The sequence below is a fragment of the Arachis hypogaea genome, chromosome 2 (genome assembly GCF_003086295.3).
Source record: "Arachis hypogaea cultivar Tifrunner chromosome 2, arahy.Tifrunner.gnm2.J5K5, whole genome shotgun sequence".
NCBI lineage: Eukaryota > Viridiplantae > Streptophyta > Magnoliopsida > Fabales > Fabaceae > Arachis > Arachis hypogaea.
In genome coordinates this window covers 101,151,143-101,217,752 of record NC_092037.1, presented here as the reverse complement: position 1 = coordinate 101,217,752, position 66,610 = coordinate 101,151,143, and the positions used below count along the sequence as shown (strand labels likewise).

General features: G+C 32.4%; 1 protein-coding gene and 3 long non-coding RNA genes across 9 annotated transcripts; 1 reads left to right on the top strand and 3 right to left on the bottom strand.

The window, feature by feature from the left end:
* Positions 1 to 15,520: 15,520 nt before the first annotated feature.
* LOC112729915 (copper-transporting ATPase PAA1, chloroplastic-like) lies at positions 15,521 to 19,877 on the top strand. Of its 4 annotated transcripts, none has more exons than XR_011874845.1 (6): positions 15,521 to 15,861; positions 16,338 to 16,501; positions 17,335 to 17,395; positions 17,529 to 17,791; positions 18,608 to 19,169; positions 19,454 to 19,790. XR_011874845.1 is itself a non-coding variant. In XM_072222189.1 (6 exons), exons 2-6 carry the CDS (start codon positions 16,400 to 16,402, stop codon positions 19,469 to 19,471), a joined length of 714 nt encoding a protein of 237 aa, XP_072078290.1. In that variant the 5' UTR covers positions 15,521 to 15,861; positions 16,338 to 16,399; the 3' UTR covers positions 19,472 to 19,877. The 4 variants fall into 4 exon arrangements, 3 of the variants coding, with proteins under 3 accessions (XP_072078290.1, XP_029146295.2, XP_072078293.1); XM_072222189.1 differs by having other exon boundaries at positions 18,608 to 18,877; positions 19,454 to 19,877; XM_029290462.2 differs by having other exon boundaries at positions 15,723 to 15,861; positions 16,415 to 16,501; positions 18,608 to 18,877; positions 19,454 to 19,877.
* Positions 19,878 to 24,829: 4,952 nt separating this feature from the next.
* Positions 24,830 to 35,817, bottom strand: LOC112757909 (uncharacterized). Of its 2 annotated transcripts, XR_011867334.1 has the most exons (6): positions 35,624 to 35,817; positions 35,479 to 35,533; positions 35,233 to 35,391; positions 25,962 to 28,370; positions 25,654 to 25,871; positions 24,830 to 25,560 (listed from the first exon to the last, which is right to left on the bottom strand). It is a non-coding gene; the product is annotated as an uncharacterized lncRNA (long non-coding RNA). The 2 variants fall into 2 exon arrangements; XR_011867333.1 differs by having other exon boundaries at positions 25,654 to 28,370.
* Positions 35,818 to 40,179: 4,362 nt separating this feature from the next.
* Positions 40,180 to 43,074, bottom strand: LOC112757894 (uncharacterized). Of its 2 annotated transcripts, none has more exons than XR_011874842.1 (3): positions 41,312 to 43,074; positions 41,004 to 41,221; positions 40,180 to 40,910 (listed from the first exon to the last, which is right to left on the bottom strand). It is a non-coding gene; the product is annotated as an uncharacterized lncRNA (long non-coding RNA). The 2 variants fall into 2 exon arrangements; XR_011874843.1 differs by having other exon boundaries at positions 40,195 to 40,287; positions 40,362 to 40,910; positions 41,004 to 43,074.
* A 308-nt stretch (positions 43,075 to 43,382) lies between these two features.
* LOC140180843 (uncharacterized) lies at positions 43,383 to 51,166 on the bottom strand. Its single transcript, XR_011874844.1, has 4 exons — positions 50,973 to 51,166; positions 50,828 to 50,882; positions 50,582 to 50,740; positions 43,383 to 43,720 (listed from the first exon to the last, which is right to left on the bottom strand). It is a non-coding gene; the product is annotated as an uncharacterized lncRNA (long non-coding RNA).
* Between the last annotated feature and the right edge of the window lie 15,444 nt (positions 51,167 to 66,610).

Genomic DNA, 66,610 nt, shown 5'->3' with positions numbered 1-66,610 from the left:
AACGGCAGCATAGAGTTCAGTGGTGGCCACGGCGGTGTCCGACGGCGGCGCACCACAAAAAAACTCGCGGTGACAAGCAAACCTAGGCTTCAGTAGCAGTTTTTGGGCGGTAGCGGCGTAAACATCTTCCCCTTCCTCGCGTTGGACTCCTCCTCCGTTAGTCTCCTCTCTTCGCGCACTCTATCTCCTCGACTCCACCATGGATGGCGGTGACTCTGCTTGCGGTGAGGACAACTATGGTGACCTCAGCAGTGGCAGCGGCGGCAAGATGCGATGGCAGCGGTGGCTTCTCCCCTTCGCGTGCTCTGCTCCTCCCTTCCATGGCTCTGGTTCGCGCTCCTCTTCCTCTAACGGCGACACACGACGGCACAGACGCATCTGCGACGGCGACGGCCTCAGCCGCGATGAAGAGCGGCGGAACATTCCACCAGCTCTGGCGCGTCTTCCCCTTTCCACCGGCGCTCTTCCCTCTCTTTCTCTCTATTTTCTCAGATTTCACTCTCTCTTCCCTGCTTCCCCTGTTTTCATTTCCCTTCTCCTTTTCTCTCTTTTAGTTTATTCTGAAGCTATGTTTTTTTTTGGAGAAAGGGGGGTACGGCGGTGATGGTTAGGGGTTAGTATAGAATTAGGGTTTAATTTGGGGCTAATATAAAATTATAGATTTTTGGACAAATTGGAGTTTTGTTAAATTTTAATAAAATTAAGAGATATTATATTAAATTAAATTCTAAATTAATCTTTTAAAATTATTTTTAAGATATTATTTAATTATCAATTTGTTGATTAGCTTTTAATTAAATATTATAATTTAAAATATAAAATAATATAATTAATTTTCTTTGTTTATGAAAATTAAAGTATTAAATTCTAAAATCTTAATTATTTAAACCAAATCATATAAAATTCTTATTATTTTATATTTACTAAACTTTATAATTTAAATATAGAAAATAATTCGATAAGTATAAAATCAGATAAAACCTTAAATTACTTTAAACTCAATTAATAAAAATTTGCTTTAATTATCTTTAATAAAATAATTTCTGAGATTAAAGTACTTAATGAATAAATAAATCAAAATTAGCTCTTAATAAGATTTTTTGAAATTTCTGGGTCTTACATCCTACCCACCTTATAAAATTTTTCGTTCTCGAAAATTGATACAAAATAAAAGAGATTTCATATTACTTCGCTCTTGAACTCATTTAAAGAAAAGGCAAAAGGTCCTCAATATATACATATAGTTTCAAATATTAGGATTTTCATATGGCATAAAGGTATTAAAAGGTGTAAGTGTGATGCAAACAGAAGTTACAAGATAGGCTTGATGTATAAGATGATATGTTTTCAAATATGTGATGGTAAGGCAAGGCGTCAAAAGGTTATGAAACCGGCCAGGGTTAAAACGATGTACTTAATGTCCACATTCTGATCTCATACCAACTTCAAAGATTCAACTATTCAAATTTCAACATAACTTATCTCCACCATTTTCAGCTGTATCTCATTGGACAACTCATCTGACGGTTCTTAACTTTGTTAAATACTTTACAAACTTTATTACTGGTTATAAGTCCTACATCAACAGAACTATGTCACGTAAAACAAGGTTCCACAATTACCTATGATATCGTACTTTTACAAGTTTCACCTTTTATGTCCACCAAACGTACCCTAAAGAATTAATGTGTCGTTTACTAAGTCCAATAGGCACACAAGATACTAAAACTAATCTCGAGTATACTCAGAAGGATAATAGACCTGAGAAAAGAAAGAAAAGCGGGAAGGACCATATTCGCGAGAATTTGAAAGATTTGTTGAAATCACAAGTAGACAAGGATAAACAAGTAATGAAGAATGTTGGAAAGAGGATCAACTGATAACTTTAAGGGTAACTCTTGAGTCGAAGGGATTCGATAGGACCAATAAGATGAAAAATAACACAGTATTTTGAAATGAATTCAAGCTGAATCAAGAAATATGAGGTTTACAGAAGAAGAATATCCAAACCAAAGACAAAGTTTATAGAACTCAAGAGTATAGTTTAAAAATATTTTCGAATGTATTGTTTGTAAAGAATGGAAAACTTAAGGAGAAATCATTTCATGTTCTAAAAGAGAAAATGGGTAACAAATATCCTTCAAAAGATTAATAAAAGCATAAATGTGGCATTATTTCAATATAAATTCAAGTGAAAATAGATTACACAAGCTTTGTAAATGGAAAGATTAATTTGGCTAAAAGATAAATTGTATTTTCTCTTCTTTTTCAAGCATGTATGAAAACTACAATCTTGTTGGAAGAAAACCTGACATAAAGTTTTACTCATAAAAGAAAAGATGATGCATTATAATCGAACAGGTTTAAATCACATACAGAAATTTTCAGAGTATAAGGTAAAGGAGTGTAGGCTGAATTGAAAGCGATTTTATTAAAACTTTAATAGACGGTTATATCGCCCCGAAACAAGTTCAAATCACATCAAAGAGAGGCACTGCTCAAGTAAAGCAATTCAAAGTCAAGGACAACTTTGCATAAGAATAAATCAAAACTTGTTTAAAAAGGTTTAAAACAAAACTCTAATAATATACTTGAAGTCACAACTTTATAAGGATGTTCAATAATATTAAGATGCGCTAAAAAGGAAACTAATTCATTTTAAAAAAGGAACCTAAATCAAAGGATTTCGATTAAGATTCATAAAGCAGGTCACTCATAGAAATGAAAAGCTTAAAAAGGAACTCAGCAACTTAAAAAAAATTGATTCAAAACTTAAATTTCTTCAAAAAAAACTCAAAACTTCATCAAAATGGTTTTTTTTTTTAAATTTTGAAAGTATACCTGGAATAACTACTTCGCAAAAATCATTTAAGAAAGTCGCGATGCGCACAAAAGGAAATCAACTCATGGAAGAAAGAATCTTTAAATCAAAGGAATTCGAACAAGAACTCACTAGGCATGGATTATCAAATGAGTTTCCAATTGGTCCAAAGAAATACAAAACGCATCAGGAAAGACAATTTAATCAATAGAAAATTCTCAAAAAAGAATCTTTGACTAAAGAAAGACAAATAAAAGGACAAATGGTGCATTAGATGGAAGCGAATTCAAGTTGACTCGGATGAGAATGAGATTCATAAGAAATGGAAAACTAAGACTAATGGTGACGTTCAAAAAAAGTAAGAGAGTAATTAAAAACAAAATCAAATATGACATTCTCAGAAATGAAAAGCTTAAGAAAGAAATTGGTCTATTCACAAGAAAAAAAAAAGACATGAATCCAACATTTTTTCTAAAAGAACAACAATTGCATAAACAATGTAGTATGCTAAACCAAATTCAAATTAAAAATAAAATAGGTAAAGTTTACCAAGCAAAAACCAACTGGGAAGAGATAAAAACCTTTATTTGAAAAATATCTAAGTATATAATCAAATAAGGATATTCGTAAAAACTGTAATAAAATTGTTAGAAAATCAAATTATATTTAAAATATATATACATTTCCATAAATCAGTGAAGAAACATGCGAGGTATTGGAAATAATTAGTTTTAAGCTGTATAAAAATATTTCAACATTTATATAAAGAAGTATATATCAAATTAAAAGCGGTTGTATATTTCAAATCAAAAGCGGTTTTGTTAAGATTTAAAGAATGGCTGTAATTATCATCAAATAAAAGAAAAACTAAATTACAATTTGTTTACAAAGGACTCAAAATATGAACTTAAATTGTGTATTGTATCAAAATAGATTCAAATATATATATAAAAAAATACATGATTCAAGAGAAAGTGGCTAAATAAAGAAGGTAAATACACCAAGGGTTTTAAACAGGCATATGCAGTCAGGATCAAATAAGAGCGTACGTGAACAAGAGAGTAGGATTGAAAGATAATCTGATCACATCCAAGAAAAGTATCGCAGACAAGAACCTTAGAGCACACAAAGCAGGAATAAGATACGTGATATTCGCAGAGTTCAAGACACCTAACCAAGTAACCTCAAGAATTAACTCCTAATGTTCGACACCTAACCAAGTAACCTCAAGAATTAACTCCTAATGTTCCCAAAACCAGCGATTCGCATTACTTATGACTCGCATATTATCTATGATAACCCATTGATGCTTCCATATACATAATTCACTAGTGCTAAGCCGGCCAAATTTAATACCAGGAATTGTGCAATACAAGACTAATGGCGTTAATCAATAGACCGTCATGTGCATAAAGCTCTAATTCTTGTTATTCAAACAAGACCTACTACATGACAAACTCTCAGAGTATGCAATTAAAGCATAATCGGTCCATTCCTCAGGCTCTACAAGAGAGCCGCTCTGATACCACAATGTAACACCCTCACTATCAGAAGTCACGCTTTCGGCTGCGCTACTCTGATAGCAAGAAGTATTACGACTACTTTACATACTAAATATTAAAATAGGAGCCTGTGAATTGATATTGTATCGCTGACTTCTCGTAAACCAGAAATAAATACTTCATCTTAAGAAAAATACAAGCAGGCATAGATTCATATACAAGACTCCTTACATAATATTTCACAATATAATATACATATAAAACATACAACTCTTATCCCTCTTACAAACTTGTAATAAAAAAGACGAAGGAAGAAAATAATCTAATTAATACAATAACATATAAACCAAACGCAGTATAACTCTTCATAATGCTTCATCCTGTTCCTGAAAAGGTAAAGCTGTAGGGGGTGAGAACCTAACCACATGGTCTCACCACGGAGTTTCAAAGTTGTCATAAGAAGATATTTAATAAGAAAACTGTTTTCAAGCTCAGTGATTATCATTGCCTTATGAATCTTTTAAAAACCAATAGGTAATTGTTCAAAACTTTTTCAAAAAAACAATGTTTAATCTTTCAGAAATCCGAAACATTTCCTTTCTTATAGGAAAATCTCAATTAGAAACCAATCACGCAATCAAACAACACAATCATTAATCCAGCACCAAAGTTCATTCTCAAATGTAGCACGCCAGGACAAACACAAGCAAGTCAAACAAGGAAAGCACAGGTTTAGGTAGCAGTTATAGCAAATAGTTCAAGTAACTGTTAAGAACAGTTTAGCAATTAGTCAAACCAAAACAAGTTCAAACCCAAGCTAAGCATACAAATGCATATGATGCATGCTTGTTCTATGGCTGATGAGGCTCATCTGTTGGTTATTCAGCCAACCCGACAAGTCTGAATTGTCCTTAGACTGCCCCCCGACGTGCATCCCCAAGAGTCTATGCATAGTTTTTTCTAAAATAATCAATATTTCTCAATGGGAGTAACATTCCCGGGAATTTATATAGTGCCCGGTCACACTTACGTCGTAGGGTCAACAGAGTATCGAGTTTTCAACCTGGTACACGTGGTGGCAAGCCATGGCACTTAATCCAGGGAACCTCGTATCTCAAATATTTCAAATTCATAAGCCATGTGAATAATTCAAAGTTCACATCTCAACATTCTCAACATCATAATCATTCATCAATCCAAATCTCATTTCCAAGTTCATTTCAAAGCCATATTTCAAAGAAAATCCTCATCATCCTCCTTTTCATTCTGTTCATTAACAATCTCAATTCCAAAACATAATTCTTTCTCTGATAGACAAATCAATCATAAACATATAATGCTTAAAAACAAATCTTTTTAATTAATTACTTTAAATAGAACTTCCAATTTTATAAAATTTCGGCAGCATCTCCTCTAAAACTCAGACACTGCCACCCTTTTTGAGTCCTATCCAAACATTTCTCAAACCTTTTTTCAACCATTTCCAAATCTCAAACATTTTCTAGAGTTGAACCAGTTCCAATATCAAATTATTTTCAAATCAAACCAATTCTACAATAAAACTCTTTTTAAAATCAAATCAGCTCAAATATTAAATCATTCATAAAATCAAACTAACTCACAATCAAACCACTCCCAGAACCAATTTATTTTCATATCTCAAATTATTTTCAAAATCGATTCATTTATGTTACCAAGTAAACTCTAAAACCAAGAAAATCCACCTTTATTAATAATCAAGTAAATGACATTTCAAACCGGTTTTTATCCACAACCATTCACCACTTACGCAATCAAGCACCTCATAATTCAGTCCAACAAACCATCACATCCATAAGACAAATATAGTCACAGAAATAAATCTTTTGCATCAATATCTATTTATCACAACTCTGTAATGTAAAATAGATTTTAAGAAAAACCCTACCTCAATTAACCGAGTTCGCACAAATTTATCGTGATAATTCCCTCTCCTTCTAATTCATGGCAGCAGATGCGACTCTCACGCAATTAGAACAGTAATGGCAGCAACCGAAACAGCGGTAGCAGTAATGTTAACCTTCACCGCAGTGGCCATGGTTGCAGCAAAATAAAAGATTCAGATTGGATAGGAATTAATAGCAATTACAACCCTGGGGATTCAAGACAAAGTAAGGACTAGAATTAAAATCAGAACATGAAAGCCATAGCAGTGGTAAAACAGAACATACAGATGGACCAAACCTAAGGGAAAGATCAAACCAGCACCAGGATAACAAAATCAGAACTAGTAACAACTTCAACAGTCCCGCGACAATACTAGCATCAATATTCAACCTAATTGTAGCGAAAAATAAAGTAAAAGTAGAGAAGTAGAACGAGTTTAAGGGAGCAAAGGATCTAAAGTAAAATATAGGCAGCAAAGATACCTCTATCAGTGACTAACGGCAGCATAGAGTTCAGTGGTGGTCACGGCGGTGTCCGACGGCGCGCACCACAAAGAAACTCGCGGTGACAAGCAGACCTAGGCTTCAGTAGCGGTTTCTGGGTGGCAGTGACGTAAACATCATCCTCTTCCTCGCGTTGCACTCCTCCTCCGTTAGTCTCCTCTCTTCACGCACTCTCTCTCCTCGACTTCACCATGGATGGCGGTGACTCTGCTTGCGGTGAGGACAACTATGGTGACCTCAGCAGTGGCTGCGGCGGCAAGATGCGACGGCAGCAGTGGCTTCTCCCCTTCACGTGCTCTGCTCCTCCTTTCCATGGCTCTGGTTCGTGCTCCTCTTCCTCTAACGGCGACACACGACGGCACAGACGCATCTGCGACGGCGACGGCCTCAGCCGCGATGAAGAGTGGCGGAACAGCCCACCAGCTCTGGCGCGTCTTCCCCTTTCCACCGGTGCTCTTCCCTCTCTTTTTCTCTGTTTTCTCAAATTTCACTATCTCTTCCCTGCTTCCCCTGTTTTCATTTCCCTTCTCCTTTTCTTTCTTTTAGTTTATTCTGAAGCTATGTTTCTTCTGGAGAAGGGGGGTATGGCGGTGATGGTTAGGGTTTAGGGTAGAATTAGGGTTTGATTTGGTGCTAATATAAAATTAGAGATTTTTGGGCAAATTGGAATTTTGTTAAATTTTAATAAAATTAAGAGATATTATATTAAATTAAATTTTAAATTAATCTTTTAAAATTATTTTAAAGATATTATTTAATTATCAATTTGTTGATTAGCTTTTAATTAAATATTCTAATTTAAAATACAAAATAATATAATTAATTTTTTTGTTTATGAGAATTAAAGTATTAAATTCCGAAATCTTAATTATTTAAACCAAATCATATAAAATTCTTATTAATTTTCTTTGTTTTGATTGTGCTAATAGATTAAGAGTTTAATTTTAATATATTAATAATATAAAATATTTATTATATATATTATATCTGTTATTTTAAATAATTATTTACGTAATTAATAAAATAATAATTATTTTTTATTAATATAATGTTATATAATTAGATAGTTGTTTGATATTACAATGCATCAAATTTTATAGATTAATAGTTAAAATAGTCTAAAATTACACTTGTTTAATATTTTTCTTTATTTTATTTTGGGTACTTTGGTGTCTAATTTTTAATTAATTATAGTATTTAATTAGCAACATGAACCTGAGTCCAAGAATCATTACACCTATCTAACTTTTAGCAACACACACATATATATATTGTGACGTTTATTGCAACGGTGGATAACTAAAATATTTTTATTTTTTTTCGCTGACCTTTACACTAATACGTGATTAGATAATCAACTCATATATTTGTTTAAATAAATATAAAAAATTTGAATATATAATAATATATTAACTTTTTATTATTACATTAAAATAAAAAATATCATAAAAAAAACGTATAATTCTGTATTAAATATACACTTAAAATAATTATTAAATTAGTTATTAATATAAATTATATATTAAAATATAAAATATATATTAAAAATAAATTAAGTAATACATATATTTATATGGAAATATATAATAATTAATTTAATAATTTATATTTTTTTAATAAAGATTCCCACAACATGTCAAACGATCCTTCTATCCATCTCACAGCTTTATCTCTATTCCCATCAGAGGATTCCATGCACCGTTTTATAATATGGTTTGCCGCTTTGCACAACATTCTGCAACTTTTCCATCTAGTTTTTGATATTAGTGACGCCGATTTGTCATAGCTTTGGTTGCATTTGTTATAACATGTTTTTGAGAAAGTATAGGGAGTCAATGACCTAAGTGTACAATGTGTACAATAAAGGTTTAGAAAGTATGAGAAATATGATTATTAGTGTTACATTGTCCTATCAGGTTACGTTTTTAGGATGAGTGGTTTTAAGACATGGTATTAAAGTTCTAGATCCGAAAAGTCAAGAGTTCGAACCTTGGTAAACCTAAAATTAGCTTTTTATATTCAGCGATAACAGAACAAATAATTGTTCCAATTATCATTATTATTATTATTATTACATAAAACATATTGTGTTTAGTCATTTCTCTTTCTCTCTTACAATTACAAATTCATGATAATAAATAAAACTAGCTAGGCTTTTTATAAGCCTAAAATCATTGTTAATATTATTAATAGTATTATATAGAGTATGATTCTCTAATTAATTAGAATATTCCTTACTCAGTTTGTGCCCCTTCCCTATTCTAAGAGTAGTAGTGAATTCATTAAAATAATAAAGGGTTATCAAATTACTTGACTCGAAATATATTCGAAAAGATTGCAAAAACTTTAAAAAGTTAAAAATTATTATCAATGTTAAGTATTATATGTATGACAATGAGGATAAAAGGAAAAAAACCTTTTTTTTACTTATTTTTGAAAAAATTAAATATATCTTTTATCCTTAATAAGTAATATTTTAGGGTATTTACAAATTCTCATACTACATCTCTGTTTATTCAATTTATTACATATCAAATCTTTTTAAATTTTAATATATAATGTCTTTTCAAGTTCCACAATTTAATATTTCTCCACCAATATTTTTTTATATAGTTAAATTTTTTGTTGCTTAATTATTTTAATTTCACTATAACTCCAACGCGGTTGCTACGACCCCTCATCGTTCTATTAACCAACTAATTATGTCTATATATAAATTAACATATTACTGGCAACAACAAATTGTAATGTTTTATAATCATTGTTATTGTGTGTTTTTGTGCGATCTAACTATTTGGAGCATTTCTGAAAATTTTCCGACATTATAATGAGAACTAGGACTCGTTGGTTCATTCAACCATGAACCATGGTAGAAAATGTATTTACAAAGTATTTCGATGTTTAAGTTAATATTTATGTTAGTAATTTATATCTAGACATAATTAGTTGGTTAATAGTCTTTAAATTATAATTAATAGTCAAATTCGCCTTTAAAATATCGCTTATTTTTTAAATTGGTTTTTAAATAATTTTTTTAATTACATTAATCATAGAAAGATAAATCATAAGTCAAATTAGTCCTTCCGTAAATTAGATAATAACATGTTATGTTAAGTGCGACGTAACATAATAACATAGTAGGTTAATGTCAATATTTAAGTTCTCAAATCTGTATTTTTATGTCGGAATGTATATATTATTTGGATGTCAAAATGGATGAGTTTGGAATAAATATTTTTTGAATTATTATATTTTATAATATTTTATACTATTAGGACCAAAATTAAAAGTTGTATTTATCATATCACCTCAAGTACTAAGTGCATTAATTTTTCAAAAAACAAAACTCACAAAAATTCAAAAAAATAAAAATAAAACATATTAAATACTTACTATTAATAAAGTACTAGGTGGCGCTCATCAATATCTATTGTAAAATGTATAATATTACACATTTAAGTCTTTTTATTAATCAAGTCTAACTACTAATAAAGTTGGTCTAACATAATAAAAATCAATTATAAATAACGTAAATTATTCTAAGTATTTTTATTTATTAATTTATAAAAAGACTTCAACGTGTAATATTTTTCCCATATCCTCTTTGTATCTCGCTTATCCATGCTTCTATGCATTTCTTATATGCATCTTCCTCTCCATGACATTGCTCCCTGCACCATTTTATACACCAATTTAGCCTTTTACAAGACTCTCTACATTTTCGTCGTCTATTTCTTGATCTTCTCGATAATCTACTGTTATAGACTTCGTTGCATTTTCTGTGACACGAGTCAAGATCGTAAGCATCATCAACATTTGGAATCCACATTTTTTCATCATCACGAACAAAGCCATCGAATTCAACATTAACATAACAAATAATTGTTCCAATTATCAATATTATTAGTGCATAAAGTACACGATGTTTAGTCATCTCTCTCTTTATAATTACAAGTTTATGATAAATGAAACTAGGCTTTATATAATCTAAAATCATTGTTAATATTATTATATGCAATATGATTCTCGAATTAATTATTAAAATATTTCTTCCCTAGTTTGTATCCCTTTCCTATCTTAAGAGTAGTAAATCGCCAATGTAAATGAAATAATATAAAAAGTCTATACTTTACTGGAATATTATCTTAGAATTCTTTATTATTATTTCAATTTTGTTTAACTCCTTCTTGAATTCAATAAAGTAATTATAAAACATCATCAAATCACTTGACCCAAAATATAGTCGAAAAGATTGCAAATACTTTTAAAAAATTAAAAATATATTATCAATGTTGAGTATTATATATATATAACGGTGAGGATAAATTATTTAGATATATTTTGTTTTTAACAATTTTTAATTATGTCAAAATATTTATATTATTTAAATGTCAAATCTGATGAGTTTGAAATAAACATTTCTTGAATTATTATATATTATTCTATACTATTGAGGACCAAAATTAAAAAATAGTATTCATCACATCAAGTACTAGGTGCATTTATTTAAAAAAAAAACAAAACTCACAAAAATTTAAAAAAATAAAATAAAACATCTTAAATAATAAATACTTACCATTAATAAAGTACTAGCTAGGTGCACTCATCAATATATATTCTAAAATTTTCTATCTCTCTCTGAGTCGGATTTCCCTTTAAAAATCGAGTCCATTGTTCTATGCATTTCTCATATGCAAATTCATTCCTACGACAGCGCGTCCTGCACCATTTTATAGCATCATTTAGCCTTTTGCACTTCTTTCTGCATCTATTCAATCTATTTCTTGATTTTTTCGATAATTCTTTATTATTATTTCAATTTTATTTAACTCCTTGAATTCAATAAAGTAATAAAGGGTCATCAAATTATTTGACCCAAAATATAGTCGAGAAAATTGCAAAAGTTTAAAAAAGGTTAAAAATATAATATCAATGTTGAATATCGTATATGATAGTGAGGATAAAAAAAATATTTTTAATTATTTCGATATATTTTGTCTTTAACAATATTTTAGAGCATTTTTAAGATTGCAAATTACATGTTTATTCATTTTATTTATATCTCTAATATTTTAAAATTTTTAATATAATTAGTGTCCTTTTAATAGTATAAAAATAGATAGCAGAAGTGAGAGCAAAAAGGAAAAATGCAAAAGAAAGAAAGAGACTAATAGAATTTCCTCTCAGTTCTCCTAAGTATTTTCACAAATATATAGAATTTAATATTTCTCTTTCTTTTACTCTAAGACACTGAGACACAAATTATAAGACACAATCTTTTTCAATATTATCCCTTCTTGTTTCCTTTAATTCCAATTTTATTCTTTATCCTTTTCCCTTTCATCTTCTCCTTTTTCTTTTTCTGATTCACCTCCTTTCATTATACACTTTCATCTTCTTCTCCTACTCTTCTTTCATTATACCACCGTTTCTCTCCTTTGCACTTCTTCGCCGCCGTCGCCACTACTGTCATCTCCTCCTTCACACGTCGCAACCACTGTTGCGTTCTTTTGTCACGCCGTCTCTGCCATTATTGTCTCCTCCTTCATGTGTTGTTGCAGTCACTGTCGCTCTCTTTCTTTCTCGTTGTCGTTGCCACTATCGTACTTCTCTTTTCAGATTTGCCTCCGTCTCTCTTCCATGCCTCTGCCTCTTCTACCATGTCATCATCTATTTTACTCTGGTTCTATTTCTGCTACTTTTTCTTTTCCAGTTCTTTGAGTTTTTTTTGTGATGAAAATAATTTTCTGTTTTTAATTTCAATTTCAACTTTTTTGTTTGTGACTGTAACTAGATTGTGCTTTTTACATGCAATATGAGAAAAAGAAAATCGAAAGAGAGCTTTCTGTTTTTTTATTTATTTTTTATTTGAATTCTGATTAATCTTGTTGTTAGAGTGATTTTGTGTTAATTTGTTAATTTGTTGAATTAAATTTGTAATTGCATTAAAAATATTAATAGTGATAATCTGAGTTAACATAATAATAGTGATGGTAATAGAGATAAAAAGGTGATAATGGTGATAGGGTTAATAGTGTTATTTTATTAGAATTACAATTTGAATGCAGCGTCATGTACTTGAATACCAAACAAAATTAAAAATTTATATTCCATTGTGTCTGTGTTATTTTATGTCTTTATGTCTATGTCTTATGTATAGTCATCCACTAACCAAACAGAGCCTAACAGAACAATTCCAAAACATATCTCTAAATATTTTTGTATAAATAGAAGATAATTATTGAGATTCATTATTTTACCAATTTTTTTTATTTTATCGTGCAAGATAGCTTTTTGTTCATGTTCTAAATTCTAGGATCAAAACAAAAATTTCTCTTGGGAGTTCCAAACATGAAAGAATTGAAGTGCATATAAAATAAAGAGCGAAAACTGGGATATAAAAGAAGCAAGAAAATTTGATAATATAAAATACAAGATGAAATTTAACTTTGTATATATAATAATATTTTACAGAATTTCAAAGGTTTAATTATGTTCTTAGTCTTTAAAGATTTTCAAAGACTTCATTAACAAAGTGCAGAAAAAAAATACAAGTTAAAAAATATAAAAATACAAAAATAAAAGAACGTAAAATAAAATAAACGGTGGAAGAAATTTTAGACAGAAAACTACTTGGAATAATGCATAGGAATTTGTAGGGATGAGTGAGTGTTCAAGTGTGTTTCTTAAGATTATGAGTTTTTGTCAGTTTTGTATCCTCCAATTTACTCAATTTCATTTGTTAACATCATAGTTTTATTATAAAATAAAAAAATATGTTAATATTTCTCTAATCATTTTGTATGATGACTACAATAATTTAAAAAATATTTATAATTTTTATTATATTAAGTTAAAATAAAAAATTCTAAAACTAAACATAAAATCTAATCTACTAATTAAATCAACAAAATTAAAATATATAAAATTAAATTAAATATTTTAATATTTAAAAATATAAACTAATAATTATTAAATAATACTTAAATTTTTATATCATGAATATTTAAAGCATGTCTCATGAGTTTAAAATTTTAATATAAGGAAAAAAAATTTCATTCCCTTCTTTTAATCCATCGTCATATCTTTATTTTTAGCAATATTTTAATGAAAAAAATATAATATTAAAATGTATAAATTATATGTGAACGTACACCTTTTTTTTTATTTAAGCTAAGACTGATTGTGCATAATATAGTATTATGCATAAACAATTAGCACATTATACAAAACGCTTCCAATATTAAGATCTTTTTTCGCTAATTTAGATTAGTTGGATAGTTAATTTACTCCGTCTATTTGAATAAGTATTGAAAATTTGAATTCTGTTTTATACATGCAAGAATCTATTAATTAATGGTAGACTCTTAAATAAACTTCAAATCTACGATAAATTATCTTAATAAATTAGTTTTTGACTTATTCAGTTACCTTTGGACAATAAAAAAAAATATATTACATTCTTAACTCTTCATTCTTACGTCAGAATATATTATTTGGATGTCAAATCCGATAAACTTGGAATATATATTTTCTAAATTATTATATTTTATAATGTTTTATACTACTAAGACCAAAATTTAAAATAGTATCATTACATTAAGTACTAGGTGCATTTATTTTTTAAAAAACAAAACCCACAAAAATTAAAATAAAAACATATTAAATACTTACCATTAATAAAGTACTAAGTGCACTCATCTTTTTTTTAAACTTTCTATCCATCTCTTGATGAATTGGATCTTCATGTATAACTTTAGTCAAAAACTAAAAAAAATATTTATATCTTTAGTTCTTTGTTTTTTTGCATTTTTTATATATATCTTCATTTCCATGAAATCGCTTCCTCCACCATTTTATACACTGATTTAGACTTTTGCACAACTTTTTGCATTCATATAATCTATTTCTTGATTTTTTTGATGATGTGTCGTAGGCTTCATTGCATTTTCTATGACATGTTTTAAGATTATAGGCATCATCAACACTTGGAACCACACGAATAAAACTGTCGAATTTACCATTAACATAAACAATTGTTCCAATTATCAATATTATTAGTACATAAAGCACATCATATTTAGTCATATCTCTTTTTTTTATGTAATTACAAGAGTTCATGATAAATAAAATTAGGCTTTATATAAACCTAGAATCATTGTTAATATAAAACGTAAGTTAAATTGATGGTCATTTCGATCCGTTAATTAGATAATAACATATTATATTAAATACCACGTAGTATGATGATGTAGTAAATTAATGCCAATATTTAAGTTCTCAAATCTTTATTCTTATGTCGAAATATTTATATTATTTGAATATCAAAATCGATGAATTTGCAATAAATATTTTCAGAATTAATATATTTTATAATGTTTTATACTATTAAAACCAAAATTAAAAGTAGTATATATCATATCACATCAAGTACTAGGTGCATTTATTTTCCAAAAAACAAAACTCACAAAAAAAACATATTAAATACTTACCATTAATAAAGTACTAAGTGCACTCATCAATATCTATTATAAAATATATAATATTACACATTTAAATTTTTTTATTAATCAAGTCTAATTAATAATAAAATTAGTCTAAAATAACAAAAATCAGTTATAAATAACATACATTATTCTGAGTATTCTTATATTTAACTTAGTTAGACTTAGTTTATGAAAATACTTAAATGTATAATATCTTTTCCATATCCTCTTTGTATCTGGCTTATCCATGCTTATATGCATCTTCCCTGCACCATTTTATACATCGATTTAGGCTTTTGCAAGACTCTCTACATCTTCGTCCCCAGACCACCCGCTAGTAAGGTATCTACACCCTTATAAGGCATGGTGCCACATCGATTCGTCCCCAGACCACCCGCTAGTAAGGTATCTACACCCTTATAAGGCATGGTGCCACATCGATTCGGGTTCTGCCTCTGATACTATCATATAACAGTCCAGACCACTCGCTAGCATGATATTGTCAGCTTTGGTACATAAGGCCTCACGGTTTTGCTTTTGACGATAGGGATGCTAGCCGAAACTTCTCACACTCATTCATCAAAACGCGTCATGTTAGAGAAAGATATCCACACCCTTATAAGGTATGCTTCGTTCCTCTTTTCAACCGATGTGACCTTACAGCTTTCGATAAATAAACCGTAGATCTAACAGAAACTGTGGTTCCAAAGTTTCTACAAATTCAAGAAATTTTTATCAGTTTTATCGTTTATTAATTTATTTTTGGCGTCAAAGCTCACTCCCACTTCTTTTAAGTTGTTGCATTGTGGAAATTCAGATGTCAGTTTTGAGTTTGGGTTTCTATCCGTGAAAGTTTTTTGGGGTTAAAGTGATTGACAATGTTTAATATCAATTTGTATTGGATTTACCTTATGTTTAATAGTTCAAGGATTAATTAATAAATATCCGTATTTACCTTATGTTTAATAAGTAAACAGATGATTGTTTCTGAGAAATTATTTATTTATTTGATTACTGAGTTTGTGCTAAATAGGGTTTATTGAAACTTCAACAACCTGGATAAGATTTCTTTTTTTTTTTTTGAAATCAATGATTTTAGGAGTTCGATTGAAGATGGTTTGAAAGGGTAAAGTAGTAAGAGGTGAGCATTTACAAACTTTGATGTTTGGTGAACAGGACCTACAGTTCAAGAACCTTCACTTCTCTCATCATGGTCCTGCACGACCATTAATTGAAGCTCAAACACAACTGAAGCACAAGAAGGTAAACTGAAACTAGACTCCCATTATGACTCATCAATATTATTAGATCAAAGCTTATAGTAGCAATTGCAACTATGCATCTTGTGTTTATTTTGATTGCATAAGAATTAGAAACCAAGTGTGAAGAATTTATTGTCCATTTGTCAAAGAAATTAGAATGTATGTAGTTTAGGAACAATAAGATCATAGCTTTAGGTTTTATACTATAAATACAGTTTTTAAATTGGCTATTAAAAGATTGGAGGCATTGGAGGATGCCATTAAAAGCATCAAAATTGTCTTGACAACTTATTTAGGAGATTGGTAAAAAGTAAAAACCAAAGTGTCTCTTTTAAACATTATGACTCAATAAAGCCTACTTACTCATTCTTATCTCGCTAAATCCTACAAAAACTTTCAAAATTTAAGAGATCTCTTGAGGGTTAAAAGAACTGATCTCTTTGATATGTGCATTTTTAATCAAGTTGGGTATTGTTTGAAACAATGGCTTTGACATGTGTCATTCAATTATAAGCATTAAAAATATATTCCTTCCAATTCTAAGTAGAGTAGCTTAAAGTGATAGAAAGGAATGAACAAAGATTCCTGCTACCCCGCTTTTATCTTATTTCTATATTAGATTAGAATATGGAATGATCAACTTTTTTTAATCATGTGAAAAATATGCAAACTAATTTAGCAAATAACTGGGAAGAATGACTGTATTGTGCTACCCCTCTAAATTGCTGCTACAAGTTACTCTTTTGAGTGATAATTTCTTTTGCTAAATTAAAATCATATCAGCTTTCTCCATTGGTATGGTTGCTTGACTATCCTGCTCTTTCTTAAGTGCAGACTCTCATCCAAATTGTTGAAAGAAAGATGGAGGAAAAGCGCAAACAATTAAGAGAAAGTGGTAAGAATCTCATTGAGTCTTTTCTATAAACCAAGTGTAGCGATAACAGCCTACTTCTGATATATCTGACTGGTTCTCCGAGGATTTATCTGCTTTCTAATCTTAATACTAATCATCATTGTGCTGTTCTAAGGTCGCGAGCTAGCTGTTTCTTGGGCTCTTTGTGCTGTTTGTCTTGTTGGCCATCTCTCTCATTTCTTTGCAGCCAGGGCACCGTGGATTCATGCATTTGATTCTGTTGGATTTCATGTGTCACTGTCTTTGTTTACATTGCTTGGTCCTGGTCTCCAGCTTATCTTAGATGGACTAAAAAGCCTTCTTAAATGGGCACCAAACATGAACACCTTAGTTGGTCTTGGGGCCTTGTCATCATTTGCTACGCTGCTACCAAAATTGGTAAAATGTTCATTTGAACTTTAGCACCAACTCTAGCTATGCTTTGTTGCTCAGTTACACTTGTAAAAGTTAAAGAAAATGGAAAACTAAAATCCCATATTTTGTCATTTACTTATGACTTCTAAAGTTATGGCTAATTGATGCTTGATAAGACGAGTTTTCAACTAAAAATTGCACTATAGTCATCTTCATTTATTTATCATTTTATATATAAAGAAGACTATAAGATAGCAGCATTCGTTATCCAGATTCTAAAAATAGAAACTAGGTAAAGTAATTAATATGCTATATCAATTAGGGTGGTTTGGTTTAGTGTGATATTTTCCTATTGAATTTTGGCCAGCATGTAATCAACAGAGGAAGGTGAGCCATTGGATGAAATCTCACACCAATCTCACACCATCAAATCATCATTGATGGCTAGTTGATGGCTAACAATCACAAAAATTGCTGGCCCCCTAGCATTGCTCTTTTCTATAAATCAAACCCGCCAATGTAGGATCCGATTTATGTACACCCTGTTTACCTTTACCTATAACAATGCATGTTTAATCTGTATTCTTTATCTCATTTACTTTATGGTGCTGGTTATAATTTTATTTTTCTTTTTGGTTTTGGATAAAGACTAAGAATGGGGGGTGTCTCTTAAGCAACATGCTCACTGTTGGTGTGATGCTTCTTGTCTGTTTTCATTTGGCATATTAGTCCAAAGCCAAAAAGTATATTTGTTTCCTCAAATTATACATATATACATGTGATGGCAATCGATTTGAGTTTATATATCTTTGGTCTTAATTATAATATTTTCTAATGCAGGGTTGGAAAGCTTTCTTTGAGGAACCAATTATGCTGATTGCATTTGTCTTGTTAGGAAGGAATCTTGAGCAGAGAGCAAAAATTAAAGCAACAAGTGATATGACAGGACTTCTTAGTTTACTACCATCAAAAGCCCGCCTTCTTGTTAATAATGGAAAAACAGAAGTTGACGAATTGAATTGTAGGTCATTGAGCAATATGATTGTTAGGGACCTCAAAAACCTGGAGAGTAAATTAGAGAAAGGAATTAGCAAGATTTGTTCCATAAAGGTATTTGAATTCTAGTTAGGATACATGACTTTTGATAAGATCTCTGAGGTATGAAGTGGCATATGAAATGAAATGACACATTATAGCTTTATGGATGCATGCTTATTTTTTCTTCAATTTTTACATGCCATTTTGTGTTGAATTGTTCATCGTTCTTCTGTGTTTTGATTCTTTATAATAGTGTAATTCTTCGTGATAACTTACTACCCTCCAAAATTTTCCTGGAACCTGTGAAGACAAAGCATCCATAGATTCATTATGAATCAAATATATATGCTTCTTCAAGAAGGGAGTAAGTATATATATGTCTATTTCTTTCATCATTGTCTGTGCTAAAAGTCTTAGGTACTACCTAATAAAAAATTTTCTCTTGAAAAATGGTTTCTGCTTTCTCAAGTTTGAAAATTTTAAATGATTGTTGTCCAGAATCTTCTAGTCTTAAAGCAATCAAAACTATGAATTTTGAAATCATGCATTTATAGTAAAATCAAATAATTAAGACTCCAAATTTCTCATAAAACAATCATGATGTTTTCTTTTGATTGAGTAATAATCCAATTTGGTTCCTTATTGAAGCTGGGATTCTCCACCTAAAGTGGTTTGGAGTTGAAGGAGACTACAACAGTATGGCTATTGACCTTCTTGGACCAAGCTTGGAAGATTTATTCGATTATTGCAACAGGAAGTTTACATTGAAGACAGTGTTAATGCTTGCTAATCAATTAGTAAGTCTACATGTTAACTATTATAATTAAACAAGAATCACATGATATTGTGTAGTGTAGTGTAGTGCCTTTGATTTTGACTGTTGGATTCCTTATGGTTATGAATTTCTTTTCTTTTTATTTTTTGAATTTTTTACTACTTCTTTGGTGATCATCTTCTATGAATTCATTTGTAGAGTTCTGTATCATGGGTTAGTTTAGCTTATAGTTCTATAACCTCATGTATGGACAAAAGATTTCCCATTCTTTTATTGATCTTTGTTGCTTTTTTGTAATTTGCAAAACTGATGAGGTAATCAACACTCAATTGATGATTTCTTGGTAAATTTACCAAAAATGGGTCAAAAATTTTTCTCCATATTTTAGCTTGAAACAGAGGTTGTTATTGGCTTATTTGCATTACATTTGCAGCGTGTAAATTAAATTATTAGTTTTGTTATAGAATTGTAATTTTTTTTAATTATAATTATAGCATGTAAATAATTCATGTAAATCAATAAAAAATTAATTCTTTATAAACTTTCTTATTTTCTCCTTTTTTTTTTTAATTTGACAAAGAAATAGGCCACGCTTTGAATGCGTGAAAAAAGGTTCTAGCTGGTAAGCCACGCTTCAAAAGCGTGATTGTATGTCTCCTATTGGCACGCTTTCGAAGCGTAGCCAAAACCAACTCATTCGGCATGTTTCTAAAAGCGTGGCTATATGTCCACTTTTCGGCATGCTTTAAAAGTGTGCGAAAAGATATTGCTACACTTTTTTGCACGCTTTAAAAGTGTGGCAAAAGCCTATTTTTGTAGTGCGATATACCTATAGATTTGTTACCAGTTAAAAATGAATTTGTAATGACATTTTGCAATAATATTGCAACTAATTGACTACATATTATTTAATTTCCTCGCAAATTAGTGACTATTTCATAACTTTACTTTCTCATTTCGAATAACTTTGGTTTAGCGACAACATTCCTATAAATTTGATTAAGGATTTTCAAAGATTAGCTATAAATTTGCTACAAAATGTGACAGATTTGCGATCATATTAGCGGACAACTTGCGATGAGTTAGGTTCGAAAAAATTCCTCGCTAATTAGCGTCAACTAAGCATTCTATTTCGTCTACGAAGTTAGCTTGCATTTAGTAATGACATTGCTGCAGTAGAGTTTGTCGCTAATTAGCGACTACTGTTTAGTGTATTTCTTCTATGGAATTAGCGTTAACTTTGGTGATGGATTTGCGACTATCTATTCGGTAGCTAAAAATTTTTCTGATGAATTAGCGACTATCGTGTTTGCCTCACTGATCTGTGACTTGTAATTAGCAAGGAAAGCATTAGTTGCTAGGCGGTAGCTGATCCGTCACAAATTATATTTTGCGTCAAATTAGCAACGATTTTTACGACTCTTATTGTGGTAACTAATCGGCCATATTCTTGTAGTGAAACTATTAGTACGCTTTTAAAAAGGTCACATTCGTAAGTGTACTGATTACTTTATCACCACATTTTTGTTGATCTATTGACACGCTTTATTTTTTATTACATTTTTATTTATTGACATGCTTAAAAATAGAACCATATATATAATCTTATAGCCACGTCTCTAGCTCTGTTCTTGCTTTCCTGTCGGCACGTGCCTCTGCTAATGCTTCAACCTCCATAGCAGCATAAGGAAAAATATTTAATTTATGTCTTTAATATTTTTTAAATTGTCTATTACATGCATGATTGTTCATTCTATTTACATGTCTAATACTTTAAACATTTTGATTGTGCTAATAGATTAAGATTTTAATTTTAATATATTGACAATATAGAACATTTATTATATATATTATATCTGTTATTTTAAATAATTATTTACATAATTAATAAAATAATAATTATTTTTATTAATGTGACGTTATATAATTAATAATTATTTGATAAAACAGTGCATCAAAATTTATAAATTAATAGTTAAAGTAGTCCAAAATTACACTTGTTTAATTTTTCTCTTTATTTTGTTTTGGATACCTTGGTGTCTAATTTTTAATTAATTATAGTATTTAATTAGCAAGCCTCCACTCAACCACCCGGGGGCGGGTGCATGAACTTGAGTACAAGAATCATTAGTCATTACACCTATTTAACATAAACATTTAGCAACACACACATATATATGCTTTAATTTGGTTGTTGCGACATTTATTTGCATCGGTGGGTAGCTAAAATATTTTTATTTTTTTTTGCTGACCTTTATACTAATACGTGATTAGATAATCAACTCATATATTTATTGAAATAAGTATTAAAGATTTGAGTATATAATAATATATTAATCAATAATAAATTTTTAAATAAAATTTGAATTAAAGGTAGATTAACTTTTTATTATTACATTAAAATAAAAAATGTATGATTCTGTATTGAATATACACTTAAAATAATTATTAAATTAGTTATTAATATAAATTATATATTGAAACATAAAATATATATTAAAAATAAATTAAGTAATACATATATTTATATGGAAATATATAATAATTAATTTAATAGTTTAAATTTTTTTAATAAAGAATTCAACATTTCAACCCATTCTTCTATGCATCTCTCAAATGTATCTTTATTTCCACCAGAATATTCTTTGCACCGTTTTATAACAAGGTTTGTCGTTTTGCACAATGATCTGCAATTTTTCCATCTATTTTTTGATATTGGTGACGCCAATTTGTCATAGTTTTGGTTGCATTTGTTGTAACATGCTTCTAGATCTAAGCCATCACCCACAGTTTTTGGAAACGATGGTTTTTCATGATCACGAATAAAGTTATCAAATTCAGCGATAACAGGACAAATAATTGTTCCAATTATCATTATTATTATTATTACATAAAACATATTGTGTTTAGTCATTTCTCTCTCTCTCTCTTACAATTACAAATTCATGATGATAAATGAAACTAGCTAGGCTTTTTATAAGCCAAAAATCATTGTTAATATTATTAATATTATTATATACAGTATGATTCTCTAATTAATTAGAATATTCCTTGCTTAGTTTGTGCTCCTTCCCTATTCTAAGAGTAGTAGTGAATTCATTAAAAATGAATTTGTTAAAATAATAAAGGGTTATCAAATTACTTGACTCAAAATATAGTCGAAAAGATTGCAAAAACTTTAAAAAGTTAAAAATGTATTATAAATGTTAAGTATTATATGTATAACAATAAGGATAAAAGAAAAAACAACTTTTTTTTACTTATTTTTAAAAAGGTTAAATTTGGTTAATAGTGAAATTTGTCTTTAAAAAGATTATTTATTTTTTAAATGGATTTTTAAATTATTTTTTAGTCATATTAATTATTGAAAGATAATATATAAGTCAAATTGATTCTTCCGTCAATTAGATGATAACATGTTACATTAAATGCCACGTGATATAATGTCATGGTAGGTTAACCTATTTAACTATTTAAAATTAGTTTTCTATTTTTTTTTAAATAAAGATAATGCACGCATGCTCATCCTATTTTATTTGTGTCAGTTTAGTTTACTTAGAAAAATAATTAAGAATAAAAAATAATTAAATTTTAAATTTTAATATAATGTGGAAATATTAGACTTTCAAAAATTTAGGCTAAAAATTAATTAAAGGCAAAAGCATAATTTTATAATATATTCTTGGACATCTACTGCATACATTTTACCTTTTTTTATATTGTTCTGTACTTACTTTGAATCGTATGCCTTAACATGCAAACGAGCACTACAACAAAACAGTATTTTGATGACGGTTTTTTTTAATGCTTGGTGACGGTTTTAACTGTTGCTAAATGATTTTGCGACGGCTAAAAAAAGCGTCAGATTTGAGCGTCGCCAGCTGGCATAGTGACGGTTTTGGACCACCGTTGGTAAGGAGTATCGCTAAATTGTTTGTGACGGTTTTTAAAGTATAAAACCGTCATTAATTTGTAACACTTGTAAAGATGTTTTTTATACTGTATTTCGCGACGTTTTGAAATTGTCGTTAAATTACTAAATTCTGTCAGTTTTTAGGAATATTTAGTGACTATTTAAACCATTACTAAGTTATTAGTTCTTATGACAATTTTTAGGCATATTTAGTGACTTGTTAAACCGTCACAATATTTTTAGTGACATTTTTTTATTTAAAACCGTTACTAAGTTATTTATTCCTGTGACACTTTTTTCCTGTATTTAGTGACTGTTTTAAACTGTCATAATCTCTCCAACATCAAAATTTCTATTATCAAAAATTGAATTCTCCATAAATGACATTATTTTTCAACAAATTCAAATTCAATCCCCCAAGTTTTACAGAAATAGCAACAATGTATTTCAAAAGTTGAATTCTACAAGTTTTAATTACATAGTAATAATCCATATGTAAATTCAAAAAATTCCAACTTAATTCAAACTTGTAAACCTAACAATTCAATCATAAAACTCCTTTAAACGTTGGATGGCCTGTGTTGTTGAGGTTCATGATTGGCAGAAGAATATGGTCTTGTATGTGTAGGTGATTCAAAATCTGCAACCTACAATTGAAAATAAAAAATATATATATTTTAGGAAATATTTTAGAAAGATACTTAACAAAACAAAAGTGTTATACAAGAGGCTATGATTACAAACTACAATCATTTTAGAAGTTGTTGATGACGAAAATTAAGTACGCAAGTCTATAAAATTAAGTATAACATATATCCTTATCTTACCTCAGTAGGAAAACCAGGTGGCAATTGACCCTTTTGATGATTCACAAGAAAATTTACTTGTTCCTGTAGCAATTGTACTTGTAACTTCAAGTTTTGATATTCAGTTCTTGATGGTCCACTAGTTGTAGTAGATTGCATAGACTCTCTTGAGCAGGATAAGGATCTAATCATTTGAGATGGACGAACACCAACTCCCATACCTCTAACATAGCTTGAATTCTCTTTGCCAAATACTTTAACATATGCTTCATTTTCAGAAGCACCCTCACCAATTTCCTTTTGTAAGTTTTTCTGAAGTGATTCATAGACAAATAATAATGTTACATATGTAATATTAGTCCAATAGAATTTATCAATCATTTTGCAAAGAAGTACTACGATTTTATTAAGTAACAAGAGTACTACTATTTTAAAGAACAAAATCAAGCATTCAAGCCTGAAGATAGATCGCTTTACTTTAATTTAATTACTGTTGTTGCTATATATATATATATATATATATATATATATATATATATGTTGTTAAGTTCATGGCGTTTCCTAGTAAGTGTTTTTGAGCCAATAGTGTGAGGAATTTTTAATTGTTGCCGATTTATAGCATTCTTTTCACACAATTCCTGCACATTAACAAGCATAAAAGTTAATGGATCTTAAACACAAATAAAAACTAACAAATAACAAATGTGTTTACCTGAGTTTTTGGACTCAATCTATATTCCAAAAATGCAGCCCAATGGTCTTTGGGAATTCCAATTGGATTCAAATTAACATTTGCATCCCAACTAAGTTCCGATTTATAATGCTCATTGAATAGCTTAAATCTATTATTCTTCCACTTATTTCCAAGATTTGACAAGATATACCTTTTGTGTTCATCATCATTAACAACAAATATTTTCTTCAAAAAAACATAAATATGTAGTTAGTATACAAAACTTAAGGTAAACATAACAAATAATATTTTTCAAAACAAAAATATATAAAAAATAGCATACCTTAATAGTATTCTCAAAAATAGCATCTTTATATTGCATTGGAACTTTATGCCAAGTTTTGTACATTATAGAAAAATTATTAAAATTACTTGCAATGAGCCCCAAAATACCTCCCAAGAGTCCACCGGATTCTCCAATTGGCTGACCACTTCCATTCCATTCTATAAGAACTCGTTTCCTACTATGATGAAGGGAAAATGCATCTTTTACCTTAAGATGCATACTCTTTTCAACCCCTTGTTCATCTAAAAAGAAAATAAAAGAGCTATTATTTAAGACAGCTAGTAATTGAAAACAGATTATTTGAACTAGTAAATTAATAAGAAAAAATAACATACCTACAACAATAACAGACCATGTGGTGTTCCACTTCTTTCTAGAAATAGCAACTCCATCTACCTCTTCATTATTAAGAAATCAGCATCTGATAGGCTATGACTATGAAGTTCATTTTGAATGGATGAACTTTGAGCTATATGCTCTTGTTGACTCTTGCCTTTAGAAGATGTTAACTTAGAATGACTTGGAAGATGTCTTTTTTCTCGTGCCAAGATAACTTTAAAGTAAAAGAATTAGAAACCTAATTAAAGAAATTAGAAACTTCACAATATTTTTATCATAGTATGCTAAAAGAGGAGATAGTTACCATTTTCATAATTTGAGAGATGAACATTTTCTCTAGCATATACAACATTCGGTTCAATATGTTCATCTTCTTCCTCTTCGAATTGTACAAGTCTTCTCCTTTTAATACCTGCAATAATATAAAAAAAATAAGAAAAAACAATATTAGGGGATGACACTTTAAGAATTGGGTAAAATTGAAAATTGAGATATGATCATTTCATCTTGCATTAGGGGATGACACTAGTCTAGCATTTTCAATATCTTTATGGGATTTTTTAGGACTTTGATACTTTTTTATTAGCCTTCTTCTCTTCATACCTGTAAAAAATAAAAAAATACATTTTTTTGGGGGGGCTATCTTTCAAATGTACGGCTAAACTTTTCAGTGGTACGGAGTCAAATGTTAGAAAATTCATTTCTATTTAGTGGGGAAATTAACGCCTCAAATGGTACAAGAATCCTCGTATGCCCCGGAAGATAGATTATTACGAGCTATACTTGGAATTCAGGTATCCTCCAAAAAAAGATTCAAAAGTAGTTGTTGGTGGAGTTGAAGTCACCAAATTCTGAGGAGTCGGTATCAATTTAAGTCTAATTGCTCCACATATAGTTCCTCTAACCATATTTTCTAAACGAACCAGAGCCAATCCGAATTGATCTTGTAAGAGATCTGCTACGGAACGAATACGTTTATTTTTCAAATGATTCATATCATCAAGTGTACCCATTCCAAATTTCATTCCAATCAAATGATCGGCAGCAAGAGAAAACTATATTACTTAAATCAAAGAATAACAATCATGTATAAGTTCACACTTTAAGAATTTGGTAAAATTGAAAATTGATTGAGATATGATCATTTCCTCTTGTATTAGGAGATGACACTAATTTAGCATCTTCAACATCTTTGAGGAATTTTTTAGGACTTTGATACTTCTTTATTAGCCTTCTTCTCTTCATACCTGTAAAAACATAAAAGAAATAAGAGAAAATTATATTACTTAAATCAAAGAATAACAATCATGTATAAGTTCACACTTTAAGAATTTGGTAAAATTGAAAATTGATTGAGATATGATCATTTTCTCTTGTATTAGGAGATGACACTAATTTAGCATCTTCAACATTTTTAAGGAATTTTTTAGGACTTTGATACTTTTTTATTGGCCTTTTTCTCTTCATACCTGTAAAAACATAATAAGAAATATAATTAAAGGAAATAGAGTATGAATAAAAAGAGAATAAATATTATTATAAAAAGTAAAAAAAGGAAATTATATTTTTTTTCTGTAAAAAAAAAAAAGAAAATTATATTTTTCATGGACAAAGATAAATTAAGAAGGTTACAATTTAGGCCCAGAATGTGTCTTTAGTCCAAACTACTAAAAAAAAGGCCAAGAACCTATGATATTCGTGTCACATATTCTAAGAAGTTGCAACAAACACTATCTTTAATTTTAAGAGTAGACTTTCACCAGAACCGAAAAAAAATTTAAATTGAGAATTAAATGGCATTGAGAATAGGTCCATAGTGTTGGCACTGTCTAATAAATGCAAATGGCATTGAGAATTAAACGTAGGGTATTGTCATTGTGGTTGAGTAGTTTAATTCACTCTAGACCAATTTCAAGCAACTGCTATGAATGCGGTTGTTCTCTTTTATTATTAACACCATAGTTCTCTTCTATCTTATATATATATTTCAACTCATTTCAAGCTATAGAAGAACAATTTAATAAACAAATGGTTATTTCATTTTAATGAGTGTTCAGGAGAATTTGTTAATAGTACATACATGAACACATATTACAAGAAAAATGATCATTTTTCACCTTTTAGTGTACTAAATGTATGTATTGAAAGTTTAAAAACTGGCATTTAAAAAGTTTTTTAATTTTAAGAGTAGACTTTCACCAGATTAAAAGTAGTACAATCACATAGTTCTGCATGATTTTACAAAAGGTTTTAGTTATACTCCTGCAAGTAATTTTAAGAGTTGCCACCCTAACACGATGACCATACTCCTGCAAGTAATATTAGTTCATCTCTGAAGAAAGAAAAGAAACAAGTATGGAAAAAAAACAAAACTGTTAAACAAAGACTTTGCATCTTCAAATGATGCAATCAGATCAATTATAATATAAGGTGATTCTCATGAGCAACAAAAGGAACCGAATATATGTATTTGAACATGCCTGAAGTCTCTTTGCAATGGCAAGAAAAGGTTGTATGTCACCCCTAGTTCCAACAAGTATGACAATTTGTAACTGGAATTGATGTTTTTTCTTCACGAATAAGATTTTCACTCGCTGTTAACTCGTAAAATGACTGGAATTCTAGCAATTTTGAAGCAACAGATACAACTTCTTTCTAGATCAACTTCAACAGTCCCATCATTTTGTATCCTCACAAGGTCAGCAATTAGTTGCTGTGAATCAAAATCAGAAAATGTTGTGAACTTATTTATCACAGGGAAAATCCAATGCATAAATAAAAAACACAGAGCTTAAAGTCAATAACAAATCTTCAAAGCATAACCATAAGTAATAACCAAAACACATGTTGGGAACCAGAAGGCATTATTGTTTTCTAGAAGTTGTAAGACCCAAAACTTTTGAAAAGTCTTATTATGATCAAGTCTCAAATCATATGGTTATTTATAGCCTTAATTTCAGAAATTATTTTATTAAAGATAATTAAGGCAAGTTTTGATTTATTGGATTTGAGATAAGTTATGATTATTATCCAATTTTATAATTATTGGATTATTTTCTATATTTAAATTATAAAGTTGGCAGTTATGAAATAATAAGAATTTTATATGATTTGGACTAAGTAACTAATATTTTAAATATTACTACTGCTATTTTGAAAAAATGAAGAGACTAAGTATATTATTTCTAATTATTGGATTTGGGCTTTTTATTAAAAATAATTTGTAAAATTGATGAGCAAATAGTATTTTTCTATATACATTAGTATTGGATTTAATTTGAGTTTCAATTACTATATTATCCCTACATTTATTTAAAATTACCTAAACTATCCCCTAGCTTAACACAAACCCTAGTTTTCTAAATGATGAAACCCTAATTCCCATGCCTAGCAGTCGCCACACTTTCTTCCTCCCTTTAGCAGACCTGCAACACAACAACTTCAAAAGAGAAAGGAAACAGAAGCAGAAAACGGAGAGAAGGGAGAATGCGCCGGCCAGGGGCAGGGAGCTCGCTGCCGTCGCGCTGTGTAGAGCCGCCGCCCGTTCTGACTTCTATCAAGCTGTCCCGCCACTACCGCCGCTGAACAAAGGAGAGTAACCATCGCGAGGAGCCGCTGCCATCCTTGCTCGTCGTCTCCCTTGGAATGGCCGCCATCGAGGGCCAGCAGAGGGAGAGAGAACGAGTGCGAGTCAGTGCCACCACCGAGAAGAGGAACCGTGCTATTGCCATCAAAGACGTCGCCGGAGGAGAGCACGGTACCGTCGCCGCCGCTACTCGTCACGCATTCACCTCTAGCCCGCACCGTCGCCAGTCGCTCGAGAGAGAGAGACGCGCCGTGAGGATGAGGCGTGATGGTGGTGGTTGTTCTGCCATCCCACTGCCGTCGCCATAAAAAATTGCCATCAAGACCGCCACCCTCCTAGCTGCTGCAGTGGTTGTGGTCCACTATATGGCCGCCGGAGAAAATCGCCGTGGCCGCTGAAACCACCGCCGGTAAAGGTCCTTGCATTTGGTTCTCATTCCTTCTTACTCCTGTGTTTTTATGGTCATGACGTTGTTGTGCAGTCGCAGTTGTCGGGGTCTTTCATTGCCGCTGCTGCGTGAGGTGACTGCTGGGGCCGCTGCCTAAGTTTATGGCCGAGCCTCTGCCGCTGGAGAACACTCTGATAGTAAGGGTTTTAAATTTGTGGTTCTTGTCATTTTTGGGTTTTAAGAAGGTTTTGATGCTGCGTGGTTATTATAGTTGATCCACCGGAGCTTTTGGCCACTATCGGACCTGTTGTCGGGTCGGTTCGAAATCGCAGCTGCTTCGTTTTGTTAATTCGGTGAGTATATCTGGTTTCGAAAGCCCTGCGTTGGTGTTCTGTTCTGTGAAATAAAGTATTTGCGATGTTAATGGTTTTAGGAGTTAGAACCTGGTTTGTTTATGCCGTTTATAGCTGTTTCTACTTTTGAGAGAGCAAGCAGAGCCGAGATTTTGATTGCCGGTGATTTCGGGCTGAGCGAAAAGGAGTCTGTTAATGAGTTTGGGATGTGGTTTCAACATTTTGAGGTGGGAGCGCTTTCCAAAAATTATATTTTATATTGGAATTATTATATATGGATACTGGTGTGAGAAAATGTGTATTTGGTGATTGTATTGGCCTTATGTATTATTCGATTGTGTTGAAAGATTATGAATGTTTGTTTGGATGAATTTGTTTTGCGGCTTTGTGAAATGGAATGTTTGAAGTTGATTTTTTAAAGAGTTGTAATTTGAGTTCAATCCGTTGGGAATTGATTTGAGTTGAGTTGACTCTCTTGATAATGTGAAAGATAGAATACTCTTTGAAATTCAGCCTGGTTTGCTTTAATTGGTTTGGTTTTGATAAATGATTGGTTGCTGAACCGTTTCTTTAAAGCTTTGGAAATATGTTAAATCGGTTGATATTGATTTGATTTTGAAACAGTTTTCTTGAGATATGAAAATGAGATGATTGTTGGATTTAGCTTACTTTTGAATTGATTTCTGGTTTTGAGCTGTTGAAAAGGAATGAGGAACGGTTTAGTTGGGACCCGAACCGGGTGGCAAAAGTTCAAGTTTTAGGGGAGGTGCTGCCGAAATTTCTACAAAATCCTAATCTTGTTTGAAAAGTTATTTAAAAAGGGTTGGATTCGAGAAATTGTATTATTTGATTTATTAAGAGAATATTTATGTTTTCAAGCTTAACTTATTTAATGAACCTTATGCCTTGAGTTCAGCTTATTTAGAAATTGAACTATTTTTACCATTTGAATCACTGAAGGAAAGAATGATGCTCTAATATTGATTTCAATATAAAAAGGAGCTTTTAGTGATTTTAAAGGAAACTAGACTTTTGATTGAGTAATTAAGTTTGAGGCATTTTGGAAGAGGTTAAAAAAATGGGTTCCAAAAAGAAATCTGAAAATGGTTTGATTCAAATGAGCCAGTTCTGTTTCAAATGAGTTGATTTTTGGACTGGATGGGAACTTGTGATTTTGTATGGTTCGGTTTCATAATAAATTCAGTTTTATTTACTTGAGCCAAGAATCTATGATTTTAAGAGTTTCAATGAATTTTAAGGAATTGATATAGATTGACCTTCCCTAAAGACTTGAGACTCTGCCGAGAAACTTTTGTTATAAAATTCCATTATTGGATGGATGATTTTGAATACTTTGAAATAAATCCTTAACTTGCCATGGTTATAGAAGTTTTAGAAAGAGAAAGCTGAAAGTGACTTTGTTTTAAAAAGGGAACTTACTTTGAGTAAAAGTGGCTTATGAGCTTGAGATAATTTGAGAGATGAGATCCTTAAAGCCAAGGCTGAAAAGAGTTGAAACTTGATTTTAAAGTGAATGGATTGAGAAAAGTGATTTATGGCTTAAATATCGATTTTATGAAATTGATGATGTTGAATGGTGAAATTGCTATTTTGTTATAAGCCGAAATGGCTGTCTATGCTATTGAATTATGGCTGATTGCCGAATGAGTTATGAGCCGTATGGCTGGATATAAATTATGAAGTTAAGACGAAGGGTTGTATTTATTGATAAATTGGCTGGTTCTGGATTGAACCGTGAGCCGGATGGCTGGGATGAATGTTGTATGTGAGTATGCTTGTGTTTTCTCTCTGGTTGTAAGGGTGACAGGGCATCGATACCCTCTAATGGCGACAGGGCGCATATAACCTCTAATGGCGACAGGGCGCAGATACCCTCTAATGGTGACAGGGCGCAGATACCCTCTAATGGTGACAGGACACATATTCCCTCTAATGATATTAATGTGCAACAGAGAGACTGTGCCTGGGTTAGCTACCGGACACATCGGGTTGGCTTGGTAACCGACAGATGGTATCATCAGCCACTAGGACAGGCATGTATCATATGCATCTATGTGACATTGTTTGGGTGTGCATATTGTACTTGGTTTGCCTTAGGGATTAACTGCTAATTGTTCTACTTGATATAATTGTTTGTTTGTACTTGAACTTCTTACCTGTGTTTGCAACTGGGACGCTATTGGATTGTGGTGATTGGTTGTTGGTTGGATTGTTTGGGCCTAGGGCCATGGTTAAAATGAGATAGACCGATGGTTGGTTTTGGTTTTGTGTTTCTGGTTTGAAAAAAATATGAAATTCTACTTTGGTTTAGTATAGATAAACCTTTTTGAAAGGCTTTTGAGTTTTTGAGAATTGAACGGTTCCTCTTTCAGAAAAGATTTCCGACTTTACTCTTATTGTAAACCGTTGTTTTTGAAAAGTGGTATAAGACGGTTATTAATCACTTGTACGGTTTATCTTCATGTATCCTATTACAGTAATTCCCAAAAACCCTCTACTGATGAGAACCCTTTCGAGGATTGTAACACCCTACCATACAGAGTATTATGCTTAAGTCATAATTCAGAGATGGCAAGGTATTACGACCTCTAAAATAAAAATTAGTACGTATAGTAGTATGAATAATTGATTATAACTAGGAGCCTTTGTAGAAAAAGGGGTAAACAAAAACCGCAACTCAAAAGCGCAACACTCCGATCGATAACGTAACGAACCAGGATAAACCAACGCGAGATTATATATATACAAAGGAGTGTCAAAAACAGGAATATCAAGACTCAAAATCCGGCTGCGAAGATAACCGGTCCGAGCATAACAATATATACATATGATAAAATAAGGAAACCCCAAAGGAAACCCAAAGGGACACAAATACATAAAACCTATTCTCCAAAATTCTCCCATAAGAGGGGTCATCACAGTTTGTATTATTTAATGGAGATAAAAGTATCTAAGCAAAACATATAAACCAAAACATAGCCCCGAGAACAAAGGATCTTCGCAAAAATAGAAGTCTCCAGCATGCCTCAGCGGGAGACCTCACGTCCTGTATCTGAAAACTACAAAACCCGCATGGGTGAGAACCAGAGGTCCCCAGCATGGTAATAGCTTCCACATATATAATACATAATAATAGAGGAAAGCCAAAGGCAATCCTAAAGCTTCCTCCAGTTAATATCAAAGCTTATAAACAAGCTAAACCATATAAAGGCATCTGACTAAAGATTCTTCAGTCTAACTAATACTTCCCTTTCCAATTCCTTCAAACCTCCCAACCACCAACAGGAGTATAATGTAGCAAACACAGTTATATCAAACAAGGAATATACAAATAGGAACAATTAAGGCATTTAGACAATTAGCAAGTAATATGCAGTCAAATAGGCAATCTCAAACAATTCATATAGTATGCACATGATGAATGCCTGTCCCTAGTGGCTGATGATATCATCTGTCAGTTATAGAGCCAACCCGACAAGTCCTAGTGGCTAACCCTTGGACTGTCCCTCTGTCACGCATCCCCAACTCGAGTTATACTCATCATAAACTTGATCATTATCATGATCTATATCCATCACCTTCACTGGTGAATATTTACGGGGGCGAGCTCATCCGGGTCTTTCACAGTGCCCGGCCACACTTATGACATAGGGTCAAAAGAGCTTCGAGTCTCAACCTGGAGCACGTGGTGGCTAGCCACTGCTACTACCCAGGGAAACTCTCATCTCCAACAGTGGAAGTGCAACATTCACAATTATCAATAATTCAGCATAAACATGCATGAATTCTCATCCATGGATCAACATCCATATCAGCCATCCGGCTCACGGTTCAGTCCAGAACCAGCCAATATTCATATCATACACAGCCATTCCGGCTCATGGTTAAATCCATAACCAGCCATTTCATTTACAATCACAGCCTTTCGGCCCATGGCATAACAAGCACTTCCACCACCATCCTCCGCATCTCACATAATCATGCTTGATCCTCATTGATCATTCATTTTCCCTTGCTTCACTCGCAAGTTACCTCATTCACTAGCCCCTTTTTAATAGCTAGGCATGTCATAATGATATAAGACATAAATGGTGAGATCGGAGGCTTAGAAGTATCAGATTTGGCTTTGAAAACTCAAAAATCAACTTTGGGATGAAAAACAGGGCCACGCGTACGCGCACGCGTGGATGGCCTCAAAACCCATCGACGCGCAAGCGTCATGCACGCTAACGTGTGGATTAATAATTTGCCAATCGACGCGCACGCGTCAACCACGCGTACGCGTGGGTGTTCTCGTGTCCTAGGCACAACACTGGCACAGTTCTAGCATAACTCTTTGGAAAATGGCTGGGCATTGGGTGCAGCACAATCGGCGCGCCCGTGCACATCACGCGCACACGTGGATGGCATTTTCTGGAAGATCGGCGCGTACGCGCCATGTGCGCCTACGCGCAAGGGGTTATTCTGCTAAAAAATTTCTAAGTTAAAAGCTGCAGAATTCACAGATTCAAACCCCTATCTTCCAATGGACATAACTTCTTCATTTTAAATCATTTTTCACCCGTTCTTCAAACGGCATGGACATCCCGGATCAAATTTCATTTCTAAACAGATTTGGTACAAAACAGAGATCCGTAGTCCAAGTTATGTCCCACCAAAGTATGCCCAAAACCATTTTTCATAAAAACCACAATATGCCATTTTCAAAACAAGCCATTTTCAACTCTTTTCCAAATCAATCAAAACATGCCAATTTCATCCCTTTTCTTTGAAACCAATCAAAATATATCAAATTCAACATCAAGCCTCCTCAACTCACACATTGACACATTACCACAAATTACCAAAAGCACTATCTCATCATTTTAACCCACTTCACCCAAGTGGCACAAACTCAAACATATTGACATATCATATACTCTTTCTCATACCAATTCTCAACAACACCAATTCCAATAAATCATCATTGTACACAATTAATATCATACTCACCATCAACATGGTTCAACCCACAATTCAACCATAACCAATCATCAGGCATATATCACAACATGCATATTTCTCATACATCATACCACCAAGGCATCAATAATCATCATCTCATATATGACCACATCATATATTTCAACCATTCAACAACATCAACCATTCAATGCCTATCTTAGGGCCTCTAGTCTAAGTATTTCCTACCACATTACATATTAGATACGGAAAACCGAAACCATACCTTAGCCGATTTTCCCAATCTCAACCGGAGCACTTCCAATTCACTTATCCACAAGCTTTCAAGGCCTCAAAACCTCCAAGAACAGATTTTTCACCACCAAGCCCTTTCTCAAACTTTTCAAAATCACCAATCAAGCTCCAATATTCACATATACACAACCTAAGCCACAATCATCATACCCATATACAACATCTCAAAACCCAAACATCATAAAATCACAAATTACACTAGGATTGAGAATCTTACCACACCCAAGGTCCAAGGAGACAAGATTAACCTTCTCCTTCAAGAGAGTTGGGTCCTATAACATCAAAGAGCCCAAAATCTCAACATTTTTGCTCATAAAACTCGAAAACAAGGCTGGAATTTCGAAGAGCAAGACGTGGCTTACCTCAAGATTAATTGTATGGGTTTTGTAGAGCTCTCCGCGGTGAACGCGTGGCCGCAAACGGAGCGGCAATCGGAGCTCTAGATCAAAAGTTATGGTGGTTTGAAGATCAACCAAGGGAGAGAACTTGAGAGAGTGTTCTTCCCCCCTTTCTCTCTAATTTCAGCGTGAATATGAGTGTTGTGAGGAGAGAGATTGCTGAAAACTAGGGTTTTGGTTTAGTTATGTTGGGCCAAGGGCCCACTTTGGGTCCGGTTGGCCCGGTTTGGCCCGTTCGGTCCAATTTTGGTCCGAATTCTATAAAATTGGTACCGAAATTCTCGTCTCAGTCTCCTCTATCACATTTAGCCATAAAAATCATATTTTAGGCTTTCTAGAATAAATTCTCATTTATGGGTTAATTAGCCGTTAATTAACCGGATTTTACATTCTACCCACCTAATTGGGAATTTTGCCCACAAAATTCAAATGCAAATTACCTGAGAATATTTTCTTTACTCCTAAAACTTGAAGTATTAAATCATAGAAATATCAATTATTTGAATTAAATCACATAAAAATTCTTGTCATTCCGTAACTATTAATTTTATAATTTAAGTATAGAAAATAATTCAATAATTATAAAATTAGGTAAAATTCTAATTAATTTTCAAAACCTGATTTAGTTTTTTATTTAATTAACTTTAATAAAATAATTTCTGAGAATAAAATTTCTAATGAATAAATGAATTAAAATTAATTCTTAATAAGATTTATTTGAAAATTATGGGTCTTACAATTAGTACGCTTTTAAAAAGGTCACATTCGTAAGTGTACTGATTATTTTATCACCACATTTTTGTTGATTATTGACATGCTTTATTTTTTATTACATTTTTATTTATTGACACGCTTAAAAATAGAACCATATATATAATCTTATAGCCACGTCTCTAGCTCTGTTCTTGCTTTCCTGTCGGCACGTGCCTCTGCTAATGCTTCAACCTCCATAGCAGCATAAGGAAAAATATTTAATTTATGTCTTTAATATTTTTTAAATTGTCTATTACATGCATGATTGTTCATTCTATTTACATGTCTATTACTTTAAACATTTTGATTGTGCTAATAGATTAAGATTTTAATTTTAATATATTGACAATATAGAACATTTATTATATATATTATATCTGTTATTTTAAATAATTATTTACGTAATTAATAAAATAATAATTATTTTTATTAATGTAACGTTATATAATTAAATAATTATTTGATAAAACAGTGCATCAAAATTTATAAATTAATAGTTAAAGTAGTCCAAAATTACACTTGTTTAATTTTTCTCTTTATTTTGTTTTGGATACCTTGGTGTCTAATTTTTAATTAATTATAGTATTTAATTAGCAAGCCTCCACTCAACCACCCGGGGGCGGGTGCATGAACTTGCGTACAAGAATCATTAGTCATTACACCTATTTAACATAAACATTTAGCAACACACACATATATATGCTTTAATTTGGTTGTTGCGACATTTATTTGCATCGGTGGGTAGCTAAAATATTTTTATTTTTCTTTGCTGACCTTTATACTAATACGTGATTAGATAATAAACTCATATATTTATTTAAATAAGTATTAAAGATTTGAGTATATAATAATATATTAATCAATAATAAATTTTTAAATAAAATTTAAATTAAAGGTAGATTAACTTTTTATTATTACATTAAAATAAAAAATGTATGATTCTGTATTGAATATACACTTAAAATAATTATTAAATTAGTTATTAATATAAATTATATATTGAAACATAAAATATATATTAAAAATAAATTAAGTAATACATATATTTATATGGAAATATATAATAATTAATTTAATAGTTTAAATTTTTTTAATAAAGAATTCAACATTTCAACCCATTCTTCTATGCATCTCTCAAATGTATCTTTATTTCCACCAGAATATTCTTTGCACCGTTTTATAACAAGGTTTGTCGTTTTGCACAATGATCTGCAATTTTTCCATCTATTTTTTGATATTGGTGACGCCAATTTGTCATAGTTTTGGTTGCATTTGTTGTAACATGCTTCTAGATCTAAGCCATCACCCACAGTTCTTGGAAACGATGGTTTTTCATGATCACGAATAAAGTTATCAAATTCAGCGATAACAGGACAAATAATTGTTCCAATTATCATTATTATTATTATTACATAAAACATATTGTGTTTAGTCATTTCTCTCTCTCTCTTACAATTACAAATTCATGATGATAAATGAAACTAGCTAGGCTTTTTATAAGCCAAAAATCATTGTTAATATTATTAATATTATTATATACAGTATGATTCTCTAATTAATTAGAATATTCCTTGCTTAGTTTGTGCCCCTTCCCTATTCTAAGAGTAGTAGTGAATTCATTAAAAATGAATTTGTTAAAATAATAAAGGGTTATCAAATTACTTGACTCAAAATATAGTCGAAAAGATTGCAAAAACTTTAAAAAGTTAAAAATGTATTATAAATGTTAAGTATTATATGTATAACAATAAGGATAAAAGAAAAAACAACTTTTTTTTACTTATTTTTAAAAAGGTTAAATTTGGTTAATAGTGAAATTTGTCTTTAAAAAGATTATTTATTTTTTAAATGGATTTTTAAATTATTTTTTAGTCATATTAATTATTGAAAGATAATATATAAGTCAAATTGATTCTTCCGTCAATTAGATGATAACATGTTACATTAAATGCCACGTGATATAATGTCATGGTAGGTTAACCTATTTAACTATTTAAAATTAGTTTTCTATTTTTTTTTAAATAAAGATAATGCACGCATGCTCATCCTATTTTATTTGTGTCAGTTTAGTTTACTTAGAAAAATAATTAAGAATAAAAAATAATTAAATTTTAAATTTTAATATAATGTGGAAATATTAGACTTTCAAAAATTTAGGCTAAAAATTAATTAAAGGCAAAAGCATAATTTTATAATATATTCTTGGACATCTACTGCATACATTTTACCTTTTTTTATATTGTTCTGTACTTACTTTGAATCGTATGCCTTAACATGCAAACGAGCACTACAACAAAACAGTATTTTGATGACGGTTTTTTTTAATGCTTGGTGACGGTTTTAACTGTTGCTAAATGATTTTGCGACGGCTAAAAAAAGCGTCAGATTTGAGCGTCGCCAGCTGGCATAGTGACGGTTTTGGACCACCGTTGGTAAGGAGTATCGCTAAATTGTTTGTGACGGTTTTTAAAGTATAAAACCGTCATTAATTTGTAACACTTGTAAAGATGTTTTTTATACTGTATTTCGCGACGTTTTGAAATTGTCGTTAAATTACTAAATTCTGTCAGTTTTTAGGAATATTTAGTGACTATTTAAACCATTACTAAGTTATTAGTTCTTATGACAATTTTTAGGCATATTTAGTGACTTGTTAAACCGTCACAATATTTTTAGTGACATTTTTTTATTTAAAACCGTTACTAAGTTATTTATTCCTGTGACACTTTTTTCCTGTATTTAGTGACTGTTTTAAACTGTCATAATCTCTCCAACATCAAAATTTCTATTATCAAAAATTGAATTCTCCATAAATGACATTATTTTTCAACAAATTCAAATTCAATCCCCCAAGTTTTACAGAAATAGCAACAATGTATTTCAAAAGTTGAATTCTACAAGTTTTAATTACATAGTAATAATCCATATGTAAATTCAAAAAATTCCAACTTAATTCAAACTTGTAAACCTAACAATTCAATCATAAAACTCCTTTAAACGTTGGATGGCCTGTGTTGTTGAGGTTCATGATTGGCAGAAGAATATGGTCTTGTATGTGTAGGTGATTCAAAATCTGCAACCTACAATTGAAAATAAAAAATATATATATTTTAGGAAATATTTTAGAAAGATACTTAACAAAACAAAAGTGTTATACAAGAGGCTATGATTACAAACTACAATCATTTTAGAAGTTGTTGATGACGAAAATTAAGTACGCAAGTCTATAAAATTAAGTATAACATATATCCTTATCTTACCTCAGTAGGAAAACCAGGTGGCAATTGACCCTTTTGATGATTCACAAGAAAATTTACTTGTTCCTGTAGCAATTGTACTTGTAACTTCAAGTTTTGATATTCAGTTCTTGATGGTCCACTAGTTGTAGTAGATTGCATAGACTCTCTTGAGCAGGATAAGGATCTAATCATTTGAGATGGACGAACACCAACTCCCATACCTCTAACATAGCTTGAATTCTCTTTGCCAAATACTTTAACATATGCTTCATTTTCAGAAGCACCCTCACCAATTTCCTTTTGTAAGTTTTTCTGAAGTGATTCATAGACAAATAATAATGTTACATATGTAATATTACTCCAATAGAATTTATCAATCATTTTGCAAAGAAGTACTACGATTTTATTAAGTAACAAGAGTACTACTATTTTAAAGAACAAAATCAAGCATTCAAGCCTGAAGATAGATCGCTTTACTTTAATTTAATTACTGTTGTTGCTATATATATATATATATATATATATATATATATATATGTTGTTAAGTTCATGGCGTTTCCTAGTAAGTGTTTTTGAGCCAATAGTGTGAGGAATTTTTAATTGTTGCCGATTTATAGCATTCTTTTCACACAATTCCTGCACATTAACAAGCATAAAAGTTAATGGATCTTAAACACAAATAAAAACTAACAAATAACAAATGTGTTTACCTGAGTTTTTGGACTCAATCTATATTCCAAAAATGCAGCCCAATGGTCTTTGGGAATTCCAATTGGATTCAAATTAACATTTGCATCCCAACTAAGTTCCGATTTATAATGCTCATTGAATAGCTTAAATCTATTATTCTTCCACTTATTTCCAAGATTTGACAAGATATACCTTTTGTGTTCATCATCATTAACAACAAATATTTTCTTCAAAAAAACATAAATATGTAGTTAGTATACAAAACTTAAGGTAAACATAACAAATAATATTTTTCAAAACAAAAATATATAAAAAATAGCATACCTTAATAGTATTCTCAAAAATAGCATCTTTATATTGCATTGGAACTTTATGCCAAGTTTTGTACATTATAGAAAAATTATTAAAATTACTTGCAATGAGCCCCAAAATACCTCCCAAGAGTCCACCGGATTCTCCAATTGGCTGACCACTTCCATTCCATTCTATAAGAACTCGTTTCCTACTATGATGAAGGGAAAATGCATCTTTTACCTTAAGATGCATACTCTTTTCAACCCCTTGTTCATCTAAAAAGAAAATAAAAGAGCTATTATTTAAGACAGCTAGTAATTGAAAACAGATTATTTGAACTAGTAAATTAATAAGAAAAAATAACATACCTACAACAATAACAGACCATGTGGTGTTCCACTTCTTTCTAGAAATAGCAACTCCATCTACCTCTTCATTATTAAGAAATCAGCATCTGATAGGCTATGACTATGAAGTTCATTTTGAATGGATGAACTTTGAGCTATATGCTCTTGTTGACTCTTGCCTTTAGAAGATGTTAACTTAGAATGACTTGGAAGATGTCTTTTTTCTCGTGCCAAGATAACTTTAAAGTAAAAGAATTAGAAACCTAATTAAAGAAATTAGAAACTTCACAATATTTTTATCATAGTATGCTAAAAGAGGAGATAGTTACCATTTTCATAATTTGAGAGATGAACATTTTCTCTAGCATATACAACATTCGGTTCAATATGTTCATCTTCTTCCTCTTCGAATTGTACAAGTCTTCTCCTTTTAATACCTGCAATAATATAAAAAAAAATAAGAAAAAACAATATTAGGGGATGACACTTTAAGAATTGGGTAAAATTGAAAATTGAGATATGATCATTTCATCTTGCATTAGGGGATGACACTAGTCTAGCATTTTCAATATCTTTATGGGATTTTTTAGGACTTTGATACTTTTTTATTAGCCTTCTTCTCTTCATACCTGTAAAAAATAAAAAAATACATTTTTTGGGGGGGCTATCTTTCAAATGTACGGCTAAACTTTTCAGTGGTACGGAGTCAAATGTTAGAAAATTCATTTCTATTTAGTGGGGAAATTAACGCCTCAAATGGTACAAGAATCCTCGTATGCCCCGGAAGATAGATTATTACGAGCTATACTTGGAATTCAGGTATCCTCCAAAAAAAGATTCAAAAGTAGTTGTTGGTGGAGTTGAAGTCACCAAATTCTGAGGAGTCGGTATCAATTTAAGTCTAATTGCTCCACATATAGTTCCTCTAACCATATTTTCTAAACGAACCAGAGCCAATCCGAATTGATCTTGTAAGAGATCTGCTACGGAACGAATACGTTTATTTTTCAAATGATTCATATCATCAAGTGTACCCATTCCAAATTTCATTCCAATCAAATGATCGGCAGCAAGAGAAAACTATATTACTTAAATCAAAGAATAACAATCATGTATAAGTTCACACTTTAAGAATTTGGTAAAATTGAAAATTGATTGAGATATGATCATTTCCTCTTGTATTAGGAGATGACACTAATTTAGCATCTTCAACATCTTTGAGGAATTTTTTAGGACTTTGATACTTCTTTATTAGCCTTCTTCTCTTCATACCTGTAAAAACATAAAAGAAATAAGAGAAAATTATATTACTTAAATCAAAGAATAACAATCATGTATAAGTTCACACTTTAAGAATTTGGTAAAATTGAAAATTGATTGAGATATGATCATTTTCTCTTGTATTAGGAGATGACACTAATTTAGCATCTTCAACATTTTTAAGGAATTTTTTAGGACTTTGATACTTTTTTATTGGCCTTTTTCTCTTCATACCTGTAAAAACATAATAAGAAATATAATTAAAGGAAATAGAGTATGAATAAAAAGAGAATAAATATTATTATAAAAAGTAAAAAAAGGAAATTATATTTTTTTTCTGTAAAAAAAAAAAAGAAAATTATATTTTTCATGGACAAAGATAAATTAAGAAGGTTACAATTTAGGCCCAGAATGTGTCTTTAGTCCAAACTACTAAAAAAAAGGCCAAGAACCTATGATATTCGTGTCACATATTCTAAGAAGTTGCAACAAACACTATCTTTAATTTTAAGAGTAGACTTTCACCAGAACCGAAAAAAAATTTAAATTGAGAATTAAATGGCATTGAGAATAGGTCCATAGTGTTGGCACTGTCTAATAAATGCAAATGGCATTGAGAATTAAACGTAGGGTATTGTCATTGTGGTTGAGTAGTTTAATTCACTCTAGACCAATTTCAAGCAACTGCTATGAATGCGGTTGTTCTCTTTTATTATTAACACCATAGTTCTCTTCTATCTTATATATATATTTCAACTCATTTCAAGCTATAGAAGAACAATTTAATAAACAAATGGTTATTTCATTTTAATGAGTGTTCAGGAGAATTTGTTAATAGTACATACATGAACACATATTACAAGAAAAATGATCATTTTTCACCTTTTAGTGTACTAAATGTATGTATTGAAAGTTTAAAAACTGGCATTTAAAAAGTTTTTTAATTTTAAGAGTAGACTTTCACTAGATTAAAAGTAGTACAATCACATAGTTCTGCATGATTTTACAAAAGGTTTTAGTTATACTCCTGCAAGTAATTTTAAGAGTTGCCACCCTAACACGATGACCATACTCCTGCAAGTAATATTAGTTCATCTCTGAAGAAAGAAAAGAAACAAGTATGGAAAAAAAACAAAACTGTTAAACAAAGACTTTGCATCTTCAAATGATGCAATCAGATCAATTATAATATAAGGTGATTCTCATGAGCAACAAAAGGAACCGAATATATGTATTTGAACATGCCTGAAGTCTCTTTGCAATGGCAAGAAAAGGTTGTATGTCACCCCTAGTTCCAACAAGTATGACAATTTGTAACTGGAATTGATGTTTTTTCTTCACGAATAAGATTTTCACTCGCTGTTAACTCGTAAAATGACTGGAATTCTAGCAATTTTGAAGCAACAGATACAACTTCTTTCTAGATCAACTTCAACAGTCCCATCATTTTGTATCCTCACAAGGTCAGCAATTAGTTGCTGTGAATCAAAATCAGAAAATGTTGTGAACTTATTTATCACAGGGAAAATCCAATGCATAAATAAAAAACACAGAGCTTAAAGTCAATAACAAATCTTCAAAGCATAACCATAAGTAATAACCAAAACACATGTTGGGAACCAGAAGGCATTATTGTTTTCTAGAAGTTGTAAGACCCAAAACTTTTGAAAAGTCTTATTATGATCAAGTCTCAAATCATATGGTTATTTATAGCCTTAATTTCAGAAATTATTTTATTAAAGATAATTAAGGCAAGTTTTGATTTATTGGATTTGAGATAAGTTATGATTATTATCCAATTTTATAATTATTGGATTATTTTCTATATTTAAATTATAAAGTTGGCAGTTATGAAATAATAAGAATTTTATATGATTTGGACTAAGTAACTAATATTTTAAATATTACTACTGCTATTTTGAAAAAATGAAGAGACTAAGTATATTATTTCTAATTATTGGATTTGGGCTTTTTATTAAAAATAATTTGTAAAATTGATGAGCAAATAGTATTTTTCTATATACATTAGTATTGGATTTAATTTGAGTTTCAATTACTATATTATCCCTACATTTATTTAAAATTACCTAAACTATCCCCTAGCTTAACACAAACCCTAGTTTTCTAAATGATGAAACCCTAATTCCCATGCCTAGCAGTCGCCACACTTTCTTCCTCCCTTTAGCAGACCTGCAACACAACAACTTCAAAAGAGAAAGGAAACAGAAGCAGAAAACGGAGAGAAGGGAGAATGCGCCGGCCAGGGGCAGGGAGCTCGCTGCCGTCGCGCTGTGTAGAGCCGCCGCCCGTTCTGACTTCTATCAAGCTGTCCCGCCACTACCGCCGCTGAACAAAGGAGAGTAACCATCGCGAGGAGCCGCTGCCATCCTTGCTCGTCGTCTCCCTTGGAATGGCCGCCATCGAGGGCCAGCAGAGGGAGAGAGAACGAGTGCGAGTCAGTGCCACCACCGAGAAGAGGAACCGTGCTATTGCCATCAAAGACGTCGCCGGAGGAGAGCACGGTACCGTCGCCGCCGCTACTCGTCACGCATTCACCTCTAGCCCGCACCGTCGCCAGTCGCTCGAGAGAGAGAGACGCGCCGTGAGGATGAGGCGTGATGGTGGTGGTTGTTCTGCCATCCCACTGCCGTCGCCATAAAAAATTGCCATCAAGACCGCCACCCTCCTAGCTGCTGCAGTGGTTGTGGTCCACTATATGGCCGCCGGAGAAAATCGCCGTGGCCGCTGAAACCACCGCCGGTAAAGGTCCTTGCATTTGGTTCTCATTCCTTCTTACTCCTGTGTTTTTATGGTCATGACGTTGTTGTGCAGTCGCAGTTGTCGGGGTCTTTCATTGCCGCTGCTGCGTGAGGTGACTGCTGGGGCCGCTGCCTAAGTTTATGGCCGAGCCTCTGCCGCTGGAGAACACTCTGATAGTAAGGGTTTTAAATTTGTGGTTCTTGTCATTTTTGGGTTTTAAGAAGGTTTTGATGCTGCGTGGTTATTATAGTTGATCCACCGGAGCTTTTGGCCACTATCGGACCTGTTGTCGGGTCGGTTCGAAATCGCAGCTGCTTCGTTTTGTTAATTCGGTGAGTATATCTGGTTTCGAAAGCCCTGCGTTGGTGTTCTGTTCTGTGAAATAAAGTATTTGCGATGTTAATGGTTTTAGGAGTTAGAACCTGGTTTGTTTATGCCGTTTATAGCTGTTTCTACTTTTGAGAGAGCAAGCAGAGCCGAGATTTTGATTGCCGGTGATTTCGGGCTGAGCGAAAAGGAGTCTGTTAATGAGTTTGGGATGTGGTTTCAACATTTTGAGGTGGGAGCGCTTTCCAAAAATTATATTTTATATTGGAATTATTATATATGGATACTGGTGTGAGAAAATGTGTATTTGGTGATTGTATTGGCCTTATGTATTATTCGATTGTGTTGAAAGATTATGAATGTTTGTTTGGATGAATTTGTTTTGCGGCTTTGTGAAATGGAATGTTTGAAGTTGATTTTTTAAAGAGTTGTAATTTGAGTTCAATCCGTTGGGAATTGATTTGAGTTGAGTTGACTCTCTTGATAATGTGAAAGATAGAATACTCTTTGAAATTCAGCCTGGTTTGCTTTAATTGGTTTGGTTTTGATAAATGATTGGTTGCTGAACCGTTTCTTTAAAGCTTTGGAAATATGTTAAATCGGTTGATATTGATTTGATTTTGAAACAGTTTTCTTGAGATATGAAAATGAGATGATTGTTGGATTTAGCTTACTTTTGAATTGATTTCTGGTTTTGAGCTGTTGAAAAGGAATGAGGAACGGTTTAGTTGGGACCCGAACCGGGTGGCAAAAGTTCAAGTTTTAGGGGAGGTGCTGCCGAAATTTCTACAAAATCCTAATCTTGTTTGAAAAGTTATTTAAAAAGGGTTGGATTCGAGAAATTGTATTATTTGATTTATTAAGAGAATATTTATGTTTTCAAGCTTAACTTATTTAATGAACCTTATGCCTTGAGTTCAGCTTATTTAGAAATTGAACTATTTTTACCATTTGAATCACTGAAGGAAAGAATGATGCTCTAATATTGATTTCAATATAAAAAGGAGCTTTTAGTGATTTTAAAGGAAACTAGACTTTTGATTGAGTAATTAAGTTTGAGGCATTTTGGAAGAGGTTAAAAAAATGGGTTCCAAAAAGAAATCTGAAATGGTTTGATTCAAATGAGCCAGTTCTGTTTCAAATGAGTTGATTTTTGGACTGGATGGGAACTTGTGATTTTGTATGGTTCGGTTTCATAATAAATTCAGTTTTATTTACTTGAGCCAAGAATCTATGATTTTAAGAGTTTCAATGAATTTTAAGGAATTGATATAGATTGACCTTCCCTAAAGACTTGAGACTCTGCCGAGAAACTTTTGTTATAAAATTCCATTATTGGATGGATGATTTTGAATACTTTGAAATAAATCCTTAACTTGCCATGGTTATAGAAGTTTTAGAAAGAGAAAGCTGAAAGTGACTTTGTTTTAAAAAGGGAACTTACTTTGAGTAAAAGTGGCTTATGAGCTTGAGATAATTTGAGAGATGAGATCCTTAAAGCCAAGGCTGAAAAGAGTTGAAACTTGATTTTAAAGTGAATGGATTGAGAAAAGTGATTTATGGCTTAAATATCGATTTTATGAAATTGATGATGTTGAATGGTGAAATTGCTATTTTGTTATAAGCCGAAATGGCTGTCTATGCTATTGAATTATGGCTGATTGCCGAATGAGTTATGAGCCGTATGGCTGGATATAAATTATGAAGTTAAGACGAAGGGTTGTATTTATTGATAAATTGGCTGGTTCTGGATTGAACCGTGAGCCGGATGGCTGGGATGAATGTTGTATGTGAGTATGCTTGTGTTTTCTCTCTGGTTGTAAGGGTGACAGGGCATCGATACCCTCTAATGGCGACAGGGCGCATATAACCTCTAATGGCGACAGGGCGCAGATACCCTCTAATGGTGACAGGGCGCAGATACCCTCTAATGGTGACAGGACACATATTCCCTCTAATGATATTAATGTGCAACAGAGAGACTGTGCCTGGGTTAGCTACCGGACACATCGGGTTGGCTTGGTAACCGACAGATGGTATCATCAGCCACTAGGACAGGCATGTATCATATGCATCTATGTGACATTGTTTGGGTGTGCATATTGTACTTGGTTTGCCTTAGGGATTAACTGCTAATTGTTCTACTTGATATAATTGTTTGTTTGTACTTGAACTTCTTACCTGTGTTTGCAACTGGGACGCTATTGGATTGTGGTGATTGGTTGTTGGTTGGATTGTTTGGGCCTAGGGCCATGGTTAAAATGAGATAGACCGATGGTTGGTTTTGGTTTTGTGTTTCTGGTTTGAAAAAAATATGAAATTCTACTTTGGTTTAGTATAGATAAACCTTTTTGAAAGGCTTTTGAGTTTTTGAGAATTGAACGGTTCCTCTTTCAGAAAAGATTTCCGACTTTACTCTTATTGTAAACCGTTGTTTTTGAAAAGTGGTATAAGACGGTTATTAATCACTTGTACGGTTTATCTTCATGTATCCTATTACAGTAATTCCCAAAAACCCTCTACTGATGAGAACCCTTTCGAGGATTGTAACACCCTACCATACAGAGTATTATGCTTAAGTCATAATTCAGAGATGGCAAGGTATTACGACCTCTAAAATAAAAATTAGTACGTATAGTAGTATGAATAATTGATTATAACTAGGAGCCTTTGTAGAAAAAGGGGTAAACAAAAACCGCAACTCAAAAGCGCAACACTCCGATCGATAACGTAACGAACCAGGATAAACCAACGCGAGATTATATATATACAAAGGAGTGTCAAAAACAGGAATATAAAGACTCAAAATCCGGCTGCGAAGATAACCGGTCCGAGCATAACAATATATACATATGATAAAATAAGGAAACCCCAAAGGAAACCCAAAGGGACACAAATACATAAAACCTATTCTCCAAAATTCTCCCATAAGAGGGGTCATCACAGTTTGTATTATTTAATGGAGATAAAAGTATCTAAGCAAAACATATAAACCAAAACATAGCCCCGAGAACAAAGGATCTTCGCAAAAATAGAAGTCTCCAGCATGCCTCAGCGGGAGACCTCACGTCCTGTATCTGAAAACTACAAAACCCGCATGGGTGAGAACCAGAGGTCCCCAGCATGGTAATAGCTTCCACATATATAATACATAATAATAGAGGAAAGCCAAAGGCAATCCTAAAGCTTCCTCCAGTTAATATCAAAGCTTATAAACAAGCTAAACCATATAAAGGCATCTGACTAAAGATTCTTCAGTCTAACTAATACTTCCCTTTCCAATTCCTTCAAACCTCCCAACCACCAACAGGAGTATAATGTAGCAAACACAGTTATATCAAACAAGGAATATACAAATAGGAACAATTAAGGCATTTAGACAATTAGCAAGTAATATGCAGTCAAATAGGCAATCTCAAACAATTCATATAGTATGCACATGATGAATGCCTGTCCCTAGTGGCTGATGATATCATCTGTCAGTTATAGAGCCAACCCGACAAGTCCTAGTGGCTAACCCTTGGACTGTCCCTCTGTCACGCATCCCCAACTCGAGTTATACTCATCATAAACTTGATCATTATCATGATCTATATCCATCACCTTCACTGGTGAATATTTACGGGGGCGAGCTCATCCGGGTCTTTCACAGTGCCCGGCCACACTTATGACATAGGGTCAAAAGAGCTTCGAGTCTCAACCTGGAGCACGTGGTGGCTAGCCACTGCTACTACCCAGGGAAACTCTCATCTCCAACAGTGGAAGTGCAACATTCACAATTATCAATAATTCAGCATAAACATGCATGAATTCTCATCCATGGATCAACATCCATATCAGCCATCCGGCTCACGGTTCAGTCCAGAACCAGCCAATATTCATATCATACACAGCCATTCCGGCTCATGGTTAAATCCATAACCAGCCATTTCATTTACAATCACAGCCTTTCGGCCCATGGCATAACAAGCACTTCCACCACCATCCTCCGCATCTCACATAATCATGCTTGATCCTCATTGATCATTCATTTTCCCTTGCTTCACTCGCAAGTTACCTCATTCACTAGCCCCTTTTTAATAGCTAGGCATGTCATAATGATATAAGACATAAATGGTGAGATCGGAGGCTTAGAAGTATCAGATTTGGCTTTGAAAACTCAAAAATCAACTTTGGGATGAAAAACAGGGCCACGCGTACGCGCACGCGTGGATGGCCTCAAAACCCATCGACGCGCAAGCGTCATGCACGCTAACGTGTGGATTAATAATTTGCCAATCGACGCGCACGCGTCAACCACGCGTACGCGTGGGTGTTCTCGTGTCCTAGGCACAACACTGGCACAGTTCTAGCATAACTCTTTGGAAAATGGCTGGGCATTGGGTGCAGCACAATCGGCGCGCCCGTGCACATCACGCGCACACGTGGATGGCATTTTCTGGAAGATCGGCGCGTACGCGCCATGTGCGCCTACGCGCAAGGGGTTATTCTGCTAAAAAATTTCTAAGTTAAAAGCTGCAGAATTCACAGATTCAAACCCCTATCTTCCAATGGACATAACTTCTTCATTTTAAATCATTTTTCACCCGTTCTTCGAACGGCATGGACATCCCGGATCAAATTTCATTTCTAAACAGATTTGGTACAAAACAGAGATCCGTAGTCCAAGTTATGTCCCACCAAAGTATGCCCAAAACCATTTTTCATAAAAACCACAATATGCCATTTTCAAAACAAGCCATTTTCAACTCTTTTCCAAATCAATCAAAACATGCCAATTTCATCCCTTTTCTTTGAAACCAATCAAAATATATCAAATTCAACATCAAGCCTCCTCAACTCACACATTGACACATTACCACAAATTACCAAAAGCACTATCTCATCATTTTAACCCACTTCACCCAAGTGGCACAAACTCAAACATATTGACATATCATATACTCTTTCTCATACCAATTCTCAACAACACCAATTCCAATAAATCATCATTGTACACAATTAATATCATACTCACCATCAACATGGTTCAACCCACAATTCAACCATAACCAATCATCAGGCATATATCACAACATGCATATTTCTCATACATCATACCACCAAGGCATCAATAATCATCATCTCATATATGACCACATCATATATTTCAACCATTCAACAACATCAACCATTCAATGCCTATCTTAGGGCCTCTAGTCTAAGTATTTCCTACCACATTACATATTAGATACGGAAAACTGAAACCATACCTTAGCCGATTTTCCCAATCTCAACCGGAGCACTTCCAATTCACTTATCCACAAGCTTTCAAGGCCTCAAAACCTCCAAGAACAGATTTTTCACCACCAAGCCCTTTCTCAAACTTTTCAAAATCACCAATCAAGCTCCAATATTCACATATACACAACCTAAGCCACAATCATCATACCCATATACAACATCTCAAAACCCAAACATCATAAAATCACAAATTACACTAGGATTGAGAATCTTACCACACCCAAGGTCCAAGGAGACAAGATTAACCTTCTCCTTCAAGAGAGTTGGGTCCTATAACATCAAAGAGCCCAAAATCTCAACATTTTTGCTCATAAAACTCGAAAACAAGGCTGGAATTTCGAAGAGCAAGACGTGGTTTACCTCAAGATTAATTGTATGGGTTTTGTAGAGCTCTCCGCGGTGAACGCGTGGCCGCAAACGGAGCGGCAATCGGAGCTCTAGATCAAAAGTTATGGTGGTTTGAAGATCAACCAAGGGAGAGAACTTGAGAGAGTGTTCTTCCCCCCTTTCTCTCTAATTTCAGCGTGAATATGAGTGTTGTGAGGAGAGAGATTGCTGAAAACTAGGGTTTTGGTTTAGTTATGTTGGGCCAAGGGCCCACTTTGGGTCCGGTTGGCCCGGTTTGGCCCGTTCGGTCCAATTTTGGTCCGAATTCTATAAAATTGGTACCGAAATTCTCGTCTCAGTCTCCTCTATCACATTTAGCCATAAAAATCATATTTTAGGCTTTCTAGAATAAATTCTCATTTATGGGTTAATTAGCCGTTAATTAACCGGATTTTACATTCTACCCACCTAATTGGGAATTTTGCCCACAAAATTCAAATGCAAATTACCTGAGAATATTTTCTTTACTCCTAAAACTTGAAGTATTAAATCATAGAAATATCAATTATTTGAATTAAATCACATAAAAATTCTTGTCATTCCGTAACTATTAATTTTATAATTTAAGTATAGAAAATAATTCAATAATTATAAAATTAGGTAAAATTCTAATTAATTTTCAAAACCTGATTTAGTTTTTTATTTAATTAACTTTAATAAAATAATTTCTGAGAATAAAATTTCTAATGAATAAATGAATTAAAATTAATTCTTAATAAGATTTATTTGAAAATTATGGGTCTTACAATTAGTACGCTTTTAAAAAGGTCACATTCGTAAGTGTACTGATTATTTTATCACCACATTTTTGTTGATTATTGACATGCTTTATTTTTTATTACATTTTTATTTATTGACACGCTTAAAAATAGAACCATATATATAATCTTATAGCCACGTCTCTAGCTCTGTTCTTGCTTTCCTGTCGGCACGTGCCTCTGCTAATGCTTCAACCTCCATAGCAGCATAAGGAAAAATATTTAATTTATGTCTTTAATATTTTTTAAATTGTCTATTACATGCATGATTGTTCATTCTATTTACATGTCTATTACTTTAAACATTTTGATTGTGCTAATAGATTAAGATTTTAATTTTAATATATTGACAATATAGAACATTTATTATATATATTATATCTGTTATTTTAAATAATTATTTACGTAATTAATAAAATAATAATTATTTTTATTAATGTAACGTTATATAATTAAATAATTATTTGATAAAACAGTGCATCAAAATTTATAAATTAATAGTTAAAGTAGTCCAAAATTACACTTGTTTAATTTTTCTCTTTATTTTGTTTTGGATACCTTGGTGTCTAATTTTTAATTAATTATAGTATTTAATTAGCAAGCCTCCACTCAACCACCCGGGGGCGGGTGCATGAACTTGCGTACAAGAATCATTAGTCATTACACCTATTTAACATAAACATTTAGCAACACACACATATATATGCTTTAATTTGGTTGTTGCGACATTTATTTGCATCGGTGGGTAGCTAAAATATTTTTATTTTTCTTTGCTGACCTTTATACTAATACGTGATTAGATAATAAACTCATATATTTATTTAAATAAGTATTAAAGATTTGAGTATATAATAATATATTAATCAATAATAAATTTTTAAATAAAATTTAAATTAAAGGTAGATTAACTTTTTATTATTACATTAAAATAAAAAATGTATGATTCTGTATTGAATATACACTTAAAATAATTATTAAATTAGTTATTAATATAAATTATATATTGAAACATAAAATATATATTAAAAATAAATTAAGTAATACATATATTTATATGGAAATATATAATAATTAATTTAATAGTTTAAATTTTTTTAATAAAGAATTCAACATTTCAACCCATTCTTCTATGCATCTCTCAAATGTATCTTTATTTCCACCAGAATATTCTTTGCACCGTTTTATAACAAGGTTTGTCGTTTTGCACAATGATCTGCAATTTTTCCATCTATTTTTTGATATTGGTGACGCCAATTTGTCATAGTTTTGGTTGCATTTGTTGTAACATGCTTCTAGATCTAAGCCATCACCCACAGTTCTTGGAAACGATGGTTTTTCATGATCACGAATAAAGTTATCAAATTCAGCGATAACAGGACAAATAATTGTTCCAATTATCATTATTATTATTATTACATAAAACATATTGTGTTTAGTCATTTCTCTCTCTCTCAATTACAAATTCATGATGATAAATGAAACTAGCTAGGCTTTTTATAAGCCAAAAATCATTGGTAATATTATTAATATTATTATATACAGTATGATTCTCTAATTAATTAGAATATTTCTTGCTTAGTTTGTGCCCCTTCCCTATTCTAAGAGTAGTAGTGAATTCATTAAAAATGAATTTGTTAAAATAATAAAGGGTTATCAAATTACTTGGCTCAAAATATAGTCGAAAAGATTGCAAAAACTTTAAAAAGTTAAAAATGTATTATAAATGTTAAGTATTATATGTATAACAATAAGGATAAAAGAAAAAACAACTGTTTTTTACTTATTTTTAAAAAGGTTAAATTTGGTTAATAGTTAAATTTGTCTTTAAAAAGATTATTTATTTTTTAAATGGATTTTTAAATTATTTTTTAGTCATATTAATTATTGAAAGATAATATATAAGTCAAATTGATTCTTCCGTCAATTAGATGATAACATGTTACATTAAATGCCACGTGATATAATATCGTGGTAGGTTAACCTATTTAACTATTTAAAATTAGTTTTCTATTTTTTTTTAAATAAAGATAATGCACGCATGCTCATCCTATTTTATTTGTGTCAGTTTAGTTTACTTAGAAAAATAATTAAGAATAAAAAACAATTAAATTTTAAATTTTAATATAATGTGGAAATATTAGACTTTCAAAAATTTAGGCTAAAAATTAATTAAAGGCAAAAGCATAATTTTATAATATATTCTTGGACATCTACTGCATACATTTTACCTTTTTTATATTGTTCTGTACTTACTTTGAATCGTATGCCTTAACATGCAAACGAGCACTACAACAAAACAGTATTTTGATGACGGTTTTTTTTAATGCTTGGTGACGGTTTTAACTGTTGCTAAATGATTTTGCGACGGCTAAAAAAAGCGTCAGATTTGAGCGTCGCCAGCTGGCATAGTGACGGTTTTGGACCACCGTTGGTAAGGAGTGTCGCTAAATTGTTTGTGACGGTTTTTAAAGTATAAAACCGTCATTAATTTGTAACACTTGTAAAGATGTTTTTTATACTGTATTTCGTGACGTTTTGAAATTGTCGTTAAATTACTAAATTCTGTCAGTTTTTAGGAATATTTAGTGACTATTTAAACCATTACTAAGTTATTAGTTCTTATGACAATTTTTAGGCATATTTAGTGACTTGTTAATGTAAAACCCGGTTAATTAACGGCTAATTAACCCATAAATGAGAATTTATTCTAGAAAGCCTAAAATGTGATTTTTATGGTTAAATGTGATAAAGGAGATTGAGACGAGAATTTTGGTACCAATTTTATAGAATTCGGACCAAGATTGGACCGAACGGGCCAAACCGGGCCAATTGGACCCAAAGTGGGCCCTTGGCCCAACATAACTTAACCAAAACCCTAGTTTTCAGCACTCTCTCTCCTCAGTTGTTACACACACAAGCTGAAATTAGAGAGAAAGGGAGGAAGAACACTCTCTCAAGTTCTCTCCCTTGCTTAATCTTCAAACCACCATAACTTTTGATCTAGAGCTCCGATTGCCGCTCCGTTTATGGCCACGCGTTCACCGCGGAGAGCTCTACAAAACCCATACCATCAATTTTGAGGTAAGCCACACTTTGCTGTTCGAAATTTCAGCCCTTATTTTCGAGTTTCATGGGTGAAATGTTGAGATTTTGTGGTTCTTTGATGTTATAGGACCTAACTCTCTTGAAGAAGGAGGTTAATCTTGTCTCCTTGGACCTTGAGTGTGGTAATATTCTCAACCCTAGTGTATTTTGTGATTTTATGATGTTTGTGTTTTGAGATGTTGTGTATGGGTATGATGGTTGTGGCTTAGGTTGTGTGTGTGTGGATATTGGAGCTTGATTGGTGATTTTGAAAAGCTTGGAAAGGGTTTGGTGGTGAAAAATCTGTTCTTGGAGGTGTTGAGGCCTTGAGAGCTTGTGGATAAGTGATTTGGAAGTGCTCCGGTGGAGCTAGGGAAAATCGGCTAAGGTATGGTTTCGGTTTCCCGTATCTAATATGTAATGTGGTAGGAAATACTTAGGCTAGAGGCCCTAAGATAGGTATTGAATTGTTGATGTTGTTGAATTGTTGATGTATATGATGTGGTCATATATGTGATGATGATTAATGATGCCTTGATGGTATGATGTATGAGAAATATGCATGTTGTGATATATGCTTGATGATTGGTTATGGTTGAATTGTGGGTTGAACCATATTGATGGTGAGTATGATGTTGATTGTGTACAATGATGATTTATTGGAATTGGTGTTGTTGAGAATGGGTATGAGGAAGAGTATATGATATGTCAATGTGTTTGAGTTTAAGCCACTTGGGTGAAGTGGGTTGAAATGATGAGGTAGTGATTTTGTAGATTGTGGTAGTGTGTCAATGTGTGAGTTGAGGAGGCTTGATGTTGAATTTGATATATTTTGATTGATTTCAAAGAAAAGGGATGAAATTGGCATATTTTGATTGATTTTGAAAAGAGTTGGAAATGGCTTGTTTTGAAAATGGCACTTTGTGGTTTTTATGAAAAACATGGTTTTTGGGCATACTTTGGCGGGACATAACTTGGACTACGGATCTCTGTTTTGTACCAAATCTTTTTAGAAATGAAACTGGATCCAGGATGTCCGTGCCGTTCGAAGAACGGGTGAAAAATGATTTAAAATGAGGAAGTTATGTCCGTCGGAAGATTGGGGTCCAAATCTGTAAATTCTGCAGCTTTTAACTTAGAAAATTTCTTTAGCAGAATGACCCCTTGCGCGTGGGCGCACCTGGCGCGTACGCGCCGTTCTTCCCGAAAATGCCATCCATGCGTGCGCGTGATGTGCGCGGGCACGCCGATTGTGCTGCACCCAATGCCCAGCCATTTTCCAGAGAGTTATGCCAGAACTGTGCCAGTGTTGTGCCTGGGGCACGAGAACATCCACGCGTACGCGTGGTTGACGCGTACGCGCCGATTGGCAAGTTTTTAATCCACGCGTTAGCGTGCATGACGCTTGCGCGTCGATGAAGTTTTTGAGGCCATCCACGCGTGCGCGTGGAGTGCGCGTACGCGTGGCCCTGTTTTCATCCCAATGTTGATTTTTGAGTTTTCAAAGCCAAATCTCATACTTCTAAGCCTCCAATCTCACCTTTTATGTCTTAAATCATTATGACATGCCTAGCTATTAAAAAGGGGCTAGTGAATGAGGTAACTTGCGAGTAAAGCAAGGGAAAAATGAATTATCAATGAGGATCAAAGATGATTATGTGAGATGCGGAGGATGGTGGTGGAAGTGCTTGTTATGCCATGGGCCGAAAGGCCGTATTTGTTAATGAGATGGCTGGTTATGGATTTAACCGTGATGCCAATGGGCTGGTTATGGATTTAACCGAGAGCCGGAAGGCTAGATTATTGCCGTGTTACGGCGGAGCCATGATTATGGCCATGTACAAATGCATATATGCTGTTGAATGAATTGTGAATGTTGCACTTCCACTGTTGGGGATGAGAGTTTCCCTGGGAGGAAGCAGTGGCTAGCCACCACGTGCTCCAGGTTGAGACTCGAAGCTCTTTTGACCCTATGTCATAAGTGTGGCCGGGCACTGTGAAAGACCCGGATGAGCTCGCCCCCGTAAATATTCACCAGTGAAGGTGATGGATATAGATCATGATTATGATCAAGTTTATGATGAGTATAACTCGAGTTGGGGATGCGTGACAGAGGGACAGTCCAAGGGTTAACTGCCAGGACTTGTCGGGTTGGCTTTATAACCGACAGATGATATCATCAGCCACTAGGGACAGGCATTCATCATATGCATACTATGTGAATTGTTTGAGATTGCCTATTTGACTGCATATTACTTGCTAATTGTCTAAATGCCTTAACTGCTCCTATTTGTATATTCCTTGCTTGACATAACTGTGCTTGCTACTTTATACTTCTGCTGGTGGTTAGGAGGTCTGAAGGAATTGGAAAGGGAAGTATTAGTTAGATTGAAGTATCTTTAGTCAGATGCCCTTTATGGTTTAGCTTGTTTATAAGCTTTGATATTATCTGGAGGAAGTTCTAGGATTGCCTTCAGCTTTCCTCTATTATTATGTATTATATATGTGGAAGCTGTTACCATGCTGGGGACCTTTGGTTCTCACCCATGCGGATTTTGTGGTTTTCAGATGCAGGACGTGAGGTGTCCCGCTGAGGCATGCTGGAGACTTCTATTATTGCGAAGATCCTTTGTTCTCGGGGCTATGTTTTGGTTTATATGTTCTGCTTAGATACTTTTATCTCCATTAAATAATACAAACTGTGATGATTCCTCTTATGGGAGATTTTGGAGAATAGGTTTTTATGTTTTTGTGTCCCTTTGGGTTTCCTTTGGGGTTTTCCTTATTTTTATCATATGTATATATTGTTACGCTCGGATCGGTTATCTTCGCAGCCGGATCTTGTGTCTTGATATTCCTGTTTTTGACACTCCTTTGTAGATATATAATCTCGCGTTGGTTATCCTTGTTCGTTACGTTATCGATCGGAGTGTTGCGCTTTAAGGTTGCGGTTTTTTGTTTATCCTTTTTCTATAAAGGCTCCTAGTTATAATCAATTATTCATACTACTATACGTACTAAATTTTTATTTTAGAGGTCGTAATACCTTGCCATCTCTGAATTATGACTTAAGCATAAGACTCTGTATGGTAGGGTGTTACAGTTAAACCGTCACAATATTTTTAGTAACATTTTTTTATTTAAAATCGTTACTAAGTTATTTATTCCTGTGACACTTTTTTCTGTATTTAGTGACTGTTTTAAACTGTCATAATCTCTCCAACATCAAAATTTCTATTATCAAAAATTGAATTCTCCATAAATTACATTATTTTTCAACAAATTCAAATTCAATCCCCCAAGTTTTACAGAAATAGCAACAATGTATTTCAAAAGTTGAATTCTACAAGTTTTAATTACATAGTAATAATCCATATGTAAATTCAAAAAATTTCAACTTAATCCAAACTTGTAAACCTAACAATTCAATCATAAAACTCCTTTAAACGTTGGATGGCCTGTGTTGTTGAGGTTCATGACTGGCAGAAGAATATGGTCTTGTATGTGTAGGTGATTCAAAATCTGCAACCTACAATTGAAAATAAAAAATATATATTTTAGGAAATATTTTAGAAAGATACTTAACAAAACAAAAGTGTTATACAAGAGGCTATGATTACAAACTACAATCATTTTAGAAGTTGTTGATGACGAAAATTAAGTACGCAAGTCTATAAAATTAAGTATAACATATATCCTTATCTTACCTCAGTAGGAAAACCAGGTGGCAATTGACCCTTTTGATGATTCACAAGAAAATTTACTTGTTCCTGTAGCAATTGTACTTGTAACTTCAAGTTTTGATATTCAGTTCTTGATGGTCCACTAGTTGTAGTAGATTGCATAGACTCTCTTGAGCAGGATAAGGATCTAATCATTTGAGATGGACGAACACCAACTCCCATACCTCTAACATAGCTTGAATTCTCTTTGCCAAATACTTTAACATATGCTTCATTTTCAGAAGCACCCTCACCAATTTCCTTTTGTAAGTTTTCCTGAAGTGATTCATAGACAAATAATAATGTTACATATGTAATATTAGTCCAATAGAATTTATCAATCATTTTGCAAAGAAGTACTACGATTTTATTAAGTAACAAGAGTACTACTATTTTAAAGAACAAAATCAAGCATTCAAGCCTGAAGATAGATCGCTTTACTTTAATTTAATTACTGTTGTTGCTATATATATATATATATATATATATATATATATATATATATATATATATATATATATATATATATGTTGTTTGATATAGAAGGAAGAACGAAGAAGCATCGAAAGTATGAACATGTGTTAGGAATGAAATGATGTAATATATACAAAGAAATAACAACACACACACACACACACACACACACACATATGCAGAGAAAAAGAATAGCGTAGTGATGAGTAACATATACAAAGAAAAATGAGAAAAATTCAAAACTTAAAATGCTTTTAGTTTTAGCAAACCTAAAAAGGATACATAATAATGAAATGAAAAGGGCAGTATGTTCATATCACTGTGGGAATAAATATAGATTAGAATTTTATCTTATATTTTTTTGTTGTGCTTTTTCATTGACAAATGTTCCATCTTTTTTCTTGTGAGTGATAGAAAATATTTCTCCTCTACTAAATTGTCGCCCAGTTTCAACTTCCTAACATTATTATAAGATTGGTCAAATTAAAATATAACTAACACAAAAAATTAATAAAACAAAAATACTAAAAAAGTAAACAAATGTACAAGTTCATGGCGTTTCCTAGCAAGTGTTTTTGAGCCAATAGTGTGAGGAATTTTTAATTGTTGCCGATTTATAGCATTCTTTTCACACAATTCCTGCACATTAACAAGCATAAAAGTTAATGGATCTTAAACACAAATAAAAACTAACAAATAACAAATGTGTTTACCTGAGTTTTTGGACTCAATCTATATTCCAAAAATGCAGCCCAATGGTCTTTGGGAATTCCAATTGGATTCAAATTAACATTTGCATCCCAACTAAGTTCCGATTTATAATGCTCATTGAATAGCTTAAATCTATTATTCTTCCACTTATTTCCAAGATTTGACAAGATATACCTTTTGTGTTCATCATCATTAACAACAAATATTTTCTTCAAAAAAACATAAATATGTAGTTAGTATACAAAACTTAAGGTAAACATAACAAATAATATTTTTCAAAACAAAAATATATAAAAAATAGCATACCTTAATAGTATTCTCAAAAATAGCATCTTTATATTGCATTGGAATTTTATGCCAAGTTTTGTACATTATAGGAAAATTATTAAAATTACTTGCAATGAGCCCCAAAACACCTCCCAAGAGTCCACCGGATTCTCCAATTGGCTGACCACTTCCATTCCATTCTATAAGAACTCGTTTCCTACTATGATGAAGGGAAAATGCATCTTTTACCTTAAGTTGCATACTCTTTTCAACCCCTTGTTCATCTAAAAAGAAAATAAAAGAGCTATTATTTAAGACAGCTAGTAATTGAAAACAGATTATTTGAACTAGTAAATTAATAAGAAAAAATAACATACCTACAACAATAACAGACCATGTGGTGTTCCACTTCTTTCTAGAAATAGCAACTCCATCTACCTCTTCATTATTAAGAAATCAGCATCTGATAGGCTATGACTATGAAGTTCATTTTGAATGGATGAACTTTGAGCTATATGCTCTTGTTGACTCTTGCCTTTAGAAGATGTTAACTTAGAATGACTTGGAAGATGTCTTTTTTCTCGTGCCAAGATAACTTTAAAGTAAAAGAATTAGAAACCTAATTAAAGAAATTAGAAACTTCACAATATTTTTATCATAGTATGCTAAAAGAGGAGATAGTTACTATTTTCATAATTTGAGAGATGAACATTTTCTCTAGCATATACAACATTCGGTTCAATATGTTCATCTTCTTCCTCTTCGAATTATACAAGTCTTCTCCTTTTAATACCTGCAATAATATAAAAAAATAAGAAAAAACAATATTAGGGGATGACACTTTAAGAATTGGGTAAAATTGAAAATTGAGATATGATCATTTCCTCTTTCATTAGGGGATGACACTAGTCTAGCATTTTCAATATCTTTGTGGGATTTTTTAGGACTTTGATACCTTTTTATTAGCCTTCTTCTCTTCATGCCTGTAAAAAATAAAAAAAATAAGAGAAAACTATATTACTTAAATCAAAGAATAACAATCATGTATAAGTTCACACTTTAAGAATTTGGTAAAATTGAAAATTGATTGAGATATGATCATTTCCTCTTGTATTAGGAGATGACACTAATTTAGCATCTTCAACATCTTTGAGGAATTTTTTAGGACTTTGATACTTCTTTATTAGCCTTCTTCTCTTCATACCTGTAAAAACATAAAAGAAATAAGAGAAAATTATATTACTTAAATCAAAGAATAACAATCATGTATAAGTTCACACTTTAAGAATTTGGTAAAATTGAAAATTGATTGAGATATGATCATTTTCTCTTGTATTAGGAGATGACACTAATTTAGCATCTTCAACATTTTTAAGGAATTTTTTAGGACTTTGATACTTTTTTATTGGCCTTTTTCTCTTCATACCTGTAAAAACATAATAAGAAATATAATTAAAGGAAATAGAGTATGAATAAAAAGAGAATAAATATTATTATAAAAAGTAAAAAAAGGAAATTATATTTTTTTTTGTAAAAAAAAAAGAAAATTATATTTTTCATGGACAAAGATAAATTAAGAAGGTTACAGTTTAGGCCCAGAATGTGTCTTTAGTCCAAAGTACTAAAAAAAAGGCCAAGAACCTATGATATTCGTGTCACATATTCTAAGAAGTTGCAACAAACACTATCTTTAATTTTAAGAGTAGACTTTCACCAGAACTAGGGGTGCACAGACCCGGCCCGGCCCGAAGGCCCGGCCCGGGCCCGAACACTTTAGGGGCTAATTTGGTGTGATTTCATCGGGTTTAGGGTCGGATTAGGGTCTCAAAAATAGACCCGGTCATTATTTCGGGTCGGATCCGGGCCATAGCTCGGGTCACCCGAAGTCGGCCCGGTGGCCCGGTCATCATACATAATTAATATTTTGTGTTATTAGTGATGGATCATGACTATTTTTATGTAGAATTTAAGTATTGTAAACCTTAATATTTTGTGTTATTAGTCATTATAAGACTATAAGTTAATGTTTTATGTTTAGAATGCGTAAGACTTTAGACTAATGCATAATATTGTGTTATTTGTATTGATTTAAATATTTGATATTGTTAGACAATATTAGTATTGATTGTGATTTTGCTTTAGTATTGATTGTGGTTATGCTTTAATTTTAAAGAAGGATTGATTCTTGTTATATTTTTCTAAGTAAATTTTACCATGTTAAATAATGGTTGGAGTATTGGAAATTTGGATATTTTTACATGCTAACTTACAAGAAGATATCAACGTAATGTAATGTTAATGGCCCGGTTTTCACCCGGTATAATTGTGGCCCGAAAGTGTACTGGTTTCATCGGGTCTAGGGTCGGGTTCGGGTCTAATAAATAGACCCGGTGTATATTTCGGGTCGGGTCTGGGTCTCATCAAACCCGGCTTCACCCGGCCCATGTGCACCCCTAACCAGAACCGAAAAAAAATTTAAATTGAGAATTAAATGGCATTGAGAATAGGTCCATAGTGTTGGCACTGTCTAATAAATGCAAATGGCATTGAGAATTAAACGTAGGGTATTGTCATTGTGGTTGAGTAGTTTAATTCACTCTAGACCAATTTCAAGCAACTGCTATGAATGCGGTTGTTCTCTTTTATTATTAACACCATAGTTCTCTTCTATCTTATATATATATTTCAACTCATTTCAAGCTATAGAAGAGCAATTTAATAAACAAATGGTTATTTCATTTTAATGAGTGTTCAGGAGAATTTGTTAATAGTACATACATGAACATATATTACAAGAAAAATGATCATTTTTCACCTTTTAGTGTACCAAATATATGTATTGAAAGTTTAAAAGCTGGTATTTAAAAAGTTTTTTAATTTTAAGAGTAGACTTTCACCAGAGTAAAAGTTTTTTAATTTTAGTTATACTCCTGCAAGTAATTTTAAGAGTTGCCACCCTAACACGATGACCATACTCCTGCAAGTAATATTAGTTCATCTCTGAAGAAAGAAAAGAAACAAGTATGGAAAAAAAAACAAAACTGTTAAACAAAGACTTTGCATCTTCAAATGATGCAATCAGATCAATTATAATATAAGGTGATTCTCATGAGCAACAAAAGGAACCGAATATATGTATTTGAACATGCCTGAAGTCTCTTTGCAATGGCAAGAAAAGGTTGTATGTCACCCCTAGTTCAAACAAGTATGACAATTTGTAACTGGAATTGATGTTTTTTCTTCACGAATAAGATTTTCACTCGCTGTTGACTCGTAAAATGACTGGAATTCTAGCAATTTTGAAGCAACAGATACACTTCTTTCTAGATCAACTTCAACAGTCCCATCATTTTGTATCCTCACAAGGTCAGCAATTAGTTGTTGCTGTGAATCAAAATCAGAAAATGTTGTGAACTTACTTATCACAGGGAAAATCCAATGCATAAATAAAAAACACAGAGCTTAAAGTCAATAACAAATCTTCAAAGGCATAACCATAAGTAATAACCAAAACACATGTTGGGAACCAGAAGGCATTATTGTTTTCTAGAAGTTGTAAGACCCAAAACTTTTGAAAAGTCTTATTATGATCAAATCTCAAATCATATGGTTATTTATAGCCTTAATTTCAGAAATTATTTTATTAAAGATAATTAAGGCAAGTTTTGATTTATTGGATTTGAGATAAGTTATGATTATTATCCAATTTTATAATTATTGGATTATTTTCTATATTTAAATTATAAAGTTGGCAGTTATGAAATAATAAGAATTTTATATGATTTGGACTAAGTAACTAATATTTTAGATATGACTACTGCTATTTTGAAAAATGAAGAGACTAAGTATATTATTTCTAATTATTGGATTTGGGCTTTTTATTAAAAATAATTTGTAAAATTGATGAGCAAATAGTATTTTTCTATATACATTAGTGTTGGATTTAATTTGAGTTTCAATTACTATATTATCCCTACATTTATTTGAAATTACCTAAACTACCCCTAGCTTAACACAAACCCTAGTTTTCTAAATGATGAAACCCTAATTCCCATGCCTAGCAGTCGCCACACTTTCTTCCTCCCTTTAGCAGACCTGCAACACAACAACTTCAGAAGAGAAAGGAAACAGAAGCAGAAAACGGAGAGAAGGGAGAATGCGCCGGCCAGGGGCAGGGAGCTCGCTGCCGCCGCGCTGTGTAGAGCCGCCGCCCGTTCTGACTTCCATCAAGCCGTCCCGCCACTACCGCCGCCGAACAAAGGAGAGTAACCATCGCGAGGAGCCGCTGCCATCCTTGCTCGTCGTCTCCCTTGGAATGGCCGCCATCGAGGGCCAGCAGAGGGAGAGAGAACGAGCGCGAGTCAGTGCCACCACCGAGAAGAGGAACCGTGCTATTGCCATCAAAGACGTCGCCGGAGGAGAGCACGGTACCGTCGCCGCCGCTACTCGTCGCGCATTCACCTCTAGCCCGCACAGTCGCCAGTCGCTCGAGAGAGAGAGAGACGCGCCGTGAGGATGAGGCGTGATGGTGGTGGTTGTTATGCCATCCCACTGCCTTCGCCATAAAAAACTGCCACCAAGGCCGCCACCCTCCTAGCTGCTGCAGTGGTTGTGGTCCACTATATGGCCGCCGGAGAAAATCGCCGTGGCCGCTGAAACCACCGCCGGTAAAAGTCCTTGCATTTGGTTTTCATTCCTTCTTACTCCTGTGTTTTTATGGTCATTACATTGTTGTGCAGTCGCAGTTGTCGGGGTCTTTCATCGCCGCTGCTGCGTGAGGTGACTGCTGGGGCCGCTGCCTAAGTTTATGACCGAGCCTCTGCCGCTGGAGAACACTCTGACTGTAAGGGTTTTAAATTTGTGGTTCTTGTCATTTTTGGGTTTTAAGAAGGTTTTGATGCTGCGTGGTTATTATAGTTGATCCACCGGAGCTTTTGGCCGCTATCGGAGCTGTTGCCGGGTCGGTTCGAAATCGCAGCTGCTTCGTTTTGTTAATTCGGTGAGTATAACTGGTTTCGAAAGCCCTGCGTTGGTGTTCTGTTCTGTGAAATAAAGTATTTGCGATGTTAATGGTTTTAGGAGTTAGAACCTGGTTTGTTTATGCCGTTTATAGCTGTTTCTACTTTTGAGAGAGCAAGCAAAGCCGAGATTTTGATTGCCGATGATTTCGGGCTGAGCGAAAAGGAGTCTGTTAACGAGTTTGGGATGTGGTTTCAACGTTTTGAGGTGGGGGCGCTTTCCGAAAATTATATTTTATATTGGAATTATTATATATGGATACTGATGTGAGAAAATGTGTATTTGGTGATTGTATTGGCCTTATGTATTATTCGATTGTGTTGAAAGATTATGAATGTTTGTTTGGATGAATTTGTTTTGCGGCTTTGTGAAATGGAATGTTTGAAGTTGATTCTTTAAAGAGTTGTAATTTGAGTTCAATCCGTTGGGAATTGATTTGAGTTGAGTTGACTCTCTTGATAATGTGAAAGATAGAATACTCTTTGAAATTCAGCCTGGTTTGCTTTAATTGGTTTGGTTTTGATAAATGATTGGTTGCTGAACCGTTTCTTTAAAGCTTTGGAAATATGTTAAATCGGTTGATATTGATTTGATTTTGAAACGGTTTCCTTGAGATATGAAAATGAGTTGATTGTTGGATTTAGCTTGCTTTTGAATTGATTTCTGGCTTTGAGCTGTTGAAAAGGAATGAGGAACGGTTTAGTTGGGACTCGAACCGGGTGGCAAAAGTTAAAGTTTTAGGGGAGGTGCTGCCGAAATTTCTACAAAATCCTAGTCTTGTTTGAAAAGTTATTTAAAAAGGGTTGGATTCGAGAAATTGTATTATTTGATTTATTAAGAGAATATTTATGTTTTCAAGCTTAACTTATTTAATGAACCTAATGCCTTGAGTTTAGCTTATTTAGAAATTGAACTATTTTTACCATTTGAATCACTGAAGGAAAGAATGATGTCTAATATTGATTTCAATATAAAAAGGAGCTTTTAGTGATTTTAAAGGAAACTAGACTTTTGATTGAGTAATTAAGTTTGAGGCATTTTGGAAGAGGTTAAAAAAATGGGTTCCAAAAAGAAATCTGAAAGTGGTTTGATTCAAATGAGCCAGTTCTGTTTCAAATGAGTTGATTTTTGGACTGGATGGGAACTTGTGATTTTGTATGGTTCGGTTTCATAATAAATTCAGTTTTATTTACTTGAGCCAAGAATCTATGATTTTAAGAGTTTCAATGAATTTTAAGGAATTGATATAGATTGACCTTCCCTAAAGACTTGAGACTCTGCCGAGAAACTTTTGTTATAAAATTCCATTATTGGATGGATGATTTTGAATACTTTGAAATAAATCCTTAACTTACCATGGTTATAGAAGTTTTAGAAAGAGAAAGCTGAAAGTGACTTTGTTTTAAAAAGGGAACTTACTTTGAGTAAAAGTGGCTTATCAGCCTGAGATAATTTGAGAGATGAGATCCTTAAAGCCAAGGCTGAAAAGAGTTGAAACTTGATTTCAAAGTGAATGGATTGAGAAAAGTGATTTATGGCTTAAATATCGATTTTATGAAATTGATGATGTTGAATG

Excerpts from the sequence above, each read along its gene's own strand:
- LOC112729915 (XM_072222189.1), top strand. The coding sequence starts at position 16,400 with ATGTTTGGTGAACAGGACCTACAGTTCAAGAACCTTCACTTCTCTCAT. Across the intron at positions 16,502-17,334 it reads CACAACTGAAGCACAAGAAG|ACTCTCATCCAAATTGTTGA; the intron begins GTAAACTGAAAC and ends TCTTAAGTGCAG. Across the intron at positions 17,792-18,607 it reads CTACGCTGCTACCAAAATTG|GGTTGGAAAGCTTTCTTTGA; the intron begins GTAAAATGTTCA and ends TTTCTAATGCAG.